The sequence below is a fragment of the Marmota monax genome, unplaced genomic scaffold (genome assembly GCF_021218885.2).
Source record: "Marmota monax isolate L192 unplaced genomic scaffold, Marmota_monax_Labrador192_F-V1.1 WCK01_AAM20220418_F8-fsc00043, whole genome shotgun sequence".
In the NCBI taxonomy this organism is placed as follows: domain Eukaryota; kingdom Metazoa; phylum Chordata; class Mammalia; order Rodentia; family Sciuridae; genus Marmota; species Marmota monax.
Window position 1 is genome coordinate 1,317,635 of NW_026691982.1, and position 72,089 is coordinate 1,389,723.

Below are 72,089 nucleotides of genomic sequence, written 5' to 3' on the forward strand. Positions count from 1 at the left end.
TTGTTGGGGTAATTTGTGTTTACTCCTAAATTTTTACATACATGAGTTCACAGTTTTGCTCAAAAAGATCTAGTCCCTTATATTTCCTTCTAGTCTGTTCCAGCAATGGTTTGGTTTTGCAGTTTTATTTCTTTGGATTTTCAAGCTAGCAGTCTACCTTTGACTTTCTTGAAATTGAATAATTGTTTGCTTTATATGTTGATATGAATAATTTTATATTTTATCAAGCAATGAGGGATTTGGAGGTTTTTCTGATGACACATTTGTATTCCTTTTGTTTAAAAGGAATATTTTTGTTTAAAAATATAGGTGACAAAACCTTTATTTCTTTCAGCTTCACCCATAGGCAAATGCAAGTCAGGAATGCTTTATCTAATAAGTTTTTTCCTAACTTGGGTTGTATCTGTCTGGTGAGGACCTGATTGACCAAGGGAAGAAAATAGCTCCCCCAGCTTCTCTGAGTCCTCGGGGACATCTCAGCTTGCATCTAGGAGGTCAGAACTCTGTGATGGTCTGATTGTGACTTGACACAGGAGGCTGATGAAGAATGAGCAAGCTGATCCAGTATGGCGGGGGGGCGGGGTGTTAGACACAGCTCAGGACATTTATTTTACTTCTAATTTATTAAAAACACACACCAAATATAAATAAATAAATAAAAGAAAAAATATCACTTTTTAGTCTAAAATCTGACTGTACTTAACACCATGGCCAGGAAATTAAGGTGAATTTTGACAGATTTCTTATGTGTAGAATAACCACTCAGAATTATTTTCTAGTAGTTTTATTTTCTAATTCTAATGAAAGTGTGAGTAGGATGTTAGATAGCAGTTGCTTTTGAAATATAATTTGACGGGGAAGTAGAGGATTTGGTACAATTTATTCAACAGAATTTTTTTTTGCATCTATTTATTATGGAGAGTACTGAAAGAGCTGTAAATGAATAAAGTAACAGTAAAGAGGAGATTTCATAGCAGTGCTAAATATAGTGTTCTACAATACAGTTGTATAGTAAGGCATGGAACTGATAATATTGGTGGCAAAATGTCTTTAGAGACAATGAGATATATTTTCATCTAACATTTTAAACTAAACCATGAAAGAGAACACAATACTAGAAATACTGTTCACATTCATCCCTTCCTTTCATTTCCTCCTTACCTTGTCTTTCTTCCCTGCTTGCTTATAGCTCTAGCTTTTAAGGCATCTTTAATTCCTTCCACTTTGTGCTCTTGGGAGGGCCTGCACTTTGAAAATACTTGACATTCAGGAAAATACACTTTATATGTTAAAAATCAATGGTGACACAATATTTACAGCCCAAAGGCCAAACATTTGGAGTTTCTTTATAGAGAGTAAGTGCTCAGAGACCAGCTTTGTGCTACTAAGCTGTAGACATCAAAGAATAATAATACAGCAGTTTTCAACTCGATGGCCCGAATGGGCTTCAGCCCAGTGAAGTGAGGTATCGAACTGTTTCACAGATCTGTAATAGAGAACCAGTGTGGGAATCCTTATTTTATCTTAATTACTAAGGAGCCCTTTGTGTCTCAGAAGTCCCCATGTTTTGTTTCAAAACTTCTGTCTGGAGAATGAGTTTATAGACTTGTGTCTACAAAAAGAATGACAGTACTTTGAATTAGGTTTTAAGAAGATTCAAAGTGCAGCCAGAAGGGGAATTCTTTTGCTAGTCCCTGCTACACTGCAGAGTTTCAAAGACAGCTGATGGTAGGCCTATGATTTAGTAGAAAGGAAAGAAAATGTAGTGGTTGGGTGACTCCCCTGCTACCTAGTAAGGTTAATTTTCCTGGGTTAAGCACATACCCACAAACATGCACGTGCACAAGCGCGCATGCGCACACAGACATGCACAGCATTTATTAGCTCATTAGAAACTGCATTATGTGTCTAGATGAGGAGTATTATTTGGTTTGTACATTTGACCCCTCATTGTTATTAGTTGTTCTTTTCTAAATCAGCAGAAGGAGAGAGGAGAGCAATAACTATTATTAAGCTAATAATAATTATCAGGACCAAACATAGTTATTGATGGCTTCTCCATCCTCTCATGTGTGTGTGCTCCGGGTAATACTGATGTGCTACTTCTGTTATTGGGCATGAACTTTCTGTGACCTATCATTTATCATCAGATGAAGTTCTGCCTAGCCTAATAGGTACATTACGTAACAGAGCTCTCTGGTGGTGAAAGGAATCCACTTAAACCACTGAAGTGCTAGGGTTTCATATGGGGGATAGAGTGTTCATTCTCTTTACTTGTAACAGAGACTTAGAGGGAACTATATGAACATTCACCTTGGAGAAAACTGTTGATGAAGCCAGATCAAGGAGTACTTTGGGAAGGGCTGCAAACCTGAGAAACACATAGGGAAGAGGAACCCCTCAAAATACCAGTGATACAATTATCAGAAAAGGGATCTCTGGATTTTCCATTATACATTCCTTTCATTTTGTGGTTGATAAGTTTGATAGTCTCAAGGTCACATACCTTATTTATGCCTTTTTTCACCAGAGGACACTGCTTCTCTCAGACAAAGTATGGGAGGGACATGATTGACCAGTGTGTACAGATCATTTGGGATGTATCTGTCATTAAGAGCACTGCTAAGAGAAGAAGCATATTTTTTATGTCCTTCCCTGATATTATAGTGGAGAGTATTTTAGCAAGGAGGCTTCTGGCTTTGATGTGGGCTGGGGTATGGCTTTCCAGGGATTCAGAGCATGTAGCAATAGCACTTGGGGATCTTGGATTGGTCCCACCAGGAATCCATCAGCTGCTGTGTCCCACTTGCTGTGGGGACAGATGGCTCACCCATGCTGCTGCTGTGTTTGGAAAGAATGTGATACCACCATTGAAGACCTATGGAAACTATCAAAACTCCACATATGAGATAGTTCTTTGGTTGATGGCTGTAGCCACTGTGGACAAGGCTGGGCATTGTCTCCCTGGATGCTGGTTTTAGGTTATGCTTCAGAACCTTAGGAGGTTCTTTCATCCCAGCAGGCTTTGAACATCATAGGTCCCTGAAGACTGTAGGCCAGAAGCATTTGCCAGTGGGTAATTATGTCTGTTTGATGTGCACAAGCAAGAAAGAAGAAAAGAATTCACAGGTTTCTGTGCAGAAGGCAGAGCATCTGCAGCCCTGAGGTTCATCGTAAGGAATCTCCTGAAGGCAATCCTGAGGAATTGGGAAAGTTGGGAGGGAAGTGCTGGGGATCGATCACCTGAGAGCCAGACTCCCTGGCTGTGGGATTCTCTAATCTTTCTGGGCTTCCTGAGTAGTTTAAACTGCAGAAATAAATTTATTTACTCTATATTTAATTGATAAGTAATGATTGTATTTATTTTTGAAATACAGTATAATGTTTCGATATGTTTACACTTGTACAATAATAAAATCAAGCTAGTTACATATCCATCATGTTATATGTCTATTTTTTGTAGTGAGGATATTTAAAATCAACTCTTTAAGCAATTTTGAAATACATGATACATTATTTTTTACCTACAGACATCACACCGTGCAATAGATCTTCAAAATCATTCCTCCTATCTAATTGAAACTTTGTATCTCTTGAACATCTTCCCATCCTCAGCTCTGGTTATCTACCTCTGGTAACCGCCTTACAGCTCTCTACTTCTGTGAGTTTGACTTTAAGATTCCACATATAAATGAGAAAATGTGGTATTTGCCTTTTGGTGTTTGGCTTGTTTCACTGAACTTAATGTCCTCCAGGTATATTTTTGAAACAACAGAAATTTATTGTCTTGAAGTTCTGGAAATTAGGAGTCCCAGGGTATTAGGAAGGTTGGCTCTTTCTGAGGACCCTGAGGGAAGGACTTCCCCCCTCTCCACACACACACACATCCAAACTTCTTTCCTTGGTATATAGCTGGCCAAACCCTCCCTATGTCATGTTACCTCATCTTCTTTCTATGCTTGTCTCTGTGTCTGAATTTATCCTTTTTTATAAGGCTAACCCACCCTAATAACCTAATTTAACTTGATTCCCTCTTACATGACACTGTCCAAATATGGTCACATTCAGAAGAACTGGGGATTCTAAAATATTTGGCTGAAGCACAATTCAGCTCATAAAAGAAACCTTGCTCTGGTCTCTCTGAGACTCATTAATATGACCAACAGCTAGGAGCTATGTTGGGATGCCAGAGAAATTCTTGTGTTTGTGTGTGTGTGTGTGTGTGTGTGTGTGTGTGTTTGTGCACTAGTTGACCTCATGGTCAGTCTATACTCTTCTATAGTTTGCACCTATCTGACAGTAAATCCCTTTCTTTCTTTCTTTCTTTTTTTAAAGTGGAAAATATTCCTCTGTATCTCTCCTACTACCTCTTAGTTTATTTGGACTGCTGTAACAAAACACTATAAGCTAGGGAATTTATAAATAACAGAAAATGTTCACAGTTCCGGAGACTGAAAAATCCAAGATCAGGACACCAGCAGATTCAGTGTCTGGCGAGTGCCCATTTCCTGATCTATAGATGATGCCCTCTTGTGTCCTCACATGGTGGAAGGGGATAGGCACTCTTTGGGTTCTCTTTTTGTATGGGCATTAATCACATTTTATGACCTAATCTTGCCAAGGCTCCACCTCCTACTATCATCAATTTGGTGATTATGTTTTCAACATATGTATTTTTGCAGGGAACACAAACTTTCAGATCACCGTGGTTCCATGACTCGGGTATTTGGAAAAGAAGCCTAGGAAGAGTATGCTTCATTCAGAGACCTTACCTGAATTCACCCCCACCACTAATGTTGACAACACAGATGCCACATGCTATCTTGGCTTCCAGAGACAGACTACCACAATGTCATGATCTTAGTATAATAAGAAAGCTGAATTAATTGTTGGACTTTTTTTTCATCTATTGTTTTTCCTCTTGCTCCCCTTTAGCCTCTACAGCCAGTGTTCCATGATACATTGCTGGTAAATATTTAATTTCCATCCTCAGAAATGTGTTTTGCATTTTCACATTATTTTCCTCTTCATGATGGTGAAAGACAAGATGGGTAATATATGTGTGTGTGTCAGTGAGTGCACACACGAAGTATTGTCTTTATAATAAAAGATAATGTATACATTAGATTTCCTGTAATGGAGAACTTCCTCGCCTGCTTCTTAATGAGAGGTGCTGATGTGAAATGACCCTAGCTTTCCTAAACACACAGCAATCTAATTTGAACCTGTACGCCAATTACAGGCCTCTGTGGAGCACTTTATGGTGAAACAATCACGTCACAATAGGATTAGAACACTATGCCCCAGGACCACAAGGGAAGCCAGCTCGGGCATAACTGCAGGTTTATTCCTCTAAATTGTCTGTAAACAGCATTGATAGCCACCTTGTGCCACCTTGGTATTGTTTCTATAAATCCTCCATAGAAACAATCTAAAATGAATAGTCAACGAGTCAGTAATGGCCTGTTAGTTCCCAACACAGGGCTCTGCTGCTGATCTGCCTCATGAATACCACTCATAGGGACCGACCCCAGATAAACATTCACAAATGGCAATGCAGACGGGCTTTATGACAACAATCAAGCTAGATAGTCTGAGAAATCATTGTGAATTGTGCCTCCTACTTGATCTTCTCTTGCAAAAATTAGAATTAAAGCTAACATTTATGTCCTCTTAGAAAGTTTCTGCAGTCACAGTAACACACTTTTCACACTCTCTTCAATTTTCACACTCTCCTCAATTGCAATAAGACTTTTTTTTTTCCAGTAATCTCTCAGTGCCAAGTGTCTCCAATGTAAAGGAAAGCTAGACTTGCCATGTTTTGATCACTAGGGCAGTACTAGAGAAGAAGCTAAGATGAGCAGAAGTCAAGTTTCTGGAAGGAAAAATCAATATCAGGTATTGCCATGAGATGGAAGTAACTTATGTGATGCACAGTAGATCAGTGTAACTTGGCAATATTATTCGGTCAGCCAATAAAGTAAAACTAAGTAGAGTAAAATTGTGCCATTAAGCTGTGAAGAAATATTAGCTTTTCCCCCAGCATAGTATAAAATCATTAATATCAATCCTCAGTTCTCCTTTGATGCATAGAAATAAAACTAAAATATTTTTCCTTTGGTCTGCTATACTGCTTAATATTTTTTTTGTAGGGGATTTATAGGTGCTTGATTTTTCTTTTTTGGGGGGAGTCTGAATGAACTAAAGTCGTTCTAGAAAATGGAGCATCTATCTCATATTTGTTAATGAAGTATATAAAACCATTTCCATATTGCTTATGTCATGACGTTGGTTGACCACAAGAAATATTTTGAATGAGAGAAGAACCTAAGGATGAATATAATATGTTTGGAAAAAAGTCACAAATTACATATTCTCTAGGTTGGTGTCATTTGGGTCTCTAAGGAGGGTAAGAGGTATTGAAGAGCACTGGTTAGGGTTAGCACCTTCCTACCTCATGCTGGGAAATGAACAACATTCATATAGTCAGAAGAGATGCTGAGTGCCTTCTGTGTGTTATTCACCATGGCCAGCAGAATACAGGCTGTACTCAAGGAATTGTACAGGCTGTTAATCAGTAATTAGTTGGGAAACTTAGTTAATTAAGATTTAAACCAAAAAAGAAAATGCACAAGAAAAACACATTTATTACTTGAGAAAAAAAAGTACAATTTTGGTTGGAGTGATAATTCAATCTTAAGGCTGGTAAACTCCTTCCTACTTTATATAGAAACAGGTATATTTTAACTCTGGATGCCATAACACAATATTTTTGTGGGGGCTAGGAGTGTTAAACAACATGAAATTATTTTCTCACAGCTCTGAAATCTAGGACTGTGAGATCAGGGTGTCAGCACGATGTAGAACTGGGAGTTCTACATCACTACGGTCAAAACAGATGCCTCAGCCCTCTGAGGGATTCTAGTGAGGGCTCTCTTTCTGGCTTTTAGGCAGCTGCTTCCTACTGTGTCCTCACATGACCTTTCTTTGTCTATGTGTACAAGGCAAAAGAGTGATCTATCTCCCTCTTCTAGTAAGACCATTGATTCTGCCAGGCAGAATCCTAGCAGCTTGGGAGGCTGAGGCAGGAAGATTGCAAAAGCAAGCCTCAGCAACAGTGAGGCCCTAAGGAACTCAGTGAGACCTTGTCTTGAAATAAAATACAAAAAAAAAAGGGTTGGGGATATGGCTCAGTGGTTGACTGCCTCTGAGTTCAATCCTCCGTATCTCTTTCCCCTACCAATAAAGGACTTCTGATTCTTTCAGATTGAGATTCTACCCTTGCAACTTCATTTAAACTTAAGTTCCTCCTAAAAGTCCTGTCTTCAAACACAGTGACACTGGGAGTTAAGTCTTTAGCACGTTATCACTGAAGGGAGAAGATATTAATACACAGCAATGTATTACTTACTTCAAAGTGAAATAATTTTGGTAGAAAATCTCAAACTGGAGCCAATCATTCATTGTTTCAGAATAAGGAGGCTATTGTGTCCTTAAATTAGCACTCCATTGGAGATATAAGATCTGAATTTGAACACTAGTTGGACCCTTAGCTAACTGTGTAAAACTGAGCGTTCTACATCACTACAGTCAAAACAGATGCCTCAGCCCTCTTTTATGCATGCAGGCTTCTTCCACTTCATAATGGGCACACTGTTCTTCAGCTGCTGGGGTAGAATACCTGTTATCCTTCATTTTCTTCCTTGAACCTAATTTCCCTCAGTTGCCTTGTCCTGTTGGTTCTATATGTGACAGGTTCACTCCATCACCTTTGCTTTCCAGTCCTCCAACATTGAGTTTATTACAGATGAGTATTATCTCTGACCAGTAATAATAACTTCCTCACATCCCGCCCCCAACCCTTTCCCATCTCCTTCTAACTGTCCCTGGCTCAGAGTCCTCACATAGTCTTTTACAACTCCTCTTTGCATCACTGTGGTTCAGCAAATTGAGCTCATCACTGCCCTTTCTCCTCCCAAAGCTTCTGTGATTTACCATTGTTGTTCTAGTTTTCATTCTTGTCATTCCACATTCAACAAGTATGTGTTAGTGCTATGTTTCCGTCACTGTCATAAGTGCTGAGGATGTACAAAAGGGATAAGCCCTGGTTCTGGCTTTCCGAGTTTTGAGTCTAGTGACATACGGATAGACATGTAAACCAATAGTTACAATTTAATATGGTAGATAAGAGCTCAAAGCTGTACTGCTTGCCGTATCTGTCTCCACATAGCTGCGTCTTACCCACCCAATTCTAACTCACATGCTACTTGATCTCTTATCCCCTTCTCTTATTTCTATAGCACTTGATCTGGGCTTTTCTTGTAGTCTTTATCATTTGGCCCATTTCAAATGTGTGTGTTTTCATGTCTTGTTTTTTTCAACTAGACTCAAAACTTCTTGCAAGGAATATCCATTCCAAATTAAACTTCATGTCCCACAAAACTTGATATACCCTTTTTACTAGCACTCATGAACATGCTGACAAAAATAATTTCTAAATGGTGGAATCACAAACTAATAAATAGATACTTTAAATGAAGCTACTTTCTTTGAAGAGTATTGAAAACTTTTGTTTTCTGTCAGATTTTAGCTTTTTAATTTAGTAAAATAAAGGCCTAACTGGAGGTGTAAGAATAGGCATTTCAAAATTTATTTCAGAGTTTGAACATTACATACAAAAAGTGCACATGAAGCACTAATTAGTAATATGTTCTAAGCCTTGAATATGGATTTTATGATGATCCTCTATGAAGTGCTTCTGGAGAGTATATACAACAAATTGGAGACTCTGGGGGCAAAGTCATGTTCATTTAGTATATTCAAAAAAAGAAATACAACTTTTAACAAATATATCCAACATTTAAGAAATATAAGCCCTTAAGATTTTCTGTGCATTTGCTTGCAAATGTTATAGACTTCATGTTTTAAATTAGAATTTTCAGTTATAAAATCCTTTGTTAAGCAGGAAAAGGTTAATCTACAGCTTGAAAAAATATAAAATTATTATTTTTACTTGTTTCACTGGTATTATAATAACTGTAAATACAAACATGCTGAACTGGCACTGCTTTTTACAGAGAGATTTAGCATATTTTCAGCATATTTCCATTTCATACAGGTAACTGACATGGCCACTTATCACAACTCAGCCAAATAATAATTGCCAGAGATTCCTTCCATTTGACTTTAATCTCTTTAACAGCCAAAGGAAAAGGGGGACATATATAGTTAATTTTTGTAGCTCATAAATTATTGTTAAGGTAAAACATGACAAAGTTAGAAAACTGGAAATTATAGAAAAAATATTTATGCATATGGAAAAGATCTCTTATAATTCCACCATACAGAAATATTTAGAATGTTTAAGATTCCTTTCATGCCTTTCCCCCACTCCTGTGTGTTATTTTAAATTATGTATTGAGTTTTCTCTTCTTTCCTTTGTATTTGCTTCCTTCAGTCACTATTGTTTTAAAACTGCTGTATGGACTAGTAATAGACATACATGTTTGGAACACAGTGTAAAGAAAACATTCAATGAACTTCCTTGATCTTCCACTACCTTATACCTGATGTTCTCCAGGCTTCCACATTTGACAAACCTCTGGTGAGAGTAACATATAAGCTCAGCTCTATACTGCTCTATACATCATTTTTATCCAGGATGATAAAACAATGTGTTGCATTCAACAATTTTGGACAGCTGTGAAAGATCAAGTGTCATGGTGGATATTCTTGCTAAAACTCAGAATATGGTATAACAGGAATATAGAGGAAGAAGTGGTCAGTTACTTTGATTCCACATCTTTTGGGCCCACATGACCATCTCATCTCTTTTCATAACTTCAAAGAAATATTGTTAATACTTACTTCCCTTTAGCCAACATTAATGCTTTAGATAGCTTTTTTTTTGCTGGTGTGACAAAAGGACCCAACCAGAACAACTGTAGGGGAGGAAAAGTTTATTTGGGGGGGTCATGGTTTCAGAAGTCTCCATCCACAGACAGCAGGCTGCATTCCTCAGGGTTCCAGGTGAGGCAGAACATCATGGTGGAAGAGTGTAGTGGAGGGGAAGCAGCTCACAAGATGATCAGAAGGGGGGGGGAGGGAGAGAGAGAGAGAGAGAGAGAGAGAGAGAGAGAGAGAGCTATATCTCCATTTGCTAGATATAAATACATACCCTAAAGCCATGCCCCCAATACCCCACCTCCTCCAGCCACAACCCACCTGCCTTTAACCACCACCTAATTAATCCCATCAGGCAATCAATTCACTGATTGGATTAAGGTGCTTGCGATCCGGTTATTTCCTCCCCTGAATCTTCTTGCATTGTCTTACATGTGAGTTTTGGGGGTATAACTCACATCCAAACTATAACAATTATTGTCTCAACTTGGAAAACAAACTGTAAAGAATAATTTTGGTTAGATATCCATGGTCTGTTCCTCACAGTGACATGAGCATAGCAGGCTCAAGCCCAAGGAGTTTGATGAACTCAGTTCCACAAGTCAGATATTGGAGAACTATCAATGCTTCTTACCAACAAAGTATATTCACTAGGAATTACAAATAAATCTCCCCTTGACAGAATGTTTTTCATACATTGTGTATTCCTTTTTGTTCTGCTATTATGAGAAGTTGAATCACAATCTGAAGGCAGGGATGATGTCTTGTTTATAATCCTTGTACAGTCCCTTAGCTCAGGCTCTTTGTTGACTTGAATTGAACAAACTTATGTTACATCTGAATTTGTTTGATGTGATCAAACAAATCATGGCCGTCTGAGTCTGTGCATGGAACTGAAATCATTTCATCTTGGATTATTGCAATATGACTTTTCAATTCTTTTAGGACATAAGCTATGTCCTCCTCATCTTTGCATTCTTAGTGACTAAAATAGTGTCAGGTGCACAGTAGACACTTACTTAATGTTCATTGAACTGAATTAAACAGAATTTCATTTTCTTGACTGACCTGTGAAAGACAATTAATATCTGTGCAAGCATTTACTCATGCAAACTGCATGCAACTCTACTCTGTTCGTGCTCCCATTTTTAAAAGAAACAAAACCAATTCACTGTGAAATTATTTCTCCATCTAATCTATTAAACGACTTTACACTGATATGCATTGTTCTCGGCATCAAGCACAGATATGTTCTTATCTTACTGTTGTACTTGGAGTTTGAACTTTAAATTATTAAATTATTTATTTTAAGAGGAGTGAAATATTTATCTAGATAGAATTATTTTGGGAAATGAAGGAGACTCTCACTTACAGAACTAGAAGTTAACCCCCCCAGATGCAAACATAAACATCTCTGACTGAACTTAGCTGAAAGCCCTGTCGATGAGCTTTAAGGGAATTTGAAACTTGGCATAATGAAATCACACCCCTGAGTTTTGTAGAAATGATTGCTGCACTATAATATGTATTGTACTTAGATACTTACATTAAAGATCTATTTTTATTTTTATTTTGTTATCAATTATGCATCCAGAAGAGAAATTCTATTACTAATGGAGCCCTTGAAATAGATACCTAGAGGAGTGGATGGATCGCTTTATTTCTTGTCAAGTTCTATATTAGGCTTTCTAAAGCCCATTTGAGTATTTATCTACTATTGTTATTGTTGCAGAGTAGCATACCTGGGGGAAATCTGTAAGAGGAATGAATAGGCCTGATTTCTACATCTGAATCTGCCTTTTTTTTTTGCTGTTATTTTAGATGAATAGCTTTATATAAATACCTGCTCTGTTCCACAATAGGGAAAGTCCTCACTTAGATTCTTATATCTTTATCACTACCTTTTAAAGTAAGATATATTGAGCAGGGTGTGGTGGCACACACCTGTCCAGTGCTTGGGTGGCTGAGACAGGGGGATTGTGAATTCAAAGCCAGCCTCAGCAACTTAGTGAGTCCTAAGCAACTTAGCAAGACCCCATCTCTAAATAAAATTTAAAAATGGGCTGAGGATGGGCCTCAGTGTTGAAGTGCCCCTGGGTTCAATCCCTGGCACCAAATCAATCAATCAATCAATCAATGAACCAATCTAATTTTAAAAAATGCTTTATCTTCTGTATCTTGTTGTAAATTGCTGGTATGAACATGTAATTCCCTATTATAGCTGAGAAAACATAGGTGCCTCTTTCTCAAAGCCTAAAAGCTACTAATGGCAGGACTAGCATTAATGATTGGTTCTAGAATTTGTAGTGGAGCGGCTTTCATTTTGCTTTATTTTGGGGCAATTTCCTATTTATGAATGGATGAAATAATTTCTGGATTTTTTTTTGAAGATCTGATTTCTAAAGTCACAATTTCAAAATATTTCAACTATTGAAGATGTAAATAAAGAACAAGTTGGAGTAAATGAACTCATGATTCTAAAAGTATGGTCCCCAGATCAGCAGCATCAGCATTATCTGATAACTGATAAGAAATGTTAATTCTCTGTCCCCATTACAGACCTACGGAATCAGAAACCCTGGGAATGAGACCCAGCAAACCGCAATTTAATGAGCTTTCCAGCCTCCCGATGATTCTGGTGCATGCTCAAGTTTAAGGAGCACTGATAGACTCAGGGAAACACTTTCAACCCTTCTAAAGTATAAAAGTCCTTTAGAATTTTTTGTTTCCAGGCTTGTGATGGAAGGATAGAGATAATGGAAAGTACTTCTCTCAATCCCTAACCCAGGTCCAAAGTAGGATGGGCCCTCTGGACACCCACCCTAAGGAAAACACAGAGTATTTTGGGACATTGGAGCTGTTCAGGTTGTATACCTGGCTTCACAACCTGAAGGTGGAGGTGATGCTATAGTCACAAAGAGTTGTTTGGGTTGAAAACCAACTGCGATCCTACCCTTCTCATGTATGTATTCTGAAGTTATAAAGGAGCTTGCTACATTTGGGGTTCTCAAACATGGTGATAAATGTGCTCAACTCATTCAAGTCCAAGTCCAGCAGAATAATGTTGTGCAATTTTCTTGTACTTTCTTGAGTTATGATTTCCCTTAACTTTAAAGTGATTATGGTGATGATATAGATTTGCAGAGTAGAATAAAACTTATAATAAGAAAATATCTATGAGCTCATTTTCTGAGTTATAAAGAAGTTTGCAAATGTAAGATATGAATGAGTGGCGATGTGCCATGAGATGCCACATTTCAAACAAGACCAGATGGCAACATTTCTGTGGCTTTAAAAGCAATGCTATTTGTTCATTAGTATTCTTATATTTAATAGAGCAGTATTCATAACTATGGTGATACAAAAATACTTCCATGGGAGGCACTAAAGCTATGTTTTTAAATTAGAAAACCAGCTTGAAAATACCTTCATATTTCCTAAACTTCCCTCATGCAAAAAGACTGAAACAGCATTTTGGAGAACATTTCAGTCAGGACTGAAGGATTTTCTTGGATGCTGTTTGATAGTATTTTAGACGTAGTGATTAACATTTTGCTTACTGCCCACCATGGGAAGTTGCTAGGTAAATGAGGTAATTATTCAGGAGTCTTCCAGAGGGAAGAAATAGCTAGGAAAAGATGACCGAGAGAAATGGACATCAAAGAAACACTTGAAGGGAGAATTCTGTTTGCATCCCTGAGATAGGTAACCACTGACTGCTATGAATGTAAGCTGGGTATCCTGCTGAAGAACAAGGTGAAAGGACTGACAGCCTTATTTTTGTTCTAGCTAATTAGAAATCGAAATGTATCCAGTAGAAGAAAATAAAAAGAAATAAAACAATAAATAAAATAAAAAGAAATAAACCAATAAATAAAAGAAATTAACCAAAAAATAAATTCAAGAGTAAAGTGCAGGTTAAAATCAGTTAGGTGGCACATATGAGTGGGAAAAGGTGGATTGTTAGTTGGAGTTGTTAAAGAAACAACTAGTGTAAAATAAATTTTGAAACACAGAACATCAGCAAGGTTATGGAATAGGACTCTCCAGCACTTGTTGCCCCACAGAAACATCAATTTGAACAGCTATCCAAGCACAAAAATATGTTCACAAGTGTTAAGGAAACCAGGTGAGATCCTGGTGTTACATCTTGTAGGGGTAGCACAGAAATAAGGAAGGATGCTTTCAAGAGTTTAGAGGGGACAGTTTTATATTACCCACATAACCTTTTCACCCTTTCCAGGCAGCACAGCATGTAGAGACATCCTCTCTTCAGGGAAGGAGACAGAACTGAACACAGAACTTTGTTTTAGGCCCCCAAACAGTCCTCTCTAGTCAAGTCCAGTGATGGGAAGGCTGACATGATTTGGGACTCCAGGTCAGGTCCACCCAAGCACCCTATCAAATCCTCCAGTCCTAGGTTCTAGGTATACATGGTAGACTCCATATGCAGGCTGCCCTACTACCAGTTCAACCTCAGCAACATCAGACTGGACTTCACTACTAGGGTAGCCATTATGACCTTAGGCTTTAGGCCTGTTCCAGAACCAGATTGACTCCACCAATACTACTCACTAGAGTGGTATGATTAGACTCAGCCACCAGGCTTTCTGTTTTGGCCCCACATTTTCAGCAGATGCAGAGTTCAGACCTGTCCCAAGAGACCTCATCACTGCACCAGCCCCCCATGACACAGACTCTTAAATATTAAGGTGCTGGGCTGGTTCCCAAATGCAGAGGCCAAATCTTATAGACCTGACCTCTAGATCAGTACCTATACATCCAACCTCCAGGCAAACACCTATGGCTTCTGGTGGTCCCCAAAGCCCCAGACATATGCCATCCCCAGAGTCTATATGAACTAAGCTAGCACCTATGTACCTAGACTCCCCACCAGCACCTATAGAATCAGCCTTCACACTGACCCCAGCATCAAGCCATCCCTGGGCTCAGGATAGTCTCTGTGGCCCAAGACCCAGAGGATCCAGGATAGAGATCTGTACCAGCAGACACAGGGTCCAGACAAGCCCCAGTATATCCTGGTGCCAGAATACACCCCCATGAACTGAGCCTGCAAAGCCATCCCTGAAGATTCAGGTTCCAAAGTAGTTACTGTAGACCCAGAACCCAAACCTGTTCCTATAGACTCAGACTAAATTCCACCACAATGTTGGGTTAGCACTTGTGGACTCAGGATGTAGATCCATCCAAGATCAAGGTCATCTCTCTGTGGGCCAAGAAGGACAAAGGTTAGCCCCTTTATATACAGGATCCAAGCCTGCCTTTGTGAACCTAGGCTTCAGGCTCAGCCACACAAACCCAATCAACAGTTCTACTTCTGTGTATCTAGGTTTCATGCCCAAACCTACTGACCCAGGTACTAATCTATCCTGTCTGAGTACTCCAGCAGCAATTTTTTCCTCAGACAATGCCAGATGACCTCCCAGAATCTCTGGACAGAATTACTGGTGAAGGGGCTACCCACACAAAGTCACTCTGCAAAGACATCAATGTAAAGCATTAAGGAATATAAGAAACCAAGGAGACATACCATTATTAAAGAACAAAATAATCAAATAGTAGCTTTCTCCAAAGAAGTAAAGATGTACAACTGTCTGACAAAGAATTTAAAATAATTGTTTTAAAGAAATTCAGCAAATTTCAAGAAAATAAAGAGAAACAATTCAATGAAGTTAAGAAAAAGAATAAATGATGAATATTAAAATTTAACAAAGAGATTGAAATCATATATATATAACAAATTCCAGAGCTGAAAAATACATTAAATGACATTATCAATATCAAAATTGATCAAGGAAAAGAAAGAATTTGTAAGTTTGAGGACAGGTTATTTGAAAACCTAATCAAAGGAGAAAGAACAAGATTAAAATGTAATGTATAGAGCTTTTGGAATTTATGGGACAGAATAAAAAATTATTTTGGGTTACAGAAGTTTGTATGGAAAAGAGAAAGAAAGGGAGCAGAAGGCTTATTTAAAGAATCAAAGCAGTAAACTTTCCAATGGTGGGGAAAAATATAAATATCCAGGTATAGGAAGATCAGGGCACCAATCAGATTATATCCAAATTAGAGTACCCCAAGACATGTTATAATAAATCTGTCGAAAATCAAGACCAAAGTGAGGATCCTAAAAAAGTAAGAGAAAAGAAGAAAATGGTGTATAAAGGAATACCAATAATGATGTGATCATACACATAAAAAACTCCAAAGAATCCATCAAAACTGTTAGATGCAATAAACAAATTCAATAAAGTTGAAGGATATAAAGTAAAAAAAATCACTACCATTTTTATACAATAACAAATAAACTGTTTGATAAGAAAATCAAGAAAACAGACCCACTTATAACATCCACAAACAATAAAAATGAAGTATTTAGGAATAAATTTAACAAAGGAGATGAAACACCTGTACAATGAAAGTGATAAAATATTGAAGAGTGAAATTAGATACAAATAAATGGGAAAATGTCCCATATTCATGGGTTAGAAGAATTAATATTATTAGAGTGTCAGTGCTACCCAAATCTATCTGTGTATTCAAACAATCTCTGTCAAAGTAACATAGACTTTGTTCATAGAAATAGAACAATAAGGCTAAAATTTGTATGGAATCAAAAGACCCTGAACAGCCTAATCTTAAACAAAAAGAACAAAGCTGAAAATATCACTCTACCTAACTTCAAAATATACCATAAAACTATTATAGTAAAAACAGCATGGCACGGGGATAGCAACAGATACATAGATCAATGGAGCAAAATAGAGAGCCCAGAAATAAATCCTAACATTTTCATCCAGCTGATTTTTGACAAAGGTGCCAAAAATATAGAATGGGGAAAGTGCAATCTTTTCAATAAATGATGTTGGGAAAAGTGCATATTCACATGAAAAAGAATGAAATTAGACCCTCATCTTTTATCATACATAAAAATCAACTCAAAATGGATTAAAGACTTACATGTAAGACCTGAAATCATACAACCTCAAGAAGAAAGCATAGGAGAAATGCTTCATGACATTAGTCTGTGAAATGAATTTTTTGATACAAACCTGAAGTCACAGGCAACAAAGTAAAAAACAGACAGATGGAATTATGCCAAGATAAAAGCTTCTGCACAGCTAAGAAAACAATCAACAGAATGCAGAGACAATCTATGTAATGGAAGAAAATATTTTGAAACCATATATTTGATAAGAGGTTAATATCCAAATTATATAAGCTAGCAAGTTGATAACAACAAATAACCTGGGCAGAAACCCTAAATAGACATTTCTCAGGAATGCAAACAAATGGTTAATAGGTAGATGAAAAAAATTTCTCAGCATACCAATCATCACTTTGAGAGTCCAGTGTCCCAAAGAATACAATGTATAAATGCTACACAATGCTATTTGGCAAGGCATAAGATCAGGAGTTTTCAGACTCATCTGAGTGTCATATGTTTTTTCTCGTATGTGGAAGCTAGAGAGAACAAAAAGAGTGGAATCTCATGAAAATAGAAGAAAGACCATTGGGTAGAGGAGAGGGATCAGAGGGAGGGAAGAGGGGAGGGAAAGGGAAGGTCCTGGGGAGTGAAATTGATTAGATCATGTAATGTGCATATAACCAATATGCCATAATGAAACCCAATACTCTGTATAATTAATATGCAACAATAAAAATTTTAAAGATTTGTGACAAAATGTTAAGGGCATTTAATTTGTAACCAGTATGTCACAAGAATTTTGATATGGATTTTTATGAAAATTAATTTCAAGTTGCATTAAAAAAGAAAGAAAAGCTACCTTCTCCTCAAAAAAATAAAAATAAAAACTAAAAATCAGCATCAGAGATTGCGTCCCTTGGAGGGAAATTCTGTAGCATCTGCCTATGACCTCTAAGGTTCTGAATAGACTTCCTCATCTCTTACAGCTTACAAACTTGGTAAGTAATGAATGAACATATAAATGAGACTCTTGCTTAAGAGAATATAGAAATTCATGACATACTCCTATTATTTTCTGAAGATTTAAAAATATATTGCTAAAAACATGGCATTAAAACTATAATGTTTGCTTACAAAGAACTTTCATATTAGAAGAAGGATGTACATATTAATGAAAGTCATTAATGCAAAATGGGCCATAAGAAAAAGATCACAATCCTTAAGATATCCAAAAGAACTCAGGGTTGGTTCCCAACCTTCTTTTCCAGTTTTATCTTCTCCCACTCCTGCTGACACGCAGCAGACATCACCATCTTATGTCTATTTTGAGCCTGACTCTGCTCAGGACACACTTCTTTCTTTACCTTTTACCGTCAACCTACCTCAAGATACCATCCAAAACCCAGCTTTCAATCATTTTCTCTATACCTTGACTCTCACCTTGTAAATGTGGAAGCCAGCCCACCTCTTCCCAATGCTACCACGGTACTTCAGAAGTATTTCTGTTAGAGCCAGTGTCACCTTTTATTGTATTTATTAATGTTCTCTATTTCAATATCTACTAAAGCATTTTACTATCTCTGAATATTCAGTTCTTGGAAATAGTATGATGGATGATTAAGTAAAGTAAGATTACCCTTTACAAAAATTTTGGGAAAGGATATTTAAACCTCTAGATTATTTGAATCATAACAATAAAAATTATAGATTTTGGACTGAGTTTTAAGTTTCTTTGAGTGCGTGAATGTGGGATCAGTTTACTAGTTGACTCAGTTTCTTCCCTATGAAATGGGATGATTATGGGCATATGTGCTTTGCATAGAGATATTAAGATTAATGAGCTAAGACTTACCAAATGTATTGATACTCTCAAATAAAATAACTCAGGTCATTTATAATGCACATTATTATTAACAGTAGTTAATATTATGAACTATGACGTGTGATAATAGGCAACAGTGATTTATAGGGCTATAATAATTCTTGAAAAGCATCCTGAGGGATAATAAAAAACACAAGAGCAAAGCTTGAGTGGTTGTGATCATGTACACCTAAAGTAGAATTATTGCCTCATAATTCAAAATCCCTACACCTTTTATTCTTCCTTGTTATAAACTGCCCAAGAGATCAAGTTGGCTCTTTAAGTCCTAACAAATCCAATTTAATTGTTAGACTCTAAATCTGTGTGAGTGACTTGCTTAAATAGTCATAGAGCCTAGGCATATTGGACTTGAGAAGGACCATACCCATCTTCCAATCCAATGGTTTTCAAGTCTGACAGTACATTTAAATCATGGGGCACCTGTAAAATTGCCAATGTCTGAGATGCCATTAAAACAGCCTAAAAAAAGAGTTTAAAATTGGGGCTCAAAACCCAGCATTTTAAAAGGTTACACCTTTCTGTGTTACGGCTGACATACATATATGTGCAGAGTTGACAAGATTGCACCGAATTGCTGACTGTTCGAACAAGGTTAGGGTCCAAAAAAAAAAAAATCCTGTGATATCCATTCCCTTTCCATTATACCAGACTTGGCAAATAGTGTTCAGCCCAAATGTCTACTCTGACAGATTAGTGGTGGTTTCCTGGAATACTCTGCTGAGAAGGTTTCTGAAGCTGTCCATCACTTGGCAGGAAAGAATGTGTGGTTGATATCAATATCCACTATGGAGATAGAACCCAAGGATGGTGTTAAGGGTTTGTCAGTCCTAGACTTTGCTAAATTTTTCAAAAGCTCTATCCATTATACCTTGCAATTCCTTTCATTCTTAGAGATTTTCTGATGAATGGAAGTAGAGGAGGAGAGTAACTGGTTTTAGATTATCATGCTTAGACAGTAGGAGGAAAGCACATCTAGAAAGGAGAGGCAGGCATCTCCTTCTCTTTTGGACTGGTACAATCATTCAAAGTACTCATGAAAGAGCCTTGGTTAGCCTATGTGTATTTCTTTCAGTCTGTGGCTTAGGCTCATTGCTATGGTTGACCAAAATATTTGCAATATTTGTAGAAATAAATCTTGTCATAAAACATTGATTTAACCCAAGGATATTTGAAGCTTTTTACTGACCCCCTAAAGCATTCTCAAACTCTCTGTAATGGTGGGCCATTTGAAAAAAACAAACAAACATTTCAATCCTTTGTGGATTGATACTTTTGTAAAATAGAATAATAATGATTACTATGAAATAAAAAACTCAAAAATATACGAAAGGCAAGCTTGATTTTTAGAATAATGATATTCAATAGACACAATCCATTTGTCAGTTGCTATAGTTTCTAAATGCTTCCTCTCAGTTTTACTATTTATTCCATCACAGAATGGCTGGAAAGTGTTCATAAACTAGTAGTCTTAGAGCTAGTTTTGCTGCTTTTACAGTCATAGTCAGGGTGACTGACTGTTCTGATGCCCTAAGTCTTGGGAATTTTTGGCATCTAGAACATATAATTGGTATGTACAAATTACTAAGGTTCTGTGACTCAGTCTACCCAAATCCTATACTTTTAAGAATACTAAATGAAATTTGCTCTTGATTATAAAATTCAGTCTATCATGAATAGTCACATAAGGTGCTTTGGTTCACTGTTGTAAGTACTCTCTATCTGGATAATTTTATATAATTAGAAATGGTTGATAATTATTATTTTCCCCCTGTGCACAGAAATATACACAACATTTGGCACATAATAGAGAGGAAAGCTCATTTAAGAGTCAACCATCTGGAGTTCTAGTCTGCAGTTCATCTCAGTGACTTTGGGGTTGGGGTTGGCTGTCCTCTGTAGAGTACAAGGGTTTCTCTCAGGGGTCAGTGAATTATTTGTAAATGACCAGATAGTAAATACATTAAGTTTTGTTTTTCAAATATACTATCCATTACACATTCTTGTTTTATTTTTTAATCTTTAAAAATGTGAAAACAACCCTTAGATTGGAAGCTATTAAAAAAGAATGTGGAATAAAATTCACACACAAGCCATAGTTTACCAAACCCTGATTTATTTCCTGCTAAAACTGGAAACCTGGCTCTTTTTAGATAAATAGTACTGGTATCAGTTATCTATTGATGTGTGAAGCAATTATCACAAAACTTAGCAGTTTAGAACAAAGTTTATTATCTCACAGTTCTATGAGCCAGAAATCTACGTACATCTTACCAAGATGCCTCTGATAATAGGTTGCTCAAGAGATTGAGTGGAGCTAATGATTGGGTCTGCTCTGCCATTTGAAATTTTGATTGGTGGGGAGGACATACTTCCAAGATCACTCTCATAGGTTTTGGTAATTCCTCGTTTCTCATCATGGGGATCTTCTGTGAAGTTGCCTCAGGACATAGTAGCTGATTCTATCACAATGAGTCATCTGGGAAGGGAGTTAAAAATAGAGTAAGGTAGAAGCCACAGACTGTTCATCACCTAACTTCAGAAGCAGCATACCATCAATTCAGTTGTAGAAACCATTTGGTTCAGACCATATTCAAAGGGAAGGGATTTCTCAAGGGCTTAAATACCCGAGGGCAGTGGTCATTGGAAGTCATCTTAGAGTTTGCCTATTCCTGGAGTCAAGTCTCTATTCATCTGTTCCAATAGGATACACATTTCTCAGCTATGATTTTAAAATATCCTCTGATTCTACCATAGACTTATTGTGTAGTTATTGCAAGTAGCACCATGATATTTGGAAAAAAAATAATTGAAGAGCATATCAGGAATTATTTTTATAGACAATGATTACACAAAAATGTTTTTTTTAAATTAAAGAAAGTAAGAAATTATTTCTCTATTTAATAGGCTTAAGAGACATGCATGGAGGTTGTGGTAGATTGACTGATATTTTGGAATGGTTTTAAAATCAAATTTATCCCTTGCATGTCCTTTTGTGCTTCCCTTGTATAATCTAATTTAACCTTTATAATAACAATCTGAAGTAGTTCAATTTGATCCCTATGATGGAGAAAATAAGGCAGGCAGAGGTTACGTACCTTAGTCTAAATTATATAGATAAGAAGTCAAGGTGCCAGGATTTAGAGCTGGTTATTCTGACCCCAAAGCCCTCATTCTCTTTGAGACACAACTGTCATGCTATCTAAGTTTAAATAGATGATTGAGGACAAGCTCATAAGTCAAAATGCTTCACCAGTTAGAATGCCTCAGTAGGGTCTTTTCTGAAAAAAATATTGTAAGGTAGATACTGATCTCCGTGATAGGGAAAAAATCAAAATAGTCACCACTTTAATATTATTGGTTTTCTATTAAATATCATGTAAAGAAAAAAAATTATTGAAATTTTATTTCTCCTTCTTCAAAAGTGCTTTCCCAAGAAGGTACCCACTTTTTTTTATATTTTGAATTCATAACCCTTATATGGTTCTGACTCTTTTTGACTGTTAGAGTTCCAAGAGAATTCTCTTCATGTAAAGTAAATATTATAGCATCTAAGTTTACTGAAAATGCACAATATTATTTTCAGTATTGAGAAACAGTTTATAAAAACTATTAGTTCCTGAAATTATTATTGCTGGGAAGTATTAGGAGAAAACTGACATAAAAAAGTTATTCTAGTATTAGCACAGATTTTAAACTGTTAAAAAATCTGAAAACATTCTTAATTTTTACTATAATTTCCATTTTTTCTATAAAAATTTTGAGCATTTTGTCTATAAAAATCTTATTCCTTCATTAAAGTGGTTTTCATTTAAGAAAATAATTCATAATTTGAGTAACAAGGCTATTTTAGTGACCTGGTTACTGTGACAAATTAGCAATAATTATTGTTTACTTTTTTAAAAACAAAATTAGATAAACTAATCAAAGATCATGGTTAAAAGCAAAACAAACTTAACACCAAAATCATATGATCATCTTCAGTATCAAAAAAATTTTGGAGACCCTGTTGCATGTCCATCTCGTAAAATGGTTCTGTCCTTTTGTGGAGAAAATCTTACTTCTTAATCACCAGTCTCCTTTACCTCATTGTATAAGAGATACAGAGACATCAGAAATGGAAGAATGGGATGAATATTAGAATCTGGCATATAGTTGATATTCCATTATCATTTTTAAAATGAGTAACTGATAAAAATAACAAGGCAAAAGTATAGATGGTGAGAGACTAAAGAGATAACATGTTTTTAATCATGGCTTTAACGATAAATCCCATGATATTTCAAAATCCTTTGGGCTTTTTATTGTGATGAAAAATAAAAAGAAGAGGAATACTAAAGACCTGAAAGGCCTAGATATGATCCTGGTTCCTAGGAAAGGCTATGTAAGCTCTAGAAATACTAATTTTCTCATCTGTACTTAAAGATAATTTCTATAACCTAATGAGAGAATTAAATGAGACAATGTTTGGCATACAATAGTCTCTTGGTTAAGTTAGTTTCTTCCTTTGAATTTCATTCTAGCAAAGAGATTTTAGATTTTTCTTCATAAATCATGGAGATTTTCTGCTATCTTGTTTCAATTTGTTACTTTCATGGTACTTATAGGACCATGACAGTCTTCCTTCTGGTTTTAAGATATTGCTCAGAATTTAACCAAAACAATGGCCTAAAATTCTTCAACTCCCAGGAATAAGTAAAGACCATACTAAGGATCTTACAAGTCCTACCACTTGAGAGAAGAGCCCTCCACCTAGGAATGAAGGGGATTAATCCCATGGGTTAATGATCATATATGGAGAAAATATAGGTATCACAAAGGGGGAAAGGAAACAGGATGCTAAAGTAGCCCACACATGATGGTCAGTTTGCTTGAACCTTCTTTACCTGATGGGATCGGCTTGAAGCTCAGCCAATCTAAATATTTTTTTCTTGCCTACCAGAATCCAAGCCACAGGAAGGACATTAACCAACATTCCAGCTCCCTGAGGTCCAGAAAAGTACTCAGAATCATAAACAGTCAAGGACAGAACCCAGACCTCTCACTTCCCCAAAATTGCCTCTTTTCAAATTTGAGAGTCTGATTTCCTGTTTTAAGTAAATTTATCTATATGATAAATCCAGCAACTGGCTTTCAATGCCATACAATCACAGTTTCACAAATACCTATTTTCTAAACTAGAGATGGACAAAAAAAGATGTATATAGTAACTCATGGAGGGACCTATAAGGAAACCTTAATGAAATAGTCCTATCTGAGAGGAAGATCATGGGTACTCCTTACTTCTCACAGAAAACACTATCCAGCCAGGCCCTTTCTGTGTACCAACTTTTTGCCACAAACCTTTCATTTCTTTCCTAATGGCTTTGCACAGTAAAAAGTACACTCATCAATAATGCACATTCTTCAGGCATAGTAAAAATGTTTGTGAAATGCTATTAATGCTAAAGCAAAACGCCTACATTGAGAACACTAATCCTCTATTTTAACATTTCTTTTCTTGAAACTACTTAAAACTAAGTCTATTTATTTTTCTAAATTCAGAAGAAATTCAGAAAGTTTGAAATTCAGAAGTTTGACTAATAGATAGTATTGGTTTCTTTGATTTAAAAAATAACAGCTACTTTCATTTAGAATTGATAGGAAGGGTGATAAAACCATTCATGAGCTAAGATCCAGCACAAAAAGTTTTCAAAAAAGAGTGCATTTTTACCACAAGGTTGTAAAGCCCCAGAAAAGTGGGGGTGCCTAATGAGAAAAGTGACAGACCCTTATCACTATAGTGGGGATGGTTCCATTATAATGAGAGAAACTATTGCTTGGAACCAGAACAGCTATTTTCGTCTCTCAGCTTCCACAGTCCCCACACCCCTGGAGTACCATTCGAGACAGTGATGAACTGTGGTCTCAATTCCCTTATTAGCTGTAAGACCTAAAAATTATATGTGCAATTAAAAGGCAAAATGCTGATATTACTCATAGGAAGCCCTTTGTACATTAGCAAGGTACAAAAGTCTGCTGACACTTTGCAACAGAGATAGTCAGCAGGGCAGAAGATTAATAGAGCCTCATAAATTTGCAGAGTGAATACAGTAGATGGGGCAGAATAAGCATGTTGTGTTAGAGATAAATAAAGGGCATGGTCAGCTTGACAAAACATTTAACAAGGAACACAACCAGTCCTTTCACACAATTTGCTTGGCTGGCATTAGTCTGTTTTATATAACTACACATAATTACCCTGCAGCAGTTGCTGCTCATGTCACAAAGGCCTCCAGCATGACCCAGAGAAGGAGCAATGGGAAAGCCACCCATTCTGATGTGTTACATGTTGTGTCATGCTGCCCTGCCTGTCTTGTTTCTTTTCTCAATTAAAGGCCTTGATGGTTTATCTCATCTGAGGTCAGTTTTCTCCTAGGTTTAATGGGCTGTGGTTTAATTTCTTTGTTGTTTGGATTGCTTAAATGAAAACAAGGGAAGACAAAAAAGTATAGGAAATACCTTATACAGCTACTCATCATTATTATTTGAGATTTCTATGATAGGAACTGGTTTTATTTTTTAACAGACACAGTTAATGAATTAATTAAATGAGCTCTGTCCATTCTTTCCTTGTCTTTGCCAGCTTAGAAAATGCTATTTTTTTTAAAAAAAAAGATGTGTTGATTAGATGTTAAGGGAACCTCAAAGAATTTCAAATTTACTCTCTCTTAATTCCCAAGAAAAGAGGCTTATTTTGATGTCTAAATAAGAAAAGTAGAATGAAATTTTTCTTGGGAATAACCTATCTTGCAAAGAATTAGCTATTTTCTGTTTTCAATAGAGTCTATCTCCTAAGTTGCAGATCACACATTCATTGAACAAAGCCAGAAACCCTGACTATACGCTGTGTTGGTAAAACATAGCAAGACCCATTGCTATATAGATCATGAAGTAGCCACGGAGGAAAATTCCACTTATAAGTAGCTCGATATGTCAGAGAACAATGGTCATGCACAGTTATATTGTCAAAAGCAGCCCAAGATTTTCCTATGTCAGAAGGTGGCACCTAGGAGTAGAAAATCATCAGGCACCTTTGAACTGGCCAGTTAGAGCAGTGCAGTGCAAAAGCCTCATCTAAAAATAACATGACATTCCATTTATAGGAGAATAATATTTAAGTTTTAGGGAACTTGATCTCCTACTGAATCTCTCATTTGTTTATGTTCCAAGTTTCCATGTTGGAAGAGGAATCTGACTGAATATTGTTCACCATGGAAGAGCTTTTCAAAATGGGGTGATATAAGAACTATCCAAGGAACTTGTTCACTACGTGGGCATTCAGGGATTTTAAAGGTCTTCTAACTTTCTTTGTTGTTGTTGTTTTTTCCTGATAGAACTGTAGGATCTAGGTATATGGTGATCTTCCTTGGGCGTAGCTTGCTTGCCTTTTGGTCTGAAAAAAACCCTGCTAACTGTAAGCTCTTTGTATGATGAATAACAGGGTTTTATTCTTTTCTATGAAAGACATTACAGATCTTTAATCTGGAGAGGATAGTACTGTCCCTTTAAAGAAAAACCATGTGTGCATGCCCGGGGGTGGTGATTTATATGAATTAGTCCTCTGTGTAAATTTAGGAGCTGCCCAGAAGCCCTGGATTAGAGAATTTGGCTACTAAAGAATAAAATGGGGACCAAGTTTTTGTTTTCAAAATGGAAACACCAAAGAATAAATGGAGTATGACTTGAGAAAATATCTACTTTTTAAAGCTTATTGCTAAAAATAATAGCTTGTATTGTATGGTCCCTCAGCAAGAAGCTTTAAAGAAAGGGAGAATCCAAATATGAAAATCCAGTGGAACATGTATTTAGCCCCAAGTGCATCTTTTAGAGTGCAGATGAACCTTCCAGAACCTTCCTTCATAGTGACAGAGAATTACAGCCACACAAGACTCCTTGCTTATAGATTTCTCCTCATACATACTCATAAGCATCCCCATCTCCTACCTAGGGGGTTGTTTTTCATGACATGATTTTCTCTACTGCAATGGTCTAATAAAGTAGCAATCACTTGTTTTGTTGCTACTTAATATTCCACATCTCCTCTTCTCTCCTGGGTGTGTTGAGAGTAATCTGTTAAAAATAGTCGGTCTTTAGGCTTTGACTTCTAGGTGAGCATATCTGGATCTGGGAAATGGTACAAAATAGATTTTTTTTGTTTTAAATATATTTTTAGTTGTCAGTGTACCTTTATTTTATTTATTTATATGTGGTACCAAGAATCGAACCCAGTGTCTCACACATACTAGGCAAGCACTCTTACCACTGAGCTACAACCCCAGCCCCAAAACAGATGTTTTTGAGAATCCTTTAAGAGACCTTGTGTTGGAAATCCACCTTGATACACTACTGCACAAGAACTGTAGTGTAATAGAGCTCTCATTTCAAACTTCTGGGTTCTGTTATTAGTAAACAAGCTGAATTCTGTGAAAGCCTTTTTTTTTTCTCTCTCTCTCTCTTTTAAATTTATGAACTAAATAATGCACCCTCACTAAGGGAATAGGCTTGCCACAGACTTATTGCAAGTAACATTAAGGAACCGCACCGTTCACATGTTTAAATAAGGTTGCTAATCAGACTGAACATTGTTCACCCTGTCCTGGATCCTTGTGGCAAAAGCCTCATCTAAAAATAACATGACATTCCATTTATAGGAGACTGGGCACTTGCTACTTCAAGATGAATGGCACTTCAAGATTCAAGTCCCTTGTTAACCCTCGTAATCTTCTGCAAATATAACCCTTTTGACCAAGCATTTGGAATGAATACAAATAAATCTCTCCTGACAGTCAACCCCATGGAGATTAGGAACATTCTGTCTCTCTTTCTCTGTCTCTCCCTTGTGTGCTCACATAAATATACTCATATACAAACTGTAAACAGAATTGAAATTAATTGTAATGAGTAAGTGGGATTAGAGGTGGAAGAAAAAAAGTCAATGTAATTGGAGAAATTTAATGAATAAACAAAAGGAAAATGTATATTATACATTGAATAATATGGAGCTTAGGAAATATAGACTTTAAAACTAAAGAGCATTGAGATCTGGAAAATAGAATTTCATTCTTAGAATTGACCTTATGATAAAATCAGTTATCTTTCCATCTGGTATGAGTTACTTTTTAAAAAATTCCCCACAAGTAATTTAACCAGCTCCTGGTTGGACATCTCCAGTGATTAGGAATTCACTCTTACAAAGCAGCCCTGCACATTGTTAACAAGCTCTTTCACAAATTCTTTCCTAGACTGCAGAATTTTCTCACTAAATCCAGTAGGACTTGGACAGATTTTTATGTGAGATTGTAAAAGTTGCTTCTTTATATTGGGGTACATGTCTTGGTCTGTTTTGTGTTACAATTCAGTGGTTGGAAAGTACAAACGGTATGGTCCCCGTGTATGGTGAGGGCCACTGGCTGCACCACAACATGACAGAGCAGTGAAAGGGGAAGTGGCATGTGCAAAAGAGGTAGCACCTGGGGTAACCTGGCCTCACAACAACCTAATCTCAAAGTAACTAATCCAGGCCTGCAAGACCCAGCCCATTCCTGAGAAATGGGCATTCATCTCTTCTGAGGATGATGTCCCTGCCGGGTTTCAGTTCTCGAGACTAAAAGGCTCAGGGATCACTCCAGGTAAACTGGGCTGACTGGGCTGCACAAAATAACCACACAAGAGACACAAATACCTTTTTCTTTGTGATGGCTCCTTACGGGTCCGCAGGAAGAGAGAGAGCGAGAGCACGTGCTAACCCCTTTTATCCAGGAGAAGCTATTCAAATGAGGCAAGGGGTCAGGTTTCAAGGGGCTGAGTCTATCTTCATGATGTCAATTGTGAGCAGGTTGACTGACACCTGGGTAGGCCACACCCAAGGGCACAGTAAGAGAAGGGGACACACACAAGGCACTTCCATGGAACATTCCATCCTAAACAGGGCAAGGGATTATATTACAAAGGAACAGGAGAGCATAGCTTCACCCATGGGGCTGTAGCAAGACACACCCATGCATGAGACACCGACCCTCAAACCCAAGAAGGGTGGGGAAAGCTCTGCCACATTTCTGTAACCAAGTGCCTCAGCACCCAGCCGGGGAGTGTGATGTACAAGGTTGGTCTCCCAAAGTCCCCAAGATCCAAAATGACTCTTAAAGAGCTTACCACCTGCCAACACTATTGCATTAGAGACCAAGCCTCAGCATGATTTTTTGTGGGGACAAACCATATTTAATCCAATTGCACCACATGAAGAAATGATTGTTGCAAATGAAGGTAACTGTGAACCATCATGTTTACAGGATTCAGATATTGAATGAAGTCTTGAATTCATCTTGTCTCAGTCTCCTTAATCAGAACAGGAGACACCATCTTCTCCAACTCTTCAGGTTCCCTCAGGATATATCTGTCCCCATTCCCACCCTAATGCTACTCTAGTATCAGACGTTCAACTTGGTGTTCTAATTATTTATGAAAAATATAAATATAATTCATCACAGGTAAGAATTGCATTTTGTTCACTATAGCATCTAACATATTCATATGCTCTTCCATAAACAAATTATGAGCACACTGCTAGGCTCTGGGGACATAAAGCAAAATGGATCCCACTCTCAAGGAATTTCTTTTCTGATACAGGAAACAACTCAGTAAATTGATTATTATACTATAATGTGGCAAGGACTATGGTAATTTAATATACAGAATTCAGTGGGGATGTGGATAAATGCCATTATAAACATAAATCTAAAATCAAACTACAGGGGGAGGTTTTTGAAGATAGATAGGTCTAGATCACCCCTGATCACAGAATCCCTTTTTTATTGTAAGTTTATTTATTTATTATAATTTGTTATACATGACAGCAGACTGCATCTCAATTCATAGTCCACATATAGAGCACAATTTTTCGTGTCTCTTGTTGTTCACAAAGTGGAGTCACACCATTCATGTCTTCATGATGTCCATATCATTCCACCATCTTTCCTACCCCCATGCCCCCTCCCATGCCCTTCCTCCTCTTTGCCCTATCTAAAGTTCCTCCATTCCTCCCATGCTCCTCCTGCCATCCCCATTATGGATCAGCATGCACATATCAGAGAAAACATTCGACCTTTGGTTTTGGGGGATTGGCTAACTTCACTTAGCATTATATTCTACAACTCCATCCATTTACCTGCAAATTTTATTCTCTTTTAATGCTGAGTAATATTCCCTTGTGTATATATACCACAGTTTCTTTATCCATTCATCTACTGAAAGGCATCTAGGTTGGCTCCACAATTTAGATATTGTGAATTGTGCTGCTATAAACATTGATATGGCTACATCACTGTAGTATGCTGTTTTTAAGTCCTTCGGGTATAGACTGGGAAGTGAGATAACTGGGTCAAAAGGTGGTTCCATTCCGAGTTTTCCAAGGAATCTCCATACTGCTGTCCATATTGGCTACATCATTTCACAGTACCACCAGCAATGTATAAGTGTGCCTTTCCCCCACATCCTCGCCAACACTTATTGTTGTTTGTAGTCTTAATAGCTGCCAATCTGACTAGACTGAGATGAAATCTTAACAGTAGTTTTGATTTGCATTTCTCTAATTGCTAGAGATATTGAACATTTTTTTCAAATATTTGTTGATTGATTTTATATCACCTTCTGAGAAATGACTATTCAGTCCCCTGGCCCATTTATTAATTGGGTTATTTGTTTTTTGGTGTTTAGCTTTTTGAGTTCTTTATATACGCTAGAGATTAGTGCTCTATCTGATGTGCAAATGGTAAAAATTTGCTCCCAAGTGCAAGGCTCTCTATTCGCCTCACTAATTATTTCTTTTGCGAGAGGAAGCTTTTTAGTTTGAATCCATCTCATTAATTCTTGATTTTAATTCTTATGCTATAGGAGTCTTATTAAGGATATAGGCGCTTGATCTGATATGATAGAGATTTGGGCCTACTTTTTCTTCTATTAGACGCAGGGTCTCTGGTTTAATTCCTAGGCCCATGATCCACTTTGAGTTGACTTTTATGCCTGGTGAGAAATAGGGGTTTAATTTCATTTTGTTGATTTCCAGTTTTTCCAGCACCATTTGTTGAAGAGGCTATCTTTTCTCCAATGTTTGTCTTTGGTACCTTTGTCTAATGTAAGATAACTATAATTATGTGGGTTAGTCTCTGTGTCCGCCATTCTGTATCATTGGTCTACCAGTCTATTTTGGTGCTAATACCATGCTGTTTTTGTTAATACTGCTCTATAGTATAGTTTAGGGTCTGGTATAGTGATGCCACCTGTTTCACTTTTCCTGCTAAGGATTGCTTTAGCTATTCTGAGTCTCTTCTTTTTCCAAATGAATTTCATGACTGCCTTTTCTATTTCTATGAGGAATGTATTGGTATTTTGATTGGAATTGCATTAAATCTGTATAATGCTTTTGGTAGTATGGTCATTTTGACAATATTAATTTTGTCTATTCAAGAACAAGAGAGATCTTTCCATATTCTATGGTCTTCTTTAATTTGTTTTTTAGCATCCTGTAGTTTTCATTGTAGAGGTCTTTCACCTCTTTTGTTAGATTGATTACCAAGTATTTTATTTTAGTTTTTTTTTTTTTAGACTCTTGTACATGGGGAGTTTTCCTTTCAGAGTATTTGTCACTGATATACAGAAATACCTTTGATTTATGGGTGTTGATTTTGTGTCCTGCTACTTTGCTGAATTCATTTACTAGTTCTAGAAGTTTTCTGGTGGAATTTTTTTGGTCTTCTAGGTATAGAATCATATCATTGGTAAATAGTGCTAATTTAAGTTCTTCTTTTCCTGTTTGTATCCCATTAATTTTTTTCATCTGTCTAATTGCTTTGGCCAGTGTTTCAAGAACTATGTTAAATAGAAGTGGTGAAAGAGGGCATCCCTGTCTTGTTCCAGTTTTTAGAGAGAATGCTTTCAATTTTTCTCCATTTAGAATGAGGTTGGCCTGGGGCTTTGCATAGATAGCTTTTATGATGTTGAGATATGTTTATGTTATTCCTAGTCTTTCTAGTGTTTTGAACATGAAGGAGTGCTGAATTTTGTTGAATGCTTTTTCTACGTCTATTGAGATGATCATATGGTTCTTATCTTTAAGTCTATTAATGTGATGAATTAAATTTGTTGATTTTCATATGTTGAACCAACCTTGTATCCCTGAGATTGATTGTGGTGCATTGTCTTTTTGATATATTTTGTATTTGATTTGCCAGAATTGTATTGACAATTTTTGCATCTGTGTTCATTAGAGATATTGGTCTGAAGTTTTCTTTCTTTGGTGTGTCTCTATCTGGTTTTGGAATCAGGGAGATATTGGCCTCATAGAATGAGTTTGGAAGGGATGTCTCTTTGTCTATTTCCAGAAATAAATTGAAAAGTATTGGTATTAGTTCTTCTTTAAAGGTCTTGTAGAACTTGTCTGTGTATCCATCTGGTCCTGGGCTTTTCTTAGTTGATAGGCTTCTGATGGCATCTTCTATTTCATTGCTTGAAATTGATCTGTTTAAATTGTGTATCATCCTCATTCAATTTGGGCAAATCATATGACTCTAGAAATTTGTCAATGCCTTTGATTTATTCTGTTTTATTGCAGTACAAGTTTTCAAAATAATTTCTAATTATCTTCTGTATTTCTGTAGTGTCTGTTGTGATATTTCCTTTTTCATCATACATGTTAGTAATTTGAATTTTCTCTATCCTTCTCTTCATTAGCATGGATAAGGGGTTGCCAATTTTATTTATTTATTCAAAGAACCAACTTTTTGTTTTGTCAATTTTTTCAATTGTTTTGTTTGTTTCAATTTCATTGATTTCAGCTCTGATTTTAATTATTTCCTGTCTTCTACTTCTTTTGGTGTTGATTTGTTCTTCTTCTTCTAGGGCTTTAAGGTATAATGTTAAGTTATTTATCTGTTGACTTTTTCTTCTTTTAAGGAATGAACTATATGCAATGAACTTTCCTCTTAGTACTGCCTTTATAGTATCCCAGAGATTTCAATACGTTGTATCTGTGTTCTTATTCACCTCTAAGAATTTTTTAATCTCCTCCTTTTTCAACTCATTGTTTATTCAGTAGCATATTATTTAGTGTCCATGTGTTGGAGTAGTTTTTATTTTTAATTTTAACATTGATCTCTAATTTCATTCAATTATTATCTTATAGAATACTGGGTAGTATCTGTACTTTTTTTACTTGCTAAGAGTTACTTTGTGGCATAATATATGGTCTGTTTTAGAGAAGGATCTATGTGCTGCTGAGAGGAAAGTATATTCACTCGTTGATGGAAGAAATATTCTATATATGTCTGTTATGTCTAATTTATTGATTGTATTATTAAGTTCTATAGTTTCTTTGTTAAGCTTTTGTTTGGAAGATCTATCCAGTGGTGAAAGAGGTGTGTTAAAATCACCCAGAATTATTATGTTGTGGTCTATTTGACTCTTGAACTTGAGAAGAATTTGTTTGACGAAAGTAGGTGCTCCATTGTTTGGGACATATAAATTTATTATTGTTACGTTTTATTGATGAATTATTCTATTGAGCAGTATGAAATGTTCTTCTAAATCTATTTTGATTAACTTTGGCTTGAAGTGTGCTTTATTTGATATGAGGATGGAAATCCCTGCTTGCTCCCACAGTTCATGTGAGTGTTACGAATTTTCCCATTCTTTCACCTGCAGTGGATGTTTTTTCTTATGAGATGTGTCCCTTGAAGGCAGCATATTGTTGGGTCTTTTTTTTTTTTTAAATCTAATCTGCCAGGCTATGTCTTTTGATTGGTAAGTTTAGGCCTTTAACATTCAGGGTTATTATTGAGACACTCTTTGTATTCCATCCATTTTTGTTTCTTTTTGGTATTTAACTTGACTTGGTTTCTCCTTTGATTAGTTTTTCCTTTAATGTAATATCTCCCTTTGCTGATTCTTATTGTTGTTTTTCAATTCCTCTTCATGGAGTATTTTGCCAAGGATGTTCTAGAGTACAGGCTTTCTAGTTGTAAATTCTTTTAACTTTTGTTTATCATGGAAGTTTTTTGTTTCATCATCAAATCTAAAGCTTAATTTTGCTGGATATAAGATTCTTGGTTGGCATCCATTTTCTTTCAGAGCTTGATATATGTTGTTCCAGGATCTTCTAGCTTTCAGCATCTGGGTTGAAAATTTTGGAAATTTTTCTGATGTTATTTCATTGAATAGATGCTCATTCCTTTAGTTTGGAACTCTATTCCTTCCTCTATCCCAATAACTCTTAAATTTGGTCTTTTTTATGCTATCCCACATTTCTTGAAATGGTTTCATACAATTTTCACTGTGTGCTCTACATTCTTTTCAAGATTCTATATGTTGTCTTCATTGTCTGAGGTTCTGTTTTCCAAGTGGTCTAATCTGTTGGTGGTGCTTTCAGTGAACTTTTAATTTTTTTTTGTTTTGTTTTCTTTTAGTTCAAGGATTTCTGGAGTTTTTGTTTTGTTTTAGAACCTCTATCTCCCTATTAAAGTAAATTTTGCTTCCTGATTTGCTTATGTAGCTCTTTGTCAAAATGATCTTTTGCTGTTTATATTTGCTCTCTTATGTCATCCGTAATTCGCAGAACATTTTAATCATGTGCATTCTGAACTCCTTCTCTGTCATTCCATCTGCTGTGCTGGCCATGGATTCTAATAATGTGGTATCTTGATGTTTGGGGCACTTTCTTCCCTTGTCTTTTCATATTGCTTGTTTGTCTTCCCTTCTAGCACTGTGGATCTGAGGCATTACCATTTTTACCCTATAGGCTTATAGTGCCCCTGTAGGATTCCAATACCTCTCCTTTGAGGTGAAAGACAATGTTATCAGATCCCAATATAAACAGTATACACCCTAAAAACATATGTTTGCTATTAAGACATTTACAGTTTGGTCACAATGTACATAAATGGTTAATTCAATTATTATCTACAATATATTCAGTAGGTTTGTAAAAGGGTTTACAGTTTCTGATGCTGGACAAAGAACTCGGGGTGAGGAGGAGGATGATATGCTGAGGAGGTAGGAGGTGAGGATATACAGTTGTTATATGGTAAGAAACCATGAGCAGAACATTCAAGAAATATGGGATGACCAAATTTAAGAGTTATTGGGATAGAGGAAGAAATAGAGTTCCAAACCAAAGGAAGTGTGAAAGAGAAATCTAAAGAGGAAGATTAGTAATAGGAGAAGGGATAGGAAGTGATTTTGGGTAGACAAGTAAGTGGGAAGACAGTAGAATACGTAAAACACACACACATATATAAAGAAAAATAAAATATGTTAAATAGTAGAAATTGGTGGGATAAAAGAAAAATAAAAGACTATATCACACAGCTATAATATAGTATTTAAATATCACAATCCTCAAAGTCTAATTCATGCAAAGTACTTAGTTTCACATATGTTGGGGATGTGAAGGCGGGAGAATAGAGAGGTAGAGAAAAAAAATCTTGAAGGAAGAAACAGGATTGTTTGGTTTGGAAATCCTTATCCTTCCTGCTTCCCTTCTCATCCAGTAGGTATGGCCGTCTGTTGCTAGCTGGTATATCCAACCTCAGGATGGTGAAGGTAACCAGGTGTCACTGTGTGGGGGTGGTAACTGCTGGGGAGAGGGGGGAATTAGAAACTGGGTACCTGGCCAGCCAAAGTTTCAAACTGGGAGTTACTCCTTACTGAAGATGGTGATGAAGGTGACCCAAGATGGAGGTTTCTGCTTTCAGTGGTGGGCTATCGGGTCTGGTGGGGGGAGCACAGTGATGACATTGGACAATTAGTTCAGAGAGAGCTCTGTGGCTTGCAGTGTGTGGCTGTTGGCTGGCTTCAGAGCCTGTGTGAAGTTCCCAAGTGCAGGCAGGCTACTGTGTGTAGGGGACTATCTCTGCTGTGGCAGAGTCCCAAGATGGCAGCGACTGGGGAAGCCCCATGTTGCTAGATGTGGGTCCACACAGGAGTGGTGGCCGGAATTCCTGCATGCGGGAACCTGCCATGTGTCCTGCGTGGGAGCGGGGTCAGTGATTTCTGCTCCGGTGGGAGGCCGACAGTTATGTGCGGGTGTTGATGATGCCTGCGTGGGTACCCAGTAGTCCTGCATGGGTGAGTAGTTGGGAGACCTACTCTGATGCTGTGGCCTGGAGCCCTGGACCTGCATGGGGCCATGATTCCCACATGCGGGAGCAGGAATATCACTCGCATAGAAGCAGTATTCTCACTACTTGAGTCCCAGGTCACGGAGCAACACAGAATGCTGTCTCCTTCTGGCCCACCATCTTGGATCTGAGGGTCATTTATCTTCAAGTTAGTTGGTGTATTTATTTTCTATTGCTCTTATTTATTTCAAAAATCAATATATACTTAATGGCTTAAAACAACAAACAGTTATTATCATATAGTTTGGAAGGTCATAAATCTTCAAAGCAAGATGTTGTCCAGTCTGTGTTTCTACTGAAGATTTAGTGGATAATCTGTTTCCCTGTCTTTCCAGCAGCTAGAGGCTGCCTATATTCCTTGGCATGAAGCCTCTTCCTCTGTCTTTGAATCCCAAAGTGTTGCATTTTCAGAGTGTTTGTCTCTGATTTCTGCTTCCAACATCACATCCCCTCCTCTAACTCTAATCTTCCTGCCTTTTTAAATATCCATTTTGATAGCAAGAGATCTCCTGAAAGATATAGTATATCTGCCTCAAATTCCTTAATTTAATCACATTGCCATAATCCCTTTTGACATGTAACATAGTCACACTTTCTGGAGTTTAGGATATAGACATTTGGGGAGCATTATTCTGTCTTCAACAGCTGGCCAGAGTAGGAACAAAGAAGTTAATATGAAGAAGCTCAGAATTCAGGAAAAGTGTTTTGTAAACTGTGTAAACTTGTCCATTTTATCATGTAGTGGGCTCTGCAGAAACACAGATGAACAATTCAGTCTCTCTTGTCAATTGTCTTACAGCACTGGTAAGAGTCCTATAAATGTTAAATGGAAATAAACAATGTCTAGATCTCCTCACCTCTTTAAACACTCGGAATATCAACTGTAAAAATGTGTACTCATGTTTGATGGTTGATTGTGAAATCAGACTTCTCAAATGAATATTTGTTCTCCTTCCTGTCCAGCTGAATAACTGACTTCTGCTATTTTGCTTAGGTAATTGGAGTCTATGTTTTTAAATCAATGCACAGATAGTCGGTTGCAAAGTTCAGTTCATGTGATTAAAGATGGTAGGGAATTGAAAGAAAATGGATATTTTATTTATATAACTTTAAATCTGGAGGTTGTTAGGCAGTAAAACTGTCTTTGGGTATTACTACCTATTTATAAAATATGTCATTTTCATTTTAGGCTTACTAGACAGACCTATTCTTCTATTATAGTAAAATGAATATATTCTGCTCTGAAAGTGAAAATCATGTTCATGGGATAAATTGAAATATTTAATAGAAACATGTAACACAGAGGACTTCCATTACCATATAATGAATAATATACACAGACTAACAAATAGTCAAGGTGCATTCCACAGTACCTAACTATTATCTTAATTATAATCAAGTGTGTTGATTAGCAAGGAAAATTTCAAGAAATATAAGTATCTGATGATTAGTGGCAAAATTTTTACCTGTGAGGCAACTGAATAACTTGAAAGAGGCTCATGAGATTTTCAAGAAAAAGTAGGGAGTATGTGTTGACCATTTACAGAGTAAAAATAAGTAGTTATAACTCCATTCTTGGTGAAGAATTTTTAAGGTAATTATAGAGGATAAAGAGACCCATTTAAATATGTACAGATTTATTCAATAATTATAAGAGAATTCACCATAGGAATGGCTAAGGGAAGGAGGGAACACATTTAAAATGCATTAGGAGGTAGATCACACGAAAAATTTCCTAAATGACATTCTTCCGAGGAAAGAAATTAAGCATTCCCCTCCCATACTTTTGTAACCCCAATTTTCTGATGGAAAAAATTCAAACATACAGTTGAAAGATTTATTATTATTTTTACTATACTTACTTTATCTGTCTACCACCTGCACATTAATTCTCCAAATCTTCCTAAGGAAAATGAATTTGTTACATTTTGGAGGTGATTAAATTCATTGTGTAGATCTGTGATTCTCAGTCTGGGAGGGGAGAGCAGTGAGCAGGGTGGAGCAGGGTCTCACTTGCCTCTCCTGCCCTGAGTCATGGCTAATGTTGTGTGTTGGGTCAGCAAAACCTTTCAGGGCTGCTGAGCTCTGTGGTGTTTTTGTCTTTGCTAATCTTCTTGTTCCAAGCAAATATCGAATTCCATTTTTCTTCAGCAACCCTAACTCATACCCTTTCTGATTGGAATTCTAGACTACCTCATTGACTTAAGAAAAGACCAGCTTCATTTGTGCCTTCACTCCTGTGTTTACCTGGAAAAACTAATTTTTTTCCTTTTCTGAGATTTTTCTATCACCATGCTCAGAAACCTCTTATTTTTAGGTCCTTCCTGAATGTGAGTTGTTTTTGCCTCCTATTTTCTGGGAATATCCGTGTGTGTATGTGTGTGTGTGTGTGTGTGTGTGTGTGTGTGTGTGTGTCTGTTTCTGTGTGTCTGTCTATTTGAAGTTCATGGTTTGCACAATAAAACAGAACACTTCATTTTGTAAAGTCTTACCTAGTTTGACATTTTGTGAGAGGACATTTAAGTGTGTCACCCCACCTCCCATAGCAAACTGTAAGACTTTAGTCAACACTTGTCTGATAGGCTGATTCACAGTAACTCAGGATGGGCTGTTATTGAGAGATAAATCAACTCTCTTTCTCTTTACTCCATGTTACAGTCTCTCACCATAAGATTAGATTTTCTGTACCAGAAGATAGTTTTAGGGAAAGAGAACTATAGTTATTGTTACTCTACCTGTTTATAGAAATTTATTCTATCTGGGTATCTAATTATGACAGTGATTTGCCAGTTTTTTCTCAGATCTCTTTCTCTGTCTTTGCTGGACTGGTCTGGAGAATTGATCCTGAAAACTGCATGTCCCAGCACTGACTGCCTCTGGCTTCCTGCTTGGTTTAGCTGGTGGGAGGGCTTTGATGGGAGATTGGCCCATAAAAGGGAAAGTGCCTCACATCTGCTTCCCAACTTAGATGATGTAGCATCTTTGATACGCTGTATCTCTCTATCTTCAGGTTCATTTCTAGGTTCATTTCCTGTTTTATTTTTATTTTTTTTTTTAAAAAAAAACTATATAACATCTCAGGCCATGGTTGGGCAGCTTCTGCCTCATTCCAACTCCACCACAATGGCTTTCTTCTGAAATCTTGTCATATTTCTCATCTCTATATGTGAAAATCTTCATATCTGAACAGCTTTTTCCTGTTGATAATCTCTGATTTGCCTCCCAGTTCCCTGTTGGCTTTTTGGCTCTCCCAACATCTCTGTGTCTAATTCCACATATTACATTTCTTCTAGTGAATCACCTTAGCAAGGGCTCTGTTTGCCTGACTGAACTGTGACTGAAACAATATCAGGTTCTCCTACCTCCCTTCTTCCCCAAGAGCTTCCTCAGTAGCTCTTTAGTATGTTCAAGAAAGCTATAAAAATGGGGGCTTAAAAGGAAAAAAAAGCTTAAGAATTTAAACTGGGTGAGAGAAAATTCACACATATTTAATGAATGTCCATAAGCTCAATTTAGAATGCTTCCAATATTTCTACCTGAATGGGTTTATTTATTTTTGTCACATAATTAATGTAAGGATCTCCTATCTCTGAAACACATGTGGTTTTCTCGCTTTTGCTTTGACTATATTGCTGCAACCTGTACCATGATGCCATGCTTATCTTAACAGAGTTCACACAAAAACCAAGTCTCTACCACTACCAAAAAATTACTGTATCTTTCTGTTCTTTCATGACTTCCAAGAGCTGCTATCAGGAAATAATGAATTCACTTAAGAAAACAGAAACTGTAAGATGAAGAATCTATGGATAGGAAGGGAGAGAGCATTAAAAGAACTGAGTCCAAGGACTGGGCTAGAGTAAGACATGATCATGAGACAGCCTCTCCTCAGCGTCCTGTCTTGGCTTGTTTGGAAACTCTTTCCTCAGTCACAGCTCCTGAATGTGGGCTTTCAGCATCTGGAAGTTCTCCAAGTTAGCACTTCATTTCACACAGCAGCTCTAATTTTCAAATATTGACTTGAGAACTTAGTCTCCCTGGTGCCAGCTCAAATCCTAAACATTATTGCATTTAAAGCTTTGATTATTATGATGAACTTTTGGGGGTTCTAGTTATCCATTTAAATTCATCTTATGAATTATTTTTTTATTGTAGTTCACCAAAGGTACCACACCTGTACATAGCCTTATATAAAGAATGCCAAATTCAGTTTTAAATGTGCATGCATATGAAGATTTATACTTAAAATGTGCTTGAATGCTACACGTTCAACATCAAGGATGATGAATGTTATGTAACTGGACACATTGTAAATAAAATTGCATGCTGCCCATTTGGATGCAGAATAATTTGCTTTTTTAGTATTTTAGAGTCAGAGCATTTTCACTCTTCTGACATCAGAAGGCACACTCTGCATTTGATCAGGGGCTTTGGGTGAGATATAGTGCATGGCAAAAGGAAAGGAAAATTAATATTTATGAGTTGGTAACTGTTTTTATAAGAACGAGTACTATATTACCATGTTTCTTAACTGTGAAGAAACCCTGATAATTACCATAAAGAACAATACATTTTAATAAAATCCTCAAAATGCAACCATACAAATAGGTATTACACTTTACAAACACAAATCAAAAAAAATCAATGCAACTTATTGAGAAATGGGGTGTGGAGAAACATAATTTAAATTAATAACTGTTTCTTTTTTCTTTCCCTGTTACTCTCAGGCAAATTGTTGAGGAGATAAAACAGATTGACTATTTAATGGAATTATTAATATAGACTATGAATTTGATTATTAAAAAACGGAGTTGGAGTTGGGGTTGTGGCTCAGGGGTAGAGTGTTCACCTTGCACGTGCGAGGCCCTGGGTTCGATCCTCAACACCACATAAAAATAAATAACTAAAATAAAGGTATTGTGACCAACTACAATTTAGAAATAAATATTTAAAACAAACAAACAAAACCAAAGTTGGGCAAAGTGGACAAGGAGTAGGGAAGGACAGTCAAGACAGGTGAAACAGTGTATACTAGGTCTTGAAAATGTGAGACAGTGTTTCCCCTGTAGAGATTACAATATATCTCTTACTTCTGGAGAGTCCAAGGTTGGCATGAATGGTGAGTCCCTGAGCCCAGGTGCTGTGTGAAGGTTAGCCTTTATCCATGGGCAAACAGCAGCCATCAGGACATGTCAGTGGTGGGGGTGGCAGAGGTCGCTGGACCAAATGTGTCCCAGGACATAGGTAAAAGGAAGATGTAGTGAAAGGCAGAAGGTATGGAAATAACAGTACCAACTCAGAAGCATTTCAGTAATACAGAGGAAAGGACTGAATTGAGACACAATGGAGATATCAGGGGCAAGTGGGGAGTGTGTATGTGTGTGTAGGGGGAGAATATGATAAGTATTTAAAAATAAAAATAAAAATCATTTATGTTCCTTTTAATAACCCTCCATATACAAATATTAGTAATGAATATCAGTAGAAGTAAAGCAGGGATAAATGTGTGTAGGCAACAATTAGAAGTATTTTAAACATTTACTTGGGTTCCATTTCAAAATGTCTAATGGCATTTAAATATGCCTTTGGAAAAGATGTTAGCAATATTTCAATCTCATTTCTTTTATCTGTGCATGGATCTCATCTATGAATCTTTCAGTCCTGGTTTGAGTCTTCAAGTGATGATCTCCTGGCTGACTTTATTTGTCAGGAAGCCTTTCCATTATTGTACAGACCAAGTTATTAGTCATTTCCCCATCATGTTAATCAGAAATTTGTCTTGCTGAAACTTTCACCCATGTTCCTTGTTTCTTAATTTTACCATGAGTCTGTATTTCACTTTGTCTCACTGTTCTTTAGATGTTTAAAGATGACTATAATTGTCCCACTAAATTTTGCTTGACTACTTAATAGCCAAACTAGTTTCTTCATTTGCATTTGCAAACTTTTTATCCAGCTATCTCAGGTCAGTGGCCTTCTTATACTGTGGTGCTTCTCCTTCCATAGTATTTCAGATGTGGTCAGATAAGCACAGCAAGGGGACCTCTGGGCAGTAAGTCAGAAGACATGGTGGATCTCAAAGCTTACCTGTTTACGTTCCTGATTAGTAACTAACACTGTGTCTTTTATTTACTACCTTGTCCATGATTCTATCACAGTGTTCCTACCTGCTTCAAGCTTTCATTGAATTACTGTTAGGGACAAAAGAGCTTGAGTTATCATTAGAAATAGTTTATTTTTCTTACATTTAGAATTCTCTTGTCTTCAGAGAATAAAAGACATTCTCACAAAATCTTGGGTAATGCTTTGACTCCTACCAACTGCCGTAATGACTCCTTGAGGAGGTATTAAATTAACATTAGAGCAAGGGAATTCAGTTGTAGAGAGGGGGAAAAAATGCTCAGTTAATCCCAAAATATATGGCTCCAGAGGTAGCAGCTGTCTGACTCAGCCTATCAACAAGCAAGCAATTTTCTATTCGATACACACACCTTTCATCCATCATAGGTCATTCCTTTCATTCTTGTTTAGCCAGCACATAAATGATTCCCTCTTTCCTCTAACCATTCACTCATTTTTATTGTTTCACTCTGAACTCCTTCCAAGTTGTCAATATATTTCTTTTATCTAAATGCCCCAAACTATTGTAAAAAAGAATCTGATAATTTTTTGATGGAAATACTGTTAATATTAAACACTTTACAAACTTCATCATGTTTAATTCTGCCCATGACCTTCAAAAAATTTCATTCCTACTCTCAGGCAGTTTCCATTCTGGAAAGCTAAGTACAAAAAAGTTTACTTTATACAACTTCACTGACTTTGGCCACATCCAGGCCATTTCTGAGCCATTCTCAAATAATTTTTCAAGCCATCAATATCAGTTTGTTGTATCTTTGAATAATTCCATTAGGAGGGGTTTAATGGGGGAAGTAGGAGACTACCTATGGCATATAAGGCTAGTCCACATGACATTGGCACAGAAATATGTAGGACTGTCATGTATGGAGAGTGTATCACCCAAACATGTGATGGGATGGGTTTTAAGTTTACATACTATGTTGGGGGAAAATATATCCCTTTGAGAAGCATGACAGTCACTGACCCCTAGTAGTACCAATTGGCATAAAACATGCAAGTAAAAAGTGGCTGCCAGAAAGACCCCAGGCATGATACACTCAAGTTAGAAAGAGCACTATAGCATTTTGCAGAACATACTCCAAAAAAGCCAAGCCTGTCATACCATTCAGTGATAACAGACTGAAGTTTTAAAGCTTGTACTTTGAACAACTGTTTCAAGGTTCAGTGACAAGCATCTAGAAGCAAGAACCAGAGCTTATACCACATACTGGACTACCCTAAGAAAATACGGGGTATATTTACTGATTTTGAATTCTTCTCTTTCTGATTCATGACTAAAATTTCATTAGTGAAACTACTGTTATTACAGCATCCTTCTTAAAGCACTAAAATTAGTTAGACAGAACAAGATCTTTTGATCTTTTGACAATGTAGAATGAATAATTCTGCATTGTGGTACTTGCTTTATGCACTGTAGAATGCTTAGCCGCATACTCATCTTCCACCCACCAGATGCAAGTAGCAACACCCATACAGCCTTGGCTGAGTTACTTAAATTCCTCAGGGCTTAGTTTTCTCATCTGTCAGATGTGGATGATAATAGTAGTTACCTCATAGGCTGTTGAGTTTTAAAGATGCTATATGAAAATCTATTATCAGAGAGTCCACCATGTAGTAAGCCCAGAATATATCTTAGCTATTTTTCAGGGGTGTCTATGTAGTTTATTGAGAGTGAGTCCAGAATTTCTCAACATCTTCCTTGGTCAACTTCCTAAGTCAAAGATCCTACTTAATTTTTTTTTCCTAAAAGCAAACAATCAGGAGACATGACTCAGGTAAGACAGGTAGCTCTCATAATGGGGCTTATCCCACTTCAGTTTACAATATTTTATTCATGATTGAAAGAAAAAAAAGGACAGAGTTCTGGTTGAAGAAACAGTGACCTTGCTCTAAAGTGATTCTTTATAGAGAACCCAATCTAGATTATAAATTCTATAGAACAAAGATAAGGATCTGTAGGTTGAAAGAACTCCCTAAAATTTATTTACTTTTTCAAAATTTATTCTGGAAATTTTTGTTGAATTAATTGGTTAAGTTTTTTCCAGGACAAATTGTTTCAATTAAAGAGTGAGCTCATGTGGGTTCATGTTTTAGATTACCATCCAATTATACCATCAGATTTTATTTCTTCTTTCTCAATATCACTTCCCATTCCCAACACAATCAACTGGAGGTTCTGAGGTGGACAGTCATTCCTTCTCTCTTAAAGTTTATTAACACACAAAGAGAAAACACCTAATTAGATTAAGTAATTGGATAGATTTCATTGGCTAAAAAATTATTTTTTTAAATAATTATAATAGCTGAAAAATGAATTATGACAGTGTTCTGTTATGTAATTGGAGTCTTGCTCTGGAAAGAAAAGGAATAGAGAAGAATCTGTGATCAGAATAAAGAGCAGCTTGTCTATTTAGAAGGTGTTATCCAGGAACGTGCCAGAAAGAGGGGTATTAGGTCACATTTTAGGGCCCATTAAGGTCTGAATGTTGTATCATCCTCAATTCAAATGTTAAAAATCCTAACCCTTAAGGTGATGTATGGTGAAACCTCTGGGAGGTAATAAAATCTCAGTCTGTGCCATTTTGAAATTAGTGCTCAAAAAAGGTACCCCAGAGAGCTCTCTCACCCCTTCCACAATATAAGGTTTCAGTGAAACGATGGTCATCTGGGAAGTAAGTCCCTGGACATGGCGTCTGCAGGTACTTCCATCTTAGACTTCCCTACAGAGCTGTGAGAAATAAATTTGTGTTCCTTATAAACCACTGGTTTATGGTATTTTGTTATGGCATCCTGCATGAACTAAGATCTTAACTAGAGAGATTAGGATTGTTGTAAATAAAACATCAATTAAATTGTTAGAGACTAGATACTAGGATCACAGGAAAAGATAAAGAAATGAGGCAAAAAGCACTTGTGAAAAATAGCAATATCAAGAAATAAAGAAGGTCAAAATGGGAAGATGAAGTCTAATATATTTGGAAGCAAGTTCATTTTAAAACCCTTATATTTAATTCTATTCCATTAATAATGCAGCACATCTGGGAAGAAGCATTTGAACGAGAGTAGTACTTAAAGAGATTTAAATATGATCATGATTAAATCCAAAAAATGTAGCTATGATTTTGCAATGTGGATCTGAAAATATTGCCAATATCATCTGAGCCACAGAAATTGCCAGTCATGGTCATACAGATAAGGTATGAGTTAGGTTTTTTTTTTTTTTTTTTTTTTTTTAACTGTTTTAGAGTGACAATACCATTTATCAGACAGAAGCTTGCTAAGAAATTGGAATATAGGGCCCAAGCAAATCACATAATAAATACATTAAAGAACAAGAAAAACAAATATAAAACAAAACCATGATTCCTTTTAAAATCTATTGATTCATTTTAAGGTATTGTGTTAGGTGTTACAGTTATAATTTAGTGAGGAAAACAGGTATTTAACAAACCAACAAGTGTAGGGAGTGAGTTTAATATTCTTTAGAGATACAGAGTGGAAAGATACTCAGCAATCCTAGGGAAATATTTGGAAAAGCAACAAGCAGGCTTTAAATAGGATACCAACAGGTAAAGAGCACTTGGAAAGGTAGACAAAGAGTGGTAGGCAGTCCAGGGAATGGAGTGGACAGCGGGGAGGGACAGACCACACCAAGGGAACAGGAAAGCAGTGCTAGATAGCCTTTCTGAGGGAAATGACAGGGAGAAGGGATTCTCATGGGGCATGCCTGAACAGTTCTTTAAACACGAACATCACTATTCTTATAGACAAAAGTGATTTCATCTTGGAGATAATTGTGTTTAGAATAATGCTTTAGAAAGAAATAATAGTATTTTCTAAATTCTATAATTTCCAATTTTATAACTCAGGTGGTAAAAGGATATAAAGCATGTTAGCATAAAGGCCTAGGAGACCACAGAAAAGGGGTGCAGTTTTAGAGCAAGATGAAGGTAAATCTTAACTCTGGAACTTTCTACCTATTGACTGTGGGAAAGTTAATTAGACTTTCTGAGCTTCAGTTTTATTTCTTGTAAAAAAAAATAGCAAATAATGTCTACTGCTTAGGTCATGCTGCAATTATGTTGCAGTAAAATACAGTTTATAAAGCCCTTGCCCACATAGTAAGTGTTCAGCCAACAATAGCTGTATTATTATTACTATTTTGTAACTCCATAACAATGAGGCTTAATGAAGTTGAGCTATTAAAAAAGTTTAACATCACCTGTATTATTGTGAATTAGTTTCACCTTCCAAATGCTGGCGTTTTCTTTCTTTATAAAGGAAATAATGACGAATTGACACTCATTGACCCTATTGATGTGAACAGCATTGAATTAAATGCTACAGTACATTAAAATACTTGAAACTATTAGAAAAATGTTTAAAAATTAATATTCCTTTAATAAATAATAAAACAAACCAATTTATTTATTTTATATTCTGTATTTAATTTCTTTTTATTACCAGCCATGATGTAGATGGGTGTAGAGGAAGTTCCCTTGTTATTTTCCCATTTACTATGACCCTTAAATCCATTCCCATTCTTTATGGCCCATGGTCTCATTCCTCATCACAATACATGTGAGCTCTTCTAAAACATCCTATCTCTCCTTCTTATCTCATCCCTTTCTTCCCTGATTGATCTTATGACATCACTGGGGAGTAAAACCCATGCCAACTTTCTATTTCAAATATATCCATTGAATTCCTATACCCTCTAGGAAATAGTTGACCTCCTCATAATATGTCTTAGTTCATTCTCTGTTGCTATAATTAAATAGCTGACACTAGGTAATGTATAAAGAAAAAGGCTTATTTATCTCACAGTTTGGGGTTTCTATGTTAGTCTGCTTTTTGTCATCATAAGGAAATATTTGAGATGGTCTCCTTGTGAAGAAAGGGAAGTTTATATAGCTCAAAGTTTTTGAGGGTTAAAATCAAAACAGCATAATGCAGATTTGGAAGGTACTGTCCCTTAACTGTATCACCTTAGGGGCACAGCAGATAGCAATGGTAGGAATGCATGTCAGGAGCAACCAAGTGGTTACATCTGGAATCACGAGCAAAGAGAGCAAGGGTGAAGCCAAGCTCAAGTTTTTATAGCAGTCCTCTAGAGAGAACTACCAAGGAGTCCCACAAGAAGCACCTTCTGAGAGCATGTCCCCAAGGACCTAAGGACCTCCTACTAGGCCTCACCCCCAAAGGTTCTACCATCTCACCCTGGGGCAAAGCCTTTCACACATGGGCTTTGGGGGATTATTCAAAATGCAAACAATAGCAAGGTCCCAGAGTATGACATTGGCATCAGCGCAGCTTTGGTGAGGGTTTTCTGGCCATATCACAGTGTGGCCAATGGCAACATGGTAGGAGCACACACAAGAGAAAGAGATCACATGGTGACACAAGAAGCAAGAGACTGGATGGAGGTCAGGTTCACTCTTTGTAACTACTCGTTCTTTCAGAAACTAACTCCTACAAGACCGAGCCCACTCTGTGAGACCTGAATTACTCCCTTCTGAAAGCAATGCACCATGACCTAACCATCTTTCACTGGACCACTCAACACTGCCATATAGGGACCACGCTTGCCACACATGGGTTTTTGGAGACAAGTCATAGCCACACAGTAGCATCCTGCATTCAAAACCACATATTACCCACCCTCTCCAACTGCAACTCTCTCTCTCAATTCTAATCAGTGTGGACTCTTCAAAGACTATCAAATATACTCTGAGTGTCTCTAGTCCAAGTCTCATTTTTACCATATTTCCCTTTCCAACCAATGTCCTCCCCTTAACTAAGTTCCACCTACGTTTTAAGTTCAGTTAAGTCTTATACCCAACAGGAGTTTAGTGGTTTATAGAGAGAATCTAGAGTGCCCCAGACCCTCACTTTGAGGTCTGGCTCTGTTATATACCTGAATAGTAACTTACAAGAATTACTTAACATCTCAGACCCTCAGTTTGTCTCATCTGCAATGACTATTATAATGATGTTACCTCCCTCATAATACTACTTTGATGGTCAAATGAGGTAATGCAATAAAAGGCACAGTGTTAAGTAAATGTTTGCTGTTATATATTTTTCCTTTAATTATTGCAATCCCTTTTCCAAATATATATTTGATAAAAGTTTGATTTGTTATTAAGACAAGTAAAATATGGTATTTAAGAAAAATTTCAAAGATCTGCTTAAAACATTAATAGCTGTCATAGTTTTGGTGAAATTATGAGTAATTTTGCTTTTGATTTAATTTTCTATACTTTCAAATTTTATGCAAAGTTCTTTGTTTACATCACTGAAATAGTTTTCTTTGAAAAAAATTGAAACTAAAAAGTAAATAACAAGTGTTGTCATAAATGTGGAAAAGTAAACCCCTAATACAATGTTGGTGTAAATAGCAGCCACTTTAGATAACAGTTTGGCATCTTCTCAAAATGTCAAACCTACAGTTACCATATAACCCAGCAATTCCACTCCTCAGTATCTATTCCAGGTAAGCGAAACATATGTCCCACAGGAATTGTACACGAATATTCACAGCAACATTATTCATTATAGCCCCAAATTGGAAATAACTCAAATACTCATTAACTGATGAATCAATCAGTCAAATGTAATATACAATGAACACTCCACAAATGAAAAGAAAGTGTTGATGCATGCTATGACATGAGTGAACTTCAAACATGCTAACAGAATGGAAGCAGGCAGAAAAGAACACACATTGTTTGATTCCATTTACATGAAGTTTCACAGTAAGCAAATGTTTAGAGACAGAAAACAGATTAGGGGCTTCCCAAGGCTGGGAGTGGATGGAGAGAAGGAAGGATGGCGGAATTGAGAATGACTCCTAATAGGTGGAGTGATGAGAATGGGCAGTGATGAAAATATTCTGACATTAGGTAGTGGTGATGGCAGCCCATGTAAAATAGCTCAGCTACTTTGGAAAATAACTTGACAGTTTTCCAAAATGTTAGGCCTTGTGTTTTCCAAATGTTAAAGCTTGAGCTATCATATGACCCAACAATCTCACTCCAGACACCTACTGAAAACATACATATCCACACAAGAATTTGTGTACAAATATTCATGTCAGGATTATTCATGAAAGCCAGAAAGCTGAACCAACCCAAATATCCATCAACTAATTAATGAATGAGTAAAATATTAATATAATAAAACCCACTGAATCTGTGCACTTGAAACTGGAGAATTTTATACCATGTAAATTATACTTTTATGCACCTTTTTAAAAAAGTTTAGATTTAATTTTATAAGCAATGGAAACCACTTAATATTTGTAAATGAGAATTTTTAAAAACAATTTGTCAATAGTTATTAAGAATTGTTCAAATTAAAAATTTAAAACTACATTAAAAATTCACATTTCATGTAGGAACTGTGTAACTTATTGTTGGACAGTAACAGCAATAACTACAATTTTTGAGTGTGCCAGCATCCTCATCAACTACATTAGACCTAATCATGCCAAAAATACAGTGAGAAAGGTATTCTATTTGGCTAATTTGTAAATTAGCCAAATAGAATAAATAACTTGGCCAAGGTCACAGAACTAGTGAGGGTCTAGAGAAGACATCTGTGCTGACTTCAACACCCAGACTCTTTCCAGGCCTCTAAATGGACCACTTTGCAGTGTGACTGCAATTTCTCTCTGTTCCCTCCTGTCTCCTTCTTCATTTGCTGACCTCATTGCCAGATCTGAGCTTCGGGCCCTCCCCAGTTACTCCCTAATTGTGTTGGAAGCTAGTTCTTAGGCTCCTTACTTAATGTCTCTGCACAGAATATTTTATTTCTTTGCTTAGTTGCTTGTCTTCCAGAGTTAATGACTATTATTTGTTCTTGTTTTACCACTGTAACTTTCACACTTAACACTATATTTAGTATACAGTAGGTATTTGGAAAATTTTTGCTACATGGTGTAGTAAACAAATGAAGAATGAGTCCTGTTGACTAATTTATTAGAGCAGAGAATAAAAGGGGTCAATGACTATCTTTAGGTCATTTTATAATTTATCAAAGATATATTGACCATTTTATTGTTAAAATCTTTACCCACATTCTAGGACACAAACATGAATATGACCCAGTTTATTTTCTCAGGAGTCACAATTTAGTCCTCTAAGAAAGGAACATGCTTGAGTAACAAAGCTTTTGAAGTTCCATGTTTTTTTGCATAAGCAATAATAACTGGATGCAGTGAAGAGTATAAATTATATGTATAAGATGTTATATTTTTATTATTAATGGTTTTTTATTGGTGCATTATACAGATATTTTATATAGTTCATAAATTCATAGAATGTTTAGTTTTGAAATGTTCCTGAACTGTCTCTCACGTATTTTGATACTCTAACAAAGGTCTAAAATACTTGTCCTTACAAAGAATCAGGGACTTATTGAATGTCACCATTGTTTTCTAGGTGTGATCAGAACCATCCCTACTCAAATTTAAACTATTTGAAAAAAGATTCCCTTGTTTCCATAAATATTTGAAATATCATCAAAATAACCAAGTGCAGACAAACTCTTACATTCAATTTTAATCAGTCATTTCTTTCATGTCACTTTGATTGTCTTCGTTTGAGATAAATGTGGTCTGATACATTGATTGTCCATTCTTGGCCATGGGGGATACCCTCATATTGATCTAACTGTTTAGGGGAGTTTGTTTATATCCATGTCATATAATGCTTCAAAAAGCTTGTGGTTCAAAAAAGATGTAACCACATTAAGTTGCACTGTCAACCATGCATTCAATAAGAATGGGCCAGATACTCTGAGCTGGCCCTTGAATGTACCACTCTTCTGAACTGTCTATATAAGAGATTGGCAGCAAGTGCCAAGAGTCTCCAACTGAAGCATCACTCCTTAACAATACTTGTTGGAATCTTTAGTTAACTTTATTGAATTCCATAATTTACATATTATAAAATTTGCTTGTTTTAAGTTTAAAATCCTATGGTGTTTATTAAGTTCACTGAATCATATAACCACTACCATAATTCATTTTGGAATATTTTTCCACTCACAAATAATCCCCTAGGCCCCTTTAAGATTAATCCACATTCTGACTACCAGCCTGAAGCAACAACAAGTCTACTTTCTCTCTCTACAGACTTTTTTTAAAAATGTGTATTTCATGTAAGTGGAAATACACATTGTCATTTGCTAGGTGTTGTGGCACATGCCTGTAATCCCAGGTCCTTGGAAGGAAGAGGCAGGAGGATTGCAAAAATTTGTGACCAGCCTGGGAAATTTAGTTAGACCTTGTCTCAAAATCAAAACCTTAAAAAAGCTTGAGTTGTAAATCAGTGGCAACACCCCTGGGTTCAATTCCAAGTTTTGAACAACAACAACAAACAAAAACAAGTGAAAAGCAATATACCATATTTTGTATTTTGTTTCTTTCAGTTAACATAAGAATTTTGAGTTTTATTCATGTTATCTATGGATCAGAAGTCTATTCCATTTTATTGCTAAATAGTACTCATTGTATGAATATACCACATTTTGTTTCTCTGTTTATCATTTCATAGATATTTGGTTTTTTTCCCCCTGCGTGGGTATTTATGAACATTGTATACAAGACATCTTGTAGACTGTTATGATTTGGATTTTTAATGTCCCCTGAAAACCTCATGTCTTAGGCAATGCAGGAATGTTCAGAAGTGAAATGATTAGATTATGAGAGCTATAACCTTATCAATGGAATAATCCAGTTTATGGAATAATCATTTGAATGGACTATATCTTTCCTTGGTACCTTTCTCTCTTTCTTTGCTTCCTAGCTGCTATGAGCTGAGCAACTTTCCTCCACCAGGCTCTTTCACCATGATGTCGGTAATGGAGTCATTTGACCCTGGACTAAACCTCTAAAACCATGAGTCCACCAAATAAAGTTTTCCTCTTCTAAGTTGTTCTTGTCAGGTATTTTGGTTACAACATTGAAAAGCTGGCTAGCACATGGACACATGGTTTCACCTTTCTTGGGTAGACACTTAGGAATACAATTGCCAGGGCAAATGATAACTCCAAGTTTAACATCTAAAGAATCTCACCAACTCTTTTCAAAGTGAATACACTATTTTATATTCCCATCAGTAATGTATGAGTGTCCCCATCTTTTCACATTCTTGCCAATATTTATTATTGTCTTTTATTATATCTTTCTAATGTATGTAGAACAATGTATCATTATTGTTTTGATTTGAATTTCCCTAATGACTAATGATACTCAGCATTTTTTAATGTATTTACAAGCCCTTTATGTGTCTTTTTTAGTAAAATGTTTTCTCAGATAATTTGCCCATTTTTAAATTGGGTTATTTGCCTTCTTTATTATTGAACTATATAAGTTCTTTATATATTCTTCATATAAGTCTTTTATCAGATAAATGATTTGCAAATATTATACCCCATCTATGGAGTGTCTTTTTACTTTCTTAATGATGTCCTTTCAAGTATAAAAGATTTTACTTTTGATGAAGCCTGATTTTTCTTTTATTGCTCATGTTTTTAGCATCATATCTAAAATATCTTTGCTTGACCCAAGATTTCAAACAACTTTTTCTTGTATTTCTATATTTTTAGCTCTTACAAATGAGATCTCTCAGACATTTTGTGTTAAACTTTCCAGATGGTGTGAGATGGGCCTAAATTCTTCCTTTCTACTTTTGGGTGTTCCATTGTCAGTATCATTTGTTTAAGAGATAGTTATTTCCCCATTTAATTGCCTTGGCACTTCTGTTAAATATCAGTTGACCTTAAGCAGGAGTGTTTATTTCTGGACTCTATAGTTCTATCCTATTGATTTAAATGTCTGTCTTTATATCAGTAGTGTGTTGCCTTAATACATAAATTTTGAGAGATGATGGAAACTTTTAACCTAAGAGATTACTTAGGAATGACTGAATCTACTTTGCATTTTAAAAAGTTATTTCATCAATGCATAGTGCAATAAACAACTATATACAATGGATAGGGAAAATGTAACAAAAATGATAGTAAGAAAAAAGGAAACAAGATTATTACAGAAAATCCATAATATGCATGATTTCTGTACTGCTAATTGTGATTATTATTATTATTAGTCTAAGCTTGTCAGCAGTCAAGAAGGAAATGGAAGTATACACGTAAAGTATGTTTAATGAAATAATACAATTTAAATTTCTTAATGAAAATATTTTTGGCTCTTGACTATAGTGAATTTGATCCTGTGTGTGTTCATTAAAAGGAGATTACACACTATAATAAACAGCATCCTTGTCAGAACTCTTGCCTTGAGTAAAGTAAAACATTTTTCAGGTTTTTCTAACTATGATCTATAATACATACCAATTGCAATTAACATATTGAAGTCTTTGCAGAACTCAAAGAAAGTTTGCCTCTAATTTGGTTAATCCTGGCACAGATATTTTATCATTAAATCATTGTCCTATAAATATTGTTCCTTTCAACCAATTTTTCTGATGTTTAGGGTAACAAAAAAAAATTGACTTCTGAGAATTTAAAATGCAGTGACATTGTGTTATGTGTAATGAGATTAAAACTATTTTAATAACAAACTTGAGAAAGGAGTATTGATGTGTTTTATGAAAGAGAAGAAGTCTGGTAAGGATAGTCAGCTCATCAAGATAATTAATACTATCCCCACTGCAGAGATGGAATGAGAGAAAACCTATTCCACCAAGATAGAGTCAAATTATCCTAAAGAATAAATCTTTAAATTTGTGAGTTATAGAAGCTGCAAACCACACTATCCTCTGTACTTTCCCCTAAAATCAAGAAAAACAATTATGTACTTCTTAGTAAACTAATATCAAATTCTATCAGAAAATAAAATGTATCTGGAATCTTAACTTTACAACATCATTTTACAACATTGCTAAAGAATTGGAATAATTCTGAGAGTTGTGGATTTTCTGGATATGAAAAATGTATATCTTCACTGTACTTCTCAATACCTGACAAAGTGTTCCTTCTGGTACTGCACCATGTATATGAAAATTAAAGGTTATCAGGAGAAAAAAATGGTTCTATAATTGAGAAAACTAAGCTTTCTTGATTGATGAGTGAGCAAATTCAGAGTATCATCAAGTGCTGTGTATAGAGAGAATATTGGGAAATCACATATTGGGCTGCACAAAAGTCATTCTGTCTGTCAGGAAATAGCTAGGGAGGATGTCTTTTCCTGAACCTGAGTAGAATGTTTGTTCCCTGTACTGTGTAAAACTGGAACAGAAGTCATCATGGAATGACAATTAACCTTGACCAGATTATTCGACAGGACCCGAGAAATACAGTATCATAATTATGGCCTAAGTGGATTAAAGCACTATTAAGAAATAAGAATCTTCTAATAATACCACTCTGCTCACTTTGGGGAAGCTAGACTCAGGCACTTCTAAGTGAGAAATTTCCTAGGTATACTCAAGCTACAGTCAGCCTTGCTATGCCTCTCTGTCTCTTTTGGATTCTATTTACTAGGCAAACCTGTAATGTCCAATATAGATTCTCTTGAAGTTAAAGAGTTTTTCTGATGAAAAGGAATAAGAAAGAACAACCTAAAAATAAATTCATTTGAAATGAATTGTCAGAAGCCTGGCTCCACACTGTGATAGAAATACAAATACTCCCAGGCTCCACCCAAGAGATAATAAATATGGATCTCTGAAAGTGACCTCCTGAATTCTGCATTTTAACAAACCATCTAGATGATTCAGATATACTAATGTTGGAGAAACATTTTTGTAAGGTATTTAAAGCAAGGGGACAGATAATATATTTAATGAAATATTTACCAAAAATATTCCAAATCAGATGAAAACAATAAACTCATATATTCAGTAGTTCAACAGATCTGAAGCATGAGACACATAAAGACAATAACATCCAACATATCATAATTAAGTTGCTAACTATAGGCAATAAAGGAAAAACAGTAAAACAAACTCTATAAAAAGATATGATACAGAGTTAAAATTATCAGGTTAGAATATTTATTATTGGAAATAAGGCCAGTGAAAGACAATGTAAAAACATTTTCAATGTAATGGTAGGAAAAAAAATTGTCAAATGAGAATTTAATACCCAGAAAAGCCAATCTTCAAAAACAAAGATGAAAGAAGACTTTATTTTTCAGCCACAAGATTTTTGAACGAATTAATCACTAAAAACCTTATTTTAATATAAAAGAAATTTCTCAGAAAGAAGAAAAATAACAGCAGACAGAAATATGGATCTGGGCAAAGTAGTGAAGAATATTGAAAATAATATCTACATGAGTAAATATTTTTATATTTTAAAAATCCATTTAAAAGGTAATTGACTAAATAATAATAATAATAATATAGTATAGATACATATAATTTAAATATATGATAATAGTCTTAAGGTTGGGAGAGAAATGAAAGTATACTGTCATAATGTTTTTATATAAAATATGAAGTTGTATTTGAAGGTAGACAGTGGTAAGTTAAATCATAAAATAGTCACTAAAATAAAGCAAAGGATTAGAGCTACCAAGTCAACAAAATGTATAAAACTGATTCACAAAGCAAAATTACTTCATCTAGAGGATACTGAAAAGGACAAGAAAGAAAAGGAAGGAGTTGGAGGGAAATGTGGAAAACAATAGCAAAGTTATCATTTTAAACCTAACCACAGCAGTATTTATGTTAATTGAAAAAATAAATATCCCAGTTAAAAGGCCAGCTATAAGATGAGATGAGACAAAAATATATATTGCCTCTGTGGCATACATTTGAAAAATAAACACAAATTAGTTAAAAGTTAAAGTATTAGTTGTTGCAAGGAGATTTAGAATTAGTATACATTTGGCACTTATATATTCAGAGGATACTTTTAAAAATGATTAATAGATCTCCTGCTGTTTATTTGGGCAAGATTTATACAGTTTATGAGATAGATTAGTCTCTTTCTTTTTTTTTAATATTTATTTATTTATTTTTAAATCTTTGGTGGACACAACATCTTTGTTGGTATGTGGTGCTGAGAATCGAACCCGGGCCGCACGCATGGCAGGCGAGCGCGCTACCTCTTGAGCCACATCCGCAGCCCCAGATTAGTCTCTTTCATATGTTGTCCAGCATCTTAGTGTGTTTATTCCACTTGAGGACTTTAATTCATCCTCTGTAACAATTAGAGAGGTATTTTGTTTTATCGCCTATAAGGAACAGTTCTTTGGATGTGGGCTCTTTCAGTGTTATAGGTAGTTGAACGGTATAGATAGGAATACTGATAGGTTTATTTGAGGATTGATCTCAAAGAGGTAACAATGTGATCAGAATCACTGTTATAATTTGGTTTGAAGCCTGATGCATTAGCTTGGAATGTTCACAATGGTTCTTTAACATTTCACAAACCAAAGGTAGGCATTTCTGATATATTCCTTCACTTCCATCAAATTTTGAAGTTCTCCCAGTCTCCATTTTTATAGGAATAAGAAGAAAGTAGGAAGAAGAAGATTCCAAATGCATACTTGATGATCATGGTGAGATAGCTGATTTTAAAAGTATCTATAAAGTCAATGAATGATTAATGAGATTGCAAAGATTTGAATTGTATTGTTAATGCTCCAAATTTTTACATTCTCAATATTAATCTAGAAATTAATATAAGATTGGGGATAGTTCTTGTATTCTCTCTGATGGACTCTAAACTCATTATATATCCAGTGACTGAGCTATTTTTTGCATCTTCAAATTTTCAATATTTCCACCCATCACCAAAGATGCAAAAAGCAAATAACCACAACAAATCTATACTCAAATCTATGTGATATTAGAGTGCTCTTCCTTTAACTCTGTATTTCATTGCACATCTAATGGTGGTCTTGAGAGGAAATCTAATGGTTTCCTTATTGTTTTCTTTATTTTTGTGTGTGCCTGTACATCTGTATGTACTGAGCACGATATTACTGTGTTATTTTCATTCTACCTTCCTTCTTCTGTGACTTTCCCTTTGTTTTTTCTTGAAATTATTGTGCAGTTTCTTTTCATCATGCAAACTTACATATAATTTAACTTCCATTTTAGTGAATCTGCAGGGCATTCTTATGATCATTTCTCAATAAAGAGAATGTTTTTAATTTGTCTTTTTAATTGTATGAGGTTACACTGATCCATGTACAAGTTTTCTTTCTGAAGCATGACTTGAGCTGTTGACTGAACTAAGAGATTCAGACTATGACTTGTGACTTGCACAGAACAAGATGATGGATGATGATTGAACATGTAACTTTCATCTTACTAGTCACTATAGTTATTTTTGTTACCAAGGCCAAAGTTAGAAGTTAAATTATTGTTCTTGATGTGCTTTTGTATGAAAGCTTCCTCAAACTAGAATTCTCAGATTTTTAAAAAATATTTTTTAAAGATGTTGTTGGACCTTTATTTTACTCATTTGTTTATCTGCAGTGCTGAGAATTGAACCCAGTGCCTCACACATGCTAGGCAAGTGCTTTACCACTGAGCCACAACCCCAGCCCCACAGAATTCTCAAATCTTGTGTTTACCTTAACATGGGTTCTGCCCTTTTACCATTTTCCAACCTTACCGCTTGTCTTTCTGACCACTGCTTTAACTAGTGACTCCAGACAAACGCAAACAAGCTCACACTTACATAGAAGAAATTAACAGATAGTAAAGACAGCCACCTAATTGACAATTACTTTCTCAAGAATAAAAATAGTATTTTAAAAGAGAATGTTTCAGGGGCTAGGGTTGTGGCTCAGTGGTAGAGTGCTTGCCTCGCATGCATGAGGCACTGGGTTCGATCCTCAGCACCACATAAAAATAAGATAAAGATGCTGTGTCCATCTAAAGCTAAAAAATAAATATTAAAAAAGGGAATGTTTCATAGAGAAAAAAATGTTCAAATTAAAAAAATGCATATGTTTGTCTTTAGGAAATCTATTAAGTTTCCTACCTGAATGCCATATTGTCAAAAATCATTCCTTTGCAGTGATTGCCTTAACATAGGTTCCTATACTTGAGCAAGTGAATAGGCTTCAAGGGTAGAACTACTTAAGGCGTATATAATTTTGTGTGTGTGTGTGTAGTAAACTTGCCCTCCATCACTTCTCCAACCATGAGTTCTGCACACATTTGACCATTTTTTTTCTTGAGCAACTTGAAAGCACTTTACCCTGTTTCTTTTACTCTTCCCCAACACCATTATATCCACATAACATTTACAGCCATTGGCTTTTGCTGACTGATGCATTCCTGGAACCAGAAGGACAATGCTGCTTTCTTTTATCCCCAAATGAAAAGTTCTGATTTCCACTCCAGAAGTTCCTCAGAAGGTTCTTTAGGCCATAAGTAGTGATCATGTTAAAACACATTTCTATGTTGACTTTCCTCCTTCCTGCTTCATTCTTTCTTGTCCCTTTCTCTTCCCTCCAGGAATTACATTCTCAAATCAGCTGTTTATACATAAACTTTTGTCTTAGCCTAGGCTTAGACAGCTAATGATATAAAAAGTATTAAGATCCACTGTGAAAGAACCTACAGAGCTTCGCATTTGTGTACCATACAATCCAAATCTTTCCTTTACCCGAACCCAATGACTGTAGCATCTGATTTCAACAATTGTATATTGGGTGTGATTTCTAAGATAACTTTGAGGCTCTTTGTTTATGAAAGCCTGAAATGAGTTTTCTCTCCAAGTAGCACAAAAATACTCTAATGATCATATAGCATCCAGAAGTCTAGCTGGTCCACAACTTACCAGTGCTATGATCCTTTCTTCACCCTATTTATTCATTACCAGACTTTAGTCATCTCTTCTGGCTCATGATAGGCTGAATTGTAATATGATACCAAATAACCCACAGTATTCAATAATCCCCTTCCCTTGAGTGTAGGAAGGACCTGTGAATATGATGGAATATCATGACCCACATATGATATAGGGTGAAGGTGAAAGGATTTTGATGATGTAATTGAAGATTCCCTAGTCAGATGACTTTGAGTTAATCAAAGGGAGATTATCCTGTGTTGATCTGACTTATCAGGTGAGCCCTTAATCTAAGAGGCTTTAGGGCTTTCCTGAGCTGCTTCTACCACTCTTACTGTTCTTAAAGAAGCAAGCCATCATGAATTCTGTAGCTGTTAGGATTTAATTGTGCCAACAACCACATAAGCTTGGAAGAGGTCCCTGAGCCTCAGATGAGACTGACCCTGACCATGGTCAGCACTGCATTCTTGTGAGGCTGAGGAGAGGCTTAAGTGAGAGTTCACTCTTAACTAACAGAAACTATGCAATAATAGATATGCACTGTTTTAACTTAGTAAGTTTGTGGAATTTTGTTACACAATCAATCGAAAACTATTCTAATATAACTATTATGTATATATATTATATAGTTATTATATAATATAATTATATAGCTGTTATATATGTTATATTATATATAACAACTATATATATTATATAATTAATATAATAATTATATATTATATAGTTAATATAATAAACTATTCTAATAAAACTATGCTAATCCATAGCACTTGTCACTTAGGCAAATGTTCCTAAAGGGCAATACCTATGTTTTTTTTCCACCTTGAGTCTAGGAAAGTGCTTCATATACAGTAAATTCTTAAAAAAAATTTGCTAATATATGACTGACAATTAACATTCAGAAAATGAAAAGTATAAAAATACCCATTTACACTTCTGTAGTGCCTTTCCATACTAACTTTGAAATTTCAAATCTCAACATGTCTTAGAAAAATGGAAAAGCAAATTTAATTTTTGAAATTCTTGTATATGGAAGAATTATATATATAACCTTATATGGGTATATAACCTTATTTGAGCTCTGCTAATATTTATTACTTGTGGGAAACAGAGTTGCTAGATTTTGGGGGGCTTGACAATTTCAAGGAACAGCCTCAAGCCAACTTTACTTCCATGGCGTTACTCTTCAAAGCTAATAAAACAGGCCTTCATTGGAATCCAAGAATCTGTTGGGCCTTTGCCAAAATGGTGTTGGATAGTCAAGATGGAAAACTAAAGGAAATTTAGATCTTGAACATAAATTTCTCTTTTTAAAAGGAAGGTAATAATTATCTCATATAAGTCCACAATACTGAATCCTCCAGATATTAAATTTTAATGTTTAACCTCTCTGTATAGCTCAGGAACCATTGAATGAGTTAATACTTCTAATTTACCTAAATTTACTTTGATTAAAGATGTTAAAACAATACAAAAATCTGAAGTTCTAAAAAACTGATTGCAGAGCATTCTCATAAATAAGGAGAACTAAATAAGTAAGAATATTCATCAAGTGAGAGTATAGAAATTTTTAAAATATAGCAAAAGTGTGATTTTGTGTGGATAGGCTTTTTATTTTTGAAGTTCTGTAGTAAATTCTATTGCTGGAAATTAGTTGAAGATTTTTGTACCTGTTACTCTTACTCCCAGGCATATTCCTGCTTTAAGAGGAGATAATTAAACATCAATCTTGTACAGATGGTAGAAAAAAGAATAAATAAAGCACCCTTTTTAAAAATATGATGTTCAGACTCAAAAACTAGAACTTTGGATGTAGCAAGACCTATATTGAATTCTGACTTAATTTATTTTAACACATATATTTAAACTTACACTTTGATAAATTAATGTGGCTACGATTATAGAATTAACTCCTTAGAAATTAGCTATCTTAATTTGTTTTTGAAAGCTTGTCATTATACTTCTGCTGAACCTTCAAACCCCTGGGCATGAATGCAATACTGAGATCAGATAAAAACTTCTCAAAGAATTAAAAAGCTATTTTGTACGTGGGAGATAAAAAATTATTACAGCCTAACCCTTTCTTATGTCAATTTCTTAAATGTGAAAAATATCCAATGAACCCATTAAATACATTTTGACAGACTAACAGCAGGAGGCTTGTTGACCTTTCACCTCTTATTGATTTCTCCTTCAGTCGTTTTCCTTGGTGATTTCCACTTTTCCTGCATATATTTTGCCTCCCAGTCTTCTCTCCACATGCCACTTCTCTAATCGCTGGCAGTGGAATCCCACAAAGCCCTGGTTGCACTAGCACTTAGGGAAAACCTGAAAATAAAGATGTGAGCCCTTTCACTCACATCTATCCATCAGGCCTTCAGTCAGCAAAGATTTCTATGAAGATAGCTATCCCTTCCATCTCAATAATGCAGCTGAACAGATAAACACTGGGTGAGTCAAAATGGTCATTAATTATTATTTATTCATAGGCTCATCAGTTCCACCAGCATCGATTCATGCACCGCTCCAGGGATGATACCAAAATGGAGACACAGGGCAAGGATAGGAAGTATAGGGCAGCCCATATCAATCTAGCTGAAGAAAAGTCCTATGTGTATTAAAGAACGAAGGGGGAGAAATCTCATGGTAAGAAAAATGCAAACCGGACAGCATTTGTAGGTGCCAGGAAACTGAAATTAAGTGAGAAATCTGAATGAATTAACTCAACCTTGATGGAGTCAAAAGCAAACTATAAGGGTCTGGAATTGTACTGATTATGATTTTTGGAAAAGTATTATTTTTGTGTCGTGTCTATTTGCAGTAAGGAATAGTCAGCGATATCAGCAATAAATATTATGAAGCAGGCTCAGACTCAGCAATGCTGCAACCAAAGTTGTAATGAAAAGCAGAGGTGTGTTGGACAGAGGGTGTATAGGTGAATCACAAAAGTGCTTCGAATGACCTGTATCTGTTATCTGCAATGAAGACTAAATTTCCAAAATGATTCTTTGTCCAAATTAAATATTTGGGGCCTGGTATAAATAATGTTACAATTTTGTATCTCATTAGTTCTTAGATGTTATTTTACTTTTGTCTCTGACATGTGTCTATCGTCCTTTCTGTGCTGAATTTAAAAACAGGGCTTTCTGCCTTTCTCTCCCCAAAAAGAAAAAGGCAGAATCTTTCCATATAGTATTAATGGATACTACAAGTTTGGTTGAGGATTTCTTAAGGAGAAGGAAACACATATTTACATCACAAAGAAATGGATCCTGGGACATTTGTGTTCTCTAAACCTCTCCATGGCTGCCAATCCCTGGGGTCTTTCTTCCTTTCCCTTGGGTAGGGTCCACACCTTTAAGTTTGCTTTCTGGCTTATGAATCTTCTCCCTGCTTCTCTGTCCTATTTATGTCCTCTTGTTGTGCAGACTGCCTCAGGTCTGATTCAGCTCCAGGCTGTCACACCAAACTATCTTATCTGCTTCCAAATAAAGAACTCATCAGTTCTTTATTTGTTCTACCTAATTTCTAAGTCAGTGCAAGATTGCAAATTAAGGATAATGATACCTTCACCCAAATATTTTCCCATTACATAAAGTTAGGAATCATGGAGAGATAGAAATAATAAATACCTTAATACAGGTAAAGAGAAACTAGGGTAGAAGATATTCTTTAAATTCTTAATCAGTTCCCTTTCCCATTTATTCAACAGATATCCTTACATGTCCTGTTTCTCTACAGACTTATTATGAACTGAATGTTTGCATCTCCTCCAAATTTATGTGTTGAGGCCTTAACCCTCATTACAACTGTATTTGAATAACAGCCTGTGAAAAGTGATAAAGACCAAACAAGATCTAGGGTGAGGCCCTAATCCAGTAGGGCTGTAGTCCTTACAAGAAGAAGGCACACCAAAGCTTTCCCTAGTCATGGACACAGCAAGAAAGTAAAAGCTCTGCAAGAGAGCTCTTACTATCTTAGTCATGTACTGTTAGTGTCTGGAATTGGCAGAAAATAATTTTTTTGGTTATGCATCCAATTCTTTTATTACAGTTCAAGCTTACTAATACAACCCTGTATTCTGAAATCTCCCCAGTCACCATTAGCAGATGATCTTGCCTCTAGCTTCACTGAGAAAAATTGGCCCTTAGGTATTAACTCCTTGAATTTCCTCCCTACCTCCAAATATCCGCCCTTCCACCTACTCTTTCTGGCTTTCCTTGTCTCAGTGAAAGAGTTAACAGTGTACCTGTTCAGTGCTCAGACCCCCACTTTGCACTGAGGTCCATCCCCTCTCATAGCTGACAGCTCTCCCCCACTTAATGCCTTCCCATGCATTTTCTTCTTTTTCTCTCATGTGTTTTAGTCAGCTTTTTCCCTGCTGTGACCAAATGACCTGACAAGAACAATTAGAGAAGGAAAAGTGTATTTGGGTCACATGGTTTCAGAAATCTCAGTCCATAGACAGCTGGCTCCATTGCTCTGGGCCCAAGAGAGGAAAGCAGTTACAGATATCACACTAGGAAGTGCAGAAAGAGATGGGGGGTGGGGGAGAGTGAGCACGCGCCTCACCAAGGACAAAATACAAACCCGAAGGCATGCCCCCATTGACCTACCTTCTCTAGTCATATCCTACCTGTCTACAGTTATCACCCAGTTAATCCCTATCAGGGAATTAAGGCACTGATTAGGTTAAGGCTCTCATAACCCAATCATCTTACCTCTAAACTTTCTTTCATGGTCTCACACATGAGATTTTGGGGGACAACTCATATCTAAAGTGTAACAACACAGCTTCCCATTGCACCTTAAATGAAATCCAAACTCCTTACTGTAGGCTGTAGGGTGCAATGACCTGACCCATCTGTTTCCAGTCACACCAAACTCATGAGTTCACCAGTTTTTCATTCGATCTGGAATGCTCTTCCCTCAACCATCTTTCACTATTTCATTCAAGTCACAGCTCAGATTTCAGCCCTCAGAAGGAATTCCCTGAATATCCAATAGAAAGTCACCCTGCAACAAGAAAAAATAAAAAGGAGACCTTCTATTCTCACATCAGTGTTTGAAGTTACCTTGTTTATCATTTCTATTCTCCTTGTTTATTGGTCGCCTTTAGTCAATAAGTGTAATTTCTATGAAAACAGAGATCTTGCTGGTTTTTCAGTTCTATGTCCTCAGTTTCTTAAAGAATGTCTAGTTGCCAGCATCACTTCCAAAATCACTGTTGAGCTCACCATCTCCTCTCTCCCATATCCCCAGCCCATCCTGATGGTTACTGTCCCTCAAAAAAATATGTTCCCAAAGACCAGTAGGGTGGAGGAAGAGAATTAGGAGGACAAAGGAAGAGAGGACAAGAGAAAGAACTGGGAAATGAAACTAAACTAGGTATGTGATGTACATGTAAAAATATACCACAATGAAACCCACTATTTTGTATAATTATTATGCACCAATAAAAAATTTTCCCAAATATTTCCTGTTCTGAAAGTGAAGGCTTCCATCTGACTGCACATAGTTGCTTGTCTCTCTTTTTTTTTTTTTCCTTTTTGGTACCAGGGATAGAACCACTGAGCCACATCCCCAGCCCTTTTTTATATTTTATTTATTTAGAGACAGGGTCTTCCTGAGTTGCTTAAGGCCTCACTAAGTTGCTGAGGTTGTCTTTGAACATGCGATTCTCCTGCCTCAGCCTCTGAGCCACTGGGATTACAGGTGTAAGAGGACACTTAACCATCTCTTCTCACCTCTTCAGTGCCACTTCATTCCTCACCTAAGCATGATCTGACTTGTCTATCTACCTTCCACGTCTTTTACAAAGATTATAAATGACCACGGGTGTGCCATATTCAGTAGACACTCTCTGTCCTCATCTTACTTGACCATCTGTGACATTCATTTGATATGATTGACTATCCCTCTTTTCTTGAAACTCCCTGCTTTCACAAAAACACATGCTCCTTTGTATTTTTTTTAAATCTTACTTTATTGATCTTTTCCCCCTTTCTTACATTGGTTTCTTTTCCACCACATTATTTAGGGGATGTTGCTCAAGAGCTCTCAGGCCCAGCAGAAAATGTGCAGGTCTGAAGTTGTTGCTAGTGATTCCCAGGGGGGTTGGGAGGCAGTGAAGGAGTGTAGTGTTCCTTGTCCCTTCCAGAAGGCATTCAATCCAAGTTTTAAGAAATTGTGTGATAGTCAAATAACTACAAGTGGAGACCACTAACTTGCACTCAGAGCATTAAATGCTTGTATTCCTTGGGGCTTCTCCTGAGATTTCTTCTTTCTACTACAACTTCAAGTACCACTGATGCTTCTCTGATTCCAGAGCATCTGTTTCTCCAGATCTGTATAACATAGATATTAGGGTGAGGTACAGGGTCAGACAGAATTGCATTGAGTTTATTCTCAGTCATATACCAGCTCTATAACTTTGGGCAAATAACTTCACTCTTTTTTAATTGATTTTATTTTTTTAAAATACACAACAGCAGAATGCATTACAATTCTTATTATACATATATACCACAATTTTTGATATCTCTGTTTGTATATAAAGTATAGTCTCAGGTTCCTTGCATGTAAAATATTTTAGTCAGCTTTTTCACTACTGTGACTAAAAGATCTGACCAGAACAATTTTAGGGGAGGAAAAGTTTATTTGAGGGCCCATGGTTTCAGAGGTCTCAGTCCACAGACAGTCATCTTCATTCCTTGGGGCTAAAGGTGTGGCTAAACATCATGACACAAGAATATGGCATAGGGAAGTAGCTCACATGATGATCAGAAAGCAGAAAGACTCCACTTGCCAGAAAAAAAATACATACCCCAAAGGCACTCCCACAATGAGCCACTTCCTCCAGCCATATCCTACCCACCTTCAGTTACCATTCCATTAATCCCATCAGGGGATTAATCCACTGATTGGGTTAAGGCTATCATAACCCAATCATTTTTCCTCTACACTTTCTTGCATTGTCTCACACATGAGCTTTTGGGGATACCTCACATCCAAACCATAACATAAAATAAGAATAATGATAACGATTTTGGTGAGTCTTCTCAAGATAAACTTGATATGTATAAAATAATCAGCATTCTATCTAGCACATAGCAAGTACTCAGTGAAAGTTGGCTCTTTGGTTTCACATCTCTGTGAAAAATGCCATCAAATTCAATATTTCAAATCTGAACTCATCATCTTTCTTGCATAGTTTGAACTTTATATTACAAACACCACTATTTATGCATTTTTCCAGGCCAAAATACAGGAACCACTCAAGAACTTCTTTTGAATCTCTGCCCCAACCCCACATATCATCAGTCAATCCACCTTTATAGTCTCTAAGAAACCCAGATACTTTGCCTGAATTACAGCTTATTATAAGAGTCCAGACCCTTTCCTTAATTCTATTGTAGTCTTTTTCCCTTGCTTTATTAAGGTCTAAAAGAAAAAAAATCACATATATTAATGGTATACAACATGGTGTTTTTTCCTCTTTTTTTTTTAAAGGGCACTTCATAATTATGCATAATAGTAGGATTAATTGTTACATATTTGCACATGCACACATTAGAACAATATATATGATTTGGTTATTTTCATTGTACAGACCAATGCCATGAAGTTTGCCCCTGTTTTTATCTAATAGTCAATTTTTGTATACAGTGTGAGACAATAATCCAATTTCATTCTTCTCTAAGTAAATATCCAATTTTCCCAAAAACATTAATTGAAGAGCCTTTTCTTTTTTCATTGAGTGTTCTTGGCAACTTTGCAGAAGATTGACAGTAAGTAAGTATGTGTATTTACTTTTGGTCTTGCTATTTTGTTTCATTGGTCTACTTCTCTGTGTGATGCCAGTATTACTATAGCTTTGTAGCAGATTTTGAAATAAGGTAGCACAATACTACAAACTTTGTTCTTTGTACCCAAGACTGCTTTGGCTATTGTGGTATTTTGTAGTTCCTTATGAACTTTAAGAACATTTGTTTTCTCTTCATGTGGAAAATACCCTTGGAATTTTGATAAATATTTTACTGAATCTATGGATCATTTGGGATTAGCATAGGCATTTTAATATTTTTCAATTCCTTAACAGTGTTTTACCATTTTTAGTGTACATTTTTCATTTCCTTGACTAAATTTATTTCTAAGCATTTCATTTTATTCTATTGGTGCTATTGTAAATGGAATTGTTTTCTTGATTTGGCTGGGAGTTCATTGTTAATATAAGAAATGCTGTTGGTTTTTTGTATGTTGATTGTGCATCCTGAAACTTTACTGAATTCATTAATTCTATCAGTTTTTTTTTTCTTTTTGCCAATTACTTAGGGTTTCCTATATTCAAGGTAATGTCCATCTACAAACAAAGCCAAATTTAGTTCTTACTTTCCCATTTAGAAGCTTTTTTTTCTTTCTCTTGCCTAGCTGTTCTACCTATACTATGACTTCCAATATTATGCTGAAGAAAATTAATTAGAGTATCCTTCTCTTGTTCCAGATCTTAAAGAAAAAAAATTTAGCCTTTTCCTTTTGATTGTAATGTTAGTCATGGGCTTGTCATGTATGGTTTTTATTTTTGCTGTGGTATTATGTTGTGCTTTTTCTTCATCTCTTAAGACTATCATGTGAGTTTGTCCTTCATTCTGCCCACACGTGTATCACATCTCTAGGTTGGTATACATTGAATCAACCTTGCATTCTTGGGTTAAATCCCACTTGATTGTGGTGAATGATTCTTCCAGTGTACTACTGAATTTGGTTTTCTAATATTACGTTGAAGATTTTTACATCTAAGTTCATCAAGGATATGATCCTATAATTTTATTTTCTTGTAGTGTCCTTGTCTTTCTTTGGTTTCAGGGTGATGCTGGACTCATAAAATGAGTCTGGAAGTGTTCCCTCCTCTTCATTTTCTACCACAGTGTCAATCCAGCCCTTATCATTTTCTCCTCTGGATTATTGCCACAGCCTCTTGACTGAATTCTCAGCCGCATGTCTTAATCCATTTTCTACATTTTTGTCAAAGTGATCTTTCTAAAATGAAAATTTAATTATGTCACTCTTCTGCTTGGGAACATTGCAAGTCTCTCTTCCCCTCTATGCAATAAATAATAAATATCTGATCTGGCCCTTGCCTTTATGTGACGCACTACCTTCCATTGTTCTTTATCCTGACCTCTTGTTTTAGCTATTCCCACTGAATTTGGCCTCCTTATTGCAAGTCTTACACTTTTAGGGATGCCCTTCCCTGCCCCTCTCTCAGCCTACCTGATACCTATCTCAGTTTAATCTCTGCCCCTTTTGGAAGCCTTTTCTAGCATGCCAGTGTGATCTCCCCAAAAGCATGCCTGGGGAAGAGGGCTATTTTAATTATAAATGAAAGCTAACATTACTGGTGGAGAGTAACAACTCCTCTAGGAGAATTGACTTTTTATATGTTGACAGAGGAGGAGAAAAGTGAAATCAGCAAATAGTACACAGGTAAAAAGAGAAATCTAGCTCAGTGATTTTAGCTCATAATACTTGTCATTTGGAAGAGTACACCAATAATGAAATTTTGAGCTAATGAACATGTATCTAAATCATCTAAATAAAATGATAAGTAGACACTTACAAGTGACCTACCTATATGCTCAACAAAGCAGATTTTGCCTGGGAACTGAAGAAAACTTATCAGAGAAAATTACAGGGAAAAAGTAGGGAAAAATAAGCTAGTTTATGGATTTAGGTTAGTTAAAATATCATTATGCTAAGAGAAGAACTAAACCCTATTAAACAGACAAAATACATACTAAATACATTTTAGCATTTAATGAGTTTAACTCAACTCTATGATTAAGAGATGTGTACAGGGACTGGGATTGTGGCTCAGTTGTAGAGCACTTGCCTAGCATGTGCAAGGCTCTGGGTTTGATCCTCAGCACCACATAAAAATAAATAAAATAAAGCTACAACTAAAAAAAAAAAAATATATATATATATATATATATATATATATATATATATATATATATATACAGAAACACCTCAAATTTTTTCATGAGTTCAAGAAACTTATTAGCACACTTATAAAATTCAGCATACACATTTTGATATGACAATTATATATATATATAAAATATATTATATATATATACATATAAAATATATATATATAATATCATTATGTTAAGAGAAGAACTAAATATATATTATATATATATTATAAATATAAATACACACACATACACATATACAGAGACTTACACATATCATATACTCATATATTTATATATAAGTACAAAATAGATTACATTTTACCATTTTCCTGTATTTATAAAAACTGTTGTGTCCACTAGAACAGTGTTTTTCAAATCATGGGTCTCCATCTATTAGTGGCTCACAAAGTCAACTTAATGAGTTTCATTCATTTTAAAAAGTGAATAAATGAGAATAGATAAAAATATTGTTTTTTTCAAACATGGACTGTGGTCCACATGTTGGAAGCACATTGAATTAGAGAGGCTTAGGGAGAGCACTTGGCCTCTGAGGACTTTTAGTTCTGATCTACTGTTGGAAGATTCTTGGAAATAGAAGGCCTTGATCAAGTTCAGGCACAAAGACATCCTTATGGACATTGCAGTGTTTCTCCACTGCCATCTGTAGGTACTGAACAAACGAAAACCAGTTCTCTTGGCAAACTGGTATGTTTTATCATTTTGCAATGGGAATTCTATAATTTGTTTGCTTTTTATTATATATTTGTATGTAATAAAAAGTGTATATATAAACACATATTTACACATATATACATACACACTTCTATTCGCTGATGAAGTGAGAATTAAATTTAGCATACTACTTACTGAGTTTCTCACAGTCAGGTGGCCTCCTTATCATTCCCCTGATTGCTCTGACCTTTTCTTTTCTCCCATATATAATCCCTTATTTAATTCCTGTTGATGGTCTTCACTTAGTTTTTATCCTGTGATTTTATTATAAGCCCCCCAAAATCTTTCTGGAAAATAATGCTTCTAAATAACTCATGAGATGAAATCATCCATTTATTCTTCAATTTATCAGCTTCCCTACCAAACCATGAAAATAACTATGTTCAAAAATTAGGTTATTCTCTTATTTTATGGATTCTATGCAGAAAAACATAGATATAACTCTATATCCTTGGGAACACTCACTCCTTCAATCTATACAGGTTTCAGTTGGTGTGATTACATTTCAATTGCCAAAAAGTTGAACAATCTTAGCTTTCTGTTTTACTTGAAGGAGCAGTCATAAAGGAGCAATCTGAATTATATTCTTCTTTTATAATTCTATTCTTCTTTCTCATTTAACCCATTTGAAGTAGCATTTAAATAAAACATGAATCCATTACTTTTATTTGCTTTAATTTATTTTAAAACAACTTATATATCTTCCATGAAAATTCTCAGATGTGATGACTGTGAGAATTGCATATTACTTTGTGATCCTTAAGGATATTAGATCTCATTTATCTGTTAAGGAGCCTGGAGATCCACTTTAGAGTTCTAGCAATAATTTTGAATGCTAGCTTATTATATGAAGAGATATTTACCAGATTTTCCAATTCTCTTCCTACATCAGGACTGGTAAAAAGACTGTTTGGCTTGAATCAATTACTAGGCCCGAAAGCATGTGTCTTACTGGATATAATGGAGGTGGATATTTCCAGATTCACACAATTCTAATCAGAAGGCTATAGAATCTAAGCTAGCTCTATGGAATTCATCTAGCCACCACTACAGGTGATATATTGGTCCAGCTTTTAATTAAGGCTGGTAATGATACAGAATGTGTTCTTTCCCTATTTTTAAAAAATAATGTGAATGAAAAGAAGTTGATCTGAGACCACCATCTCATGACCTGAGACACAGGTTTAAGAACTCTAATCTGAATGAAAATAATTAGATTCCAATTAGCTCCATAGCAATGACATTCCCTTTAAAAATAACCAAAGAAATGCCAATGTAAGAAAATATAAACAGTAATCATTACTATAATTATTCATCCTAGGTCGAATTAGAATCTGGAGCTTCCAGGAATTTTGGTTTAATATCTTAAAGAAAGAGAAGTTGTTTGGGTTGTTGCAAACCACCTGAACATTTATGTCCAAACCTCCTCAGCAGAACAGCAATGTGGTTGAAGAATTTCAACTCTCAGGCAGGCATGTGGTTTAATATATATCTACTATTACAGATAAAATTGGTCCAATGATTTGATGTGTGATCTGCCCCTTCACTGTTATCAGGGTGGGTGGAGAGAAATACCAAGTTCCATAGAGGCCAAAAGAAATAGAGTTGTTCACCTCATGTCATTAATTGAGGATGGTGAAACACTGTGACACAGGATCGTGGAGCAGCTTATCTTTTCAGGCAGGACTGACAGATTTAGCAATTAAAAACATGGAACACCAGTTAAATTTCAAGTTTAGGAATTCAGTAAATGATATAAGCATGTACCAGATATTGCATAGTATTGCAATTATTTGCTTTTTATCTGAAATTCTAATTTAACTAGGTATACCAGATTTTATCTGGCAATGCTTTCTCAGGAGGTGAATAGTGTTGCCAACGTTATTAACCATTTTATGCATCTTTCAGTTGAATATAAGTTTTTAGTGGAAATTTTTATTTCAAGTTGCCACAGTCTATTTGCCAGCAAAATGTGAGTATATACATGGAGGTACAGACAGTGCCTACCTTCCCCTTGCCACTAGAAGAATGTTTAGATAGAAGAATGAGGTACTGCTTTGACTATCCTCTGTGACTCTTCATATACTAAAAGTATCTAAAGTTCGTAACAAAATAATCAAAATGGTTAGCAGTTTAGAAGTCTTTAATTCTAAGAGTTATTGATGCTTCACATTTAAATATCATCTTATGAGAGAACTTGTAGTATCAACACATGTTCCATGTTCTAAATCATATTAGAAACATGTAAATCTCAAAATATTTCTGTTTCTGGCATTTAAACACATATGTATAAACACATGTGGTTATTTGGTCTGACTCTGGTTCTGATTTATATTTTCAAGTTTTTAAACTCCTTAATCTTAGCACAACTAAGCACCAGACAATATTCTTATACAGTTTTGAAAACTATAAAGATTTAGTTCTGACAGTAGTTTTTGGTGTCATTTTTCTTGCTGTGATACTTCACAATTTGCAGTGTCCAGACACTTTGCATCTATTGCTTT